A 62,255-nucleotide genomic window follows, 5' to 3' on the forward strand; every position below is an offset into this window, starting at 1 on the left:
AGTAATATTAAGAAATGAGACAAACATAATTAAAAGCAAGAAACAAGTTTCACAAGGGAGACAGAACCAGGGGCTCCACTGACACACAGGGCAAGGAATCAGGCAAGGTTTCAGCGCTGAACATAAAAATGAGAAGCAGAACAACGGTGATTTTGTGGTTAAAGCTGTGCATTCCCCCTGCTGCATCTCCCTTATCTTCGAGGAGGGCCAGGCAGTGTCTGTTTATCGATCTGTGGTTAGCTGCTACATGGAACAGCTGACAGCAGCAAAGCCTATTGCTGTCGTGCCTTGTGGCCCCATCAGCTTAGAGCCAATGTGAGCACCTTGCCAGCCACAGTCCTTCGGGAATTGCCCACAAACAAACTGCATTTAAAACCCGCTAAAAGGAAGTTAAAATGCCTCCATGTCTCTGTCAGCCTCCCTGTGAGGAGTCATGCTCGCCGGGCATCCGCACCCAGCCCGGGACTCGCACAGCCCTCGCTAGTCAGGACAAGCATCACGGTGTGTGCTTTCCCCTCTGGCTTTAGCCACACAAGTGTGGGTGTGTTGGACTCTTCGAGCTCACAGCTCAAAAGCCTCTGCTGGACATGGGCAGAAGGGCTTCCCCCCTTCCTTGACTGCCCCAGGCACGGTTAGCATTTCCCCAAAAGTGAGCAGCATGGTTCAGATGACGGCAGAAGTTCAACTGTACAGATATAATGTAAGCGTGGTAAATGCAGTCCATGTCACACCATTTGGGGGCTCCCAAGGCAGCAAAGGGGCTGTAGAGCCCTTCACGGGTCATTTGGTCTAACAGGCTGGCAACTATATCCTCCAGCGAGGTCAAGTGTGAATGTGTCGCCTTAGGGACTAGGCAGTGACTCATCCCACTGTTCCAATGCCATCCACAGAGCTGCCATGGGGCAGTCACAGTCTTGGTTAAAGGCAGTGCTGCTGATTAGTCCGCATCAAATCCTGCATGGGCACTTTCACCATCCCCAGCCAGGCTAAAGATGGTACTCTCACACCCCTCGCACCTGATGGGTAATGAGGGCTTTCTGCAGCACCTCTCCCTCCCACCACTCTCACCCACAAAGAGATTAGCCTGCAAAGCTGCAGGCAGGAGAGATGATCCAGGCAGCCCAAGTCCCAACACATACTTCTTAAGTAAATTCTTAAAAATAAGTAGATAAACTCTGCTCTCCACAGTATCTCCTCTTTTCCTTGCCCACACACAAGCCAGCCTGTGGCCCCCCACCACTGAGTGCATAAAGGGGAAGGGCACTTTGTCTCCTCCTGCTAGGGCCACAACTCGTACGTGCAGAGAAGGGAAGCCTGAGCCCTGCTGCTGAGCTTCCTGCACCCTCCTGGCAATTCCCTGCAAGTCCCACTTGCTGTGCCAGAGTGGGTGGTGGGTACAACCCAGCCCACAGAGAGAGAAGATCCACCGGCATCAGCCGTACCCCAGTGACTACAGTCTGAGGAGAACTGTGCCTCAGAGACTTGATCTCAGACTGCAAGGGAAGCCACATCGCAGAGATGGGGTTTGTAGCCGAGCCCTGGCTATCGTGCTGTGCCTACTGGCGGTGGACCCCGGAGAAGGACACTTCCCAGTATTAGTCTCCTTTCCAGCTTCCTCCCCGCTTACCCGCCTTCCATCTCAGGTTTAAGGCAGTTTATTTAAAGATATAAATATTTTTAAACCTCCCCCTTCTTAAAATCATCTCTGCTTTGATCTTTTTTTTCAACTGTTAAGTGACAACTTTCTATCTGCAGGGCAAGCAGCCCCCGCGCTCGGCCGCAGCACCGGCTCCCCGGGCTCCCAGCTCTCCGCTTCGCCTCCAGGCAGGAGCAGGTCCATCCCTCAGCAAAGCCCGGCCCTGCTGCGGACCCCGGCTCCAAAATTCGCCGCCTCTCTTTAGGAGAAGGGCAAGTTCTCGGGCACCCGAGCAAGGCACGGGGAGCGCACCCCGGCCGGCTGCCCCCTCGCCGGGCGCCGCGGGGTCCCGGGGCAGGGGCGGGCGGGAGGAGGTGGCCAGCTCGGTCCCGCCCCGCGGCTCCGCGCCGGGAAGGCGGCAGGAGGGAGCGGGTCGGGCCGGGACTCAACGGGACCAGGACCGGGACCGAGCTCTGCTCGGCGGCGGCACGGCCCGACGGGCCGGGGTAAGTCCTGATCGCTGCCTCCCGCTCGCCTCCCGCCCGTCCCGGCAGTCCCTTTGCCCGCAGCCCTCCGCTTCCCTCCCCGCCCGATTTTCCCCAGCGCCCCGGCACCCCGCGGCATCGCCGGGGCACACGGCAGCGGGGCCGGGGGCACCACGGGGAGCGGCGCAGCTCCCGCTGCCCCTCGGGTGCGGGAACAGCGGGAACAGCGGGAACAGCCGGAGCGGCGGGCGCGGAGCAGCACCCGCAGCTGGAAACGAACCCAAAGCCGCCGCCACGCCTGGATTCCCCGCTCGGACCCCGGACCCTTCCCGCACCCCGCACCCGGACCTGCCATCCGGCCCGGGACAGGCACCCGGACCTCTCCGAGGCGGAGACCCACGGGAGGAGCGTCCCTTTTCCTTCCTTTCCCCTCCTTCTGCGCGTCCCCACGACTGCGACCCTTGTCTCCATCGCAGTTTGTCACCCGGTTGCCCAGGGTGGTGGGTGTCTTGCCACCCCCCTGTGAGGGTATCCAGGTACACTGGCACGTGCCTGGTTTGGCATCACCCTGGCCAGGTGCGGAGTGAGCAGGACTGGGGGGGTGGAGGACAGTCCAGGGATGGGGGACCTGGCAGGGCTGGGAGGGATCTTGGTAGGGAAGACTGACTTTGGGGTGAAAGTCGAAAACGGTGCTCATGGATATAAAGGACAGAAGACAAGACAAGAATCCCACAGCTAAACTGTGTGTTGGGATGCCTTATGCCTTCTGTTTATATATATTATGGGTGATGTTTTGTTCATTCCCTGCTCTAACCTTGCTTATCAGCTGCGCAGCTGCTTAAGGTAGGGTTTTTTTCCAGCACTACAGAACCAGCCTTTCCTGGTCCCAGGCATTATAGAATTCCCAGAATGAGAACTGTGTCAGTGCAACGGACACAGTAAAATTAATGCTGTCTTTGGGTGGCTGCAGCTGAACTGTTTTATGAACAGTCCTGGACTCAGCAGAAGCACTCATACTACAAGAGATCTTTGTGATCCAGTGGAAAGCTTAACTTCTTTGTCATGGACAGGCAGAAGAACGACAGAGGAGACAAGCAAAGGCATTTTCAAACAAAGCACGTGCCATTGTTTCACCCCTGTCCTGAGGGATCTGTGTTCACAGGACATAGGGTAGTTCAGTTTCCATCTCATTCAACCCTTGTCCTCTCCCAGCTACAAAGCATCAGGGGAGAGTGACACCAGTTTTAAGGATGAGTATATCCCCAGGGGCTGGAGCAATTTATACCTATTGCACTGCTACTCTTCCAGGAACATAGCTGTGCAGCAGCTGTGCATCACAGATGCTGCTGTTCAAGGGGTGAGGTGAAACAGAGTAATATTTATACCACTGGCTTTGCAATGTTTTCTCCTTGCTTTTCATACCTGTCATACTGATGATGAGTTCAGCAACAGGAGCAGTAGCAAAGGAAAAAAAGATACAAACCATTAAATGTCATGGAACAACCTTGGTACAGCAGCTTTCATATTTCTGGAAAAAAATCCTCCTCCTGAATCATGGTAGGTTGCTGAGAACAGACTTGAATCTATTGTAAGAAAAAGAAATGCAGAGTACCCAGCAAGCATCTTTCCATTATTTCATCCCAAACATCAAGCTGGTTTGCTTTTCAGCACTGGAAGCACATCTTCTGGCCAGGCATGGAAAACACAGAGCACAGTATGGATGAAATGGGAACAGCACCAGCAGTCAACCCTTTACAAGGCAGGCAGGGCTTGGGACAGAAACATGCTGCCGAAAAGGAGGAATTCTGGAGGTGGTGCTTGCTGCCAGGCAGCCAGGGATCAAGAGGCTCTGCCAGGCTGCCAAGCACTCAAGTGTGTGAAGTTATTGAAGACATTTTTTGATGAGAGAAGGAAGAGGATACTTCCCAGAAGAAAAGATATAAGTTCCAAATTTTGGCCAATCTCTACCACGTTTGGGTAACTGTGTTGGGTCTTTCTCATCATTCAAATTGTTGTCTTTTAGACTGCACTCTTGCCCAGCTGACTTGTACTGTGGTGTGACTTTGGTGCATCTCAAAACCATTGCCACTTTCCAAACAGCTGCATTGGTTGGCAAGATCCACCTTTCACATGCACACAGGAGGTGAAGTCTTGCATTCTTCTTTTGGCTTAGATTCAGTGAAAAACAGAACAGGCCATACAAATCTTTAAGCAAAGCTCTGCCTGTATATGAGCAGAAAAAACACCTCTCTGATTGGCTTGAAGGAGCATTCGTAAATAAAGTATAAAATCATACCAGTACCCACAGGGGGTACTGTTCTCCACAATTATTGCAGAGCTCTGATTTTCTGTCGTCTCTTTCTTTCTCTCTGCAGTGGCAGCCCCATGGCCCTCTTCACCAGAGCCAGCAGCCATCCTAATACAACAGACCCCATTCCCTGTGGGGCAAACAGCACCACAGAGCCTGAGCTGCCCCACTCACATGCCTACTACGCCCTCTGCTACTGCATCTTGATTCTGGCCATCATCTTTGGGAATGTGCTGGTCTGCTTGGCTGTGCTGAGGGAACGCACCTTGCAAACCACAACCAACTACCTCGTGGTGAGCCTGGCAGTGGCAGATTTGCTGGTGGCTACTTTGGTGATGCCATGGATGGTGTACCTGGAGGTGAGTGCCTTTTAGGAACGATCAGCAGAATTTAACCACACCACTGCATGCGTGGTCACGTTCCTAAAGAAGGCAGTAGCAACGTTTAGACTGATCTGTGTGGGACAGCCCTGGAGCTGTCCTGCAGGATGTGTACTGCTTGGGTGTGTTAAATAGAAAGATTGAAAAAAAAAAAAAGAATAAGTGTGTGTGTGTGGGAAGCCAACCCAACAAGACAGAATTAGACTCTTCAATTTGATTGCAGCTAAAAAATATTATTGAAAGTCAAGTTTTATTTCAGATTGGAATAGTCTATCAGCTCAAGTGCATTCCAAACCTTAATGAAATCACATTATGCTTTGCTTTAGAAAATACTTGGCATTCACTCTTGCTGCGGACAGAGTGGGACTGAGGCACATCTGTGGAGCAGCCTCTGCCCCATTCAGTGCCTTGGTCATTATTTGTGAGCACAACAGTAGGTCCCTTTCCTAGTTGTGTTTGTAGACCCATTCAAGACTAATTTCTGTCTGTGGAGCTTGGATAATCAAAGCAGCTGATGGAAGAGTCATCCAAACAACAGGGAAAAGAACTCATACAGATCCCAAACTACCAATCCTGGCATTGCACAGTTTTTCCTATAGAACTGGGCTGTAGGACTCCAGCAAGAGTAAGATTTAAAAAACAGTCCAAAAAGCCCCAAAGTTTTTTCAATATTTGCTGCTGTTTATGGATCAGCGATGATACCAATGAAGCAGAAATGGCATCATGCTTCAATACACTATAAGCCTGGAAATTGCCAAAAAATCATTCCGTTCCCAAAACCGTGTGGAATACCTATTCATCAACTGAAGGTCTGCCAAACCAGACTTTGGAGAACTGGCCCTTATTTATGGAGAGGCTAAAGGTGGATGAATGCCTCAGATTTAAATGTCGCTTGTGAAGTTTGTGCTTTCCACTCCATTTTTAGTCATCTGTGGCCATGAAATGTGTTATTCTATCAATCACGCAGACCAGAACTATCTCTTTCTGAGATATATTTTGAGATGGCTGTGACAGAGCAGCAATAAAAACATTTTATAGCCTCAAAATCCTCATCTCCACCTAAGGAGGTTTCTGGCACAGAAGTGCTATTCAGCAGTGTGTCTAGCAGTCCCCTGGGGGCCAGAGTGTAAGGTCTGATACACCAGTACTGCTGCCCCTCTTCTTTACTGATCTCTGGTGCTGTGGCTGCTGAAGCTCACCAAGGTTTCCAAAACAGTGGCATCAGGGTATCCTGCCCACTGCAGTTCGATGGCATTAAACACCATCATGCCTTGTAGTCATTGCATAAATGGAGGAGGACATGTGGCAGGATGGCTGGGAACACCCTCCTCAGTCTTCTTACAACATCCAGTTCTACCTCCAAAGGAGAAGAAAGCTTCAGGAGAAGGTTGTTACTGAGATCTAATCTGCTGAGACTGTGTGGGAGTCACACTGTCTCCTCATCTGTGTCTCTCACCCAGGAGCAGTGAGACCTAAGCTGCTCTGTGAGCTCCAGGAGCTCTACTGGACTGGAGTCAGAGGGGGGACAGAGCTGAGTTACTGCAGCTCAGCAGCCCTGACCATGAGTGCTCTTTGTACTCCCAGCGTGCAAACCCATGAGCAGCCATCTCACAGCTGCAGGAGCCAACAGCACCCCCAAGCAGCAGCTCTCAAACACAAAACCCTTCAGTGAGCCTGCTTAGATGCACCACTACTTTCATGCCTGGCATTGCCTGATGCAACTTGGTTTCCTACTTTCCCATCCATGTGCTCCTCAATGTGGCATCACCCTTCATATCTGAATTGTGGAGATTCTGTTGTTTCCAGAATTCAGGAGAGTGGTGGGTATGCATAAGTTTAAAAAAAATAATCATTGTGCATTCATAAACTGGAAATCTTCCTATGGAGTTTGGAAGTTAAAAATAATAATACTACAATTTTGTAGATAAAGCAGACTGGTCATCAAGGAAGATTAGATGAGAACCTGACCTGAATAGTCTATAGGGATCTTTAGCATTGTGTTTGATAGAGCCAGGATTTCATCCTGGACATTATTCCCACTTCTGCTGCACAGTTAGTGAGTGGTAATGAGAGATTGTATCACCTCATCTCTCTGTGGTTTGCTCTCATCAGCTGTAAGGGAATAATATTTGACCATCCACCTCACCCAGGCAGATGTGAGGATTCAATCAATTAATACCTGGGATGTCCTTTGAGATTCCTGGACAAAAAGCACCAGAGGGATAAAGAAGAGGTACCCTGCCAGCACATGAAAACCAGAAATGCAGACTAGCAGGTTCTAGCTGCTGTAGCAAAGATGATTAGAACAGAGCAATAAAAGGAAGAGCAGAAATAGAATTTTTAAAATTGTGAACAAAGCATATAATAAAATGGCTCTTCTTCACTGTTAAATTCTGGAATGAATTCTGGGTTCGTTTACCCCACAGGTAAATATTAACTACTTCAACAGAGCTACTCCCCATTTTAGAAGTGGCAGGTGGAAGTGAGGACGGGTTTTAAGCCCAAACATTTTGATCTGTCAAGCATCCTCTTACACAAGCTACAGTCTAGTATGCAGGTGGTGTGATCTGAATGCATCATCCTGAGAGGGCTCACTTCTAAGCCGTCCCCACCAGCACCTTCTTCAGTTTTAATGGTTCACATTCTTGAGCTCAGCATTTGAATGTGCTCAGGACCTTGGAAACTCCCTCAGTTAAGTGCTTGTTCATCTGCTGGGTTAGCAGCAGCTGGCTTTCATGCAAACACCTGCCACTGGATTGGTGAAATATTCTGCAGACTCCACAGCTCATGCAGAAACTGCATTGCTTTTTGCCTCAAACTGCAGAAACATCCCTTACTGGGTCCCACTGCAAAGGCTTCCAGCATTTTTTTTTTTTTTAATATATATTTTGAGGTGGTCAAGCAGATCTCAAAATCTGAAACTCAAGTAAAACCGCTGTAATGTTTCTCTGGAGCTGAACCTACCTATTAAGGTCCCTAATCTCAGATGGACAGCCTTCAGTTTGCACATCTTGTAGCTCACCTAACTGTGCAGAAAAGCTCAATGGTTTTGGTTTGACTTTTTTTTCCCCCTTTACCTACTTTTTTATAAGAAAACAAAGGATCAGCACCAGTATCAAGAGAACTGAAGAGGAAAGCACAGTTCCCTTCTGCATTCTGCAAGCCAATTCCCATTTCCCCTCTCTGCATTCATTCAAGGTCAGAGGGTCTAATGGAAGACTGCCTCATTCAATACCTGATTTCTGAAATGTAGCAGCTGGGTCCAGCAGAGAACACCCTAAAGACACAGCTCACCTCAGCAAGTTTCTGTGCCCTTGTGTGGGAATGCTGCCACTATTAAAGCCATTTAAATTTCTCAGGATTATTTCTTGAACAACTCTCACTGAGTGAATTCTGTATTTATACAGGTGCTTCTCTCTGCAGGGAGCTGCATCCTTCCTATGCACCAACACTTGCTGCAGGGCTGACCCACTGCCTGAGAAGCCAAACTTACTTGTGGCACCCTCTCCAGCCACCTGGGATGGGCATTTTTGAATAGGTCTTGAAAACCTCCAAGGATGGATCCTGCACAGACTTAGCAAGCAACTGGCTCCACTATCTCATTGTCCTTGTGGTCAGAAAAGTAACCTTCTTAACCAGTTTGCACCTTTCTTCCAGCTCATTCCTGTTGCCTCTTGTCCTCCCACCACACACTGCTGTGAAAAACCCAGCTCCATCTTCTTAGCAACTTGCCTCCAACTTACTCAAAAACCTCCCATGAGGCACTAGAGAGCTGTCAGACTCACACCCCTCTCAAAGCCATCTTTTTTCCCGACTGAACAAGTCCTATTCCCTTAGCTGGTCCTCAGAGCTGCTCCAGCCCCTATGGATTGTTTTGGTGGCTCTCGACTGGACTCACTCCTGTTTATCAATATTTTTCCTCTCCTGATGCCTCAAAACCAGATGCAGTATTCCAGATGTTGTCTAAATGTAAGCAGAGAGACCAGGAACCAGCAGCAGTTTCTGATAGCTTCCCAGGATTCAGCTGAAACAGCAGGATCTATGGGGCTGAAGGCTTAAATCCAGGCTCTCTTCCAGGCATGGACTTTTCCCCCCTTTTTCTCTCCTACTCCCCCATTCAGCACAGCACTGGGTTTGTTTGCAGTTGAACAAGGAGGCAGCCTGCCCTCCATCTCCTACAAGGAGTGGGCACTGAGGCAGACCACCTCTCTCGCAGTCAGGCTGTCATCCCAACCCCAAGGAGAGCAGGGCCACACAGTGCTTGGAGCATGGTTGTCAATCAGAAAGGTCGCTGTCAAGAACTCGGTGGCTGGTCCAAAACCACTTTTCTCCATCGCTAAGACTGGCTACGGCTGAGCTTTCACAACCACACACTTCAGATTAAAAACTCAAAGCAACCAGAACAACAGCTTGGTAGCAACCCAAGCCCCTTTATCTGAATGGCCTGTGAGTTCTCACTCAGATCTAATAATCAAAATCTGTAACTGAGATAAGAATTCAAATAAGGTTTTTGAGAGGCCTCAGTCTCAGATCTCAGTTTCATACATAAATGCAAAAAATTTGCAGCACTTTTCCAGCTCACTGCTTGCAAGAGCCCTTTGGCAGCTAGGCTGAGAAAGACTTTCAACCCTTAGATTTTCTCAGATAATCGTTAATCAAAGGATAAGTACAGTGATATCAAATTTAAATCAATTTATCATGCTAGGCCTTGAGAGAAGGGATAGCTGCTGTGTCTTCTCCCTGCCTCCCTCTGCAAGAGCAAATAAAGGATTGAAATTAAAGTGAGGCTCCTTCTCCATGACCTACTGCCATGTTATCTTGAACATAGCACAGGTGCCTCAGTTTCCCTCTGCCCATCACTGTGGACATGAACTCCTCCAGCTGCTGAGATGCTTGGGGGAGAGAACCCCCTTACACATCACTTGTCAGGACTTGGTGCAGAACAAGGCTGACAGTTTTGTGTTGCCGCTGCAGGTGACCGGAGGGGTCTGGACGTTCAGCCGGATCTGCTGCGATATCTTTGTCACCATGGATGTAATGATGTGCACAGCCAGCATTCTAAACCTCTGTGCCATCAGCATTGACAGGTGAGGCACAACAGCATCCAGGGGGATAGTCTGGACATGGGGGTCAGCCCTGTACCCCAGTGGGGCAGGGACAAGGAAGTGGGGTGAGCACAGACAGCATCAGTGTCTTCAGGACAACAAACCCCTGCAGGTCTGTGCCTCTCACTGCTGCTGTTAATGTGGCTCTGCTCACACCGTGCTACAAGAGGTCTGCACTGGAGTGGGGGAGATACAAGCAATAAAACACGCCCCAACCACATCCTCAAGCTTTTTGAAGGCAGGAACCACAACTGGTCATCCAGCTCCCACTGAGTCTCGAAGGGGGTTTCTCCTTCTGGAGATCTCACTTGTGAAGCTTTAATAAACAAAATCCTGCTGTATACACAGGGAGAGATTAAGTTTATTGCTGTATAATCTTGAGCTTTGCTCTGGTTTTCTGCATTTTAAAACTGAGCCTATTTTAAGCACTGCTGAGGGCTGGGAGCCAAAACCTTGGGACATGTGGTGCTACTGGGACCAAGGAGTGGGAGAAGGGAAAACTACTGCATGCTGTACCTTTGTAATGTGTAGTTCAAGGATAATAATGCAAGGCAGCTCTCAGTGCTGGGTAGGTCTGGTGTTCCTCAAAGGGAATCTGTATCCCCATTTCAGTTTGGCTCTGTCTGCAAGGAGCAGCCCCCAGACTCTCCTAAAGATGAGACTCCTGTGCCTTCCAAATCCTAGCCCTGCTGAGCTGCATCTCCTGGGGTACCCCAGGAGCTGAAGGTCCTTGACACCTGGCCCTGGGCAATCCTCTGCCTGTCAGGCTAACACCAGACCAGGCAGCTGAGACAAAGAGTTTGGTAGTTTGTGGTTGCTCCAGAGAGTGCTCTTTCCCAGCAGTGCCCATATAACTTTAGAGGCTTGAAGATTAGGGGTTTCCTGGGGTTTCTAGATCCATCTGGTAGCCCAAACCTTGTAGCTTCACATGCTGTGAGTTCTGCTGAGCATTTCTCTGCACTGCTGCCAACTAACTCTGATTTCCTCTGTTCCTCCCCCTGATGCCTCACTTACCATTTCTACAAATTGCTGATCCCATCATCTGATCTTCTCTACTTTACTCTTCTATTTCTTCACCACATTCACCATCATGTTCCCAATGTTGCCTTCATTTCTCCTTTTAAAAACTTGGTCCTTTCCCTCCCTCCACTCCTCCATCTCCTCTTCCCGGAGCTGGTTTGGTCTGCAGATACACAGCAGTGGTGAAACCAGTTCAGTACCAGTACAGCACTGGGCAGAGCTCCTGCAGGAGGGTGTCTCTCATGATTGTGATAGTCTGGATGCTGGCATTCGCAGTGTCATGCCCTCTCCTCTTTGGCTTCAATACTACAGGTAGGTGGTATCCTGAACAATAGCATACAGGAGGGGTTTGCAGTGGAGCTGCCCTGTGTATGGCCAGGTCATTTAACATGGGTCCTGCAGATTTGCCAAGTTACAGGAAATTTTAAGGAACTGGAAAGCACACTATGAAGGGAGAGAAAAATCCCCACGTGCTCTTGTCTGTAAACTTGCCATTTGCTCAGGCAGACACTGACTACTGCTCTAAAGGGCAAACCTGCCTGCTCTACTGCCAAATCAATGCCCATCAAGGTGTCCAGGTCTTCAGAATCCCATCAAACAATCACTTTGAGCACACAGAGCAAAATGTGCAGCACATACAATACACTCACACACCAGACTCAGTGGTGTCTTGCTGATATCAACAGGTTCAGAAGCACAGTTTTGACTCAGATACAGAACACATTTCTAAACAGCAAGGATTGCATAACAGAACTGCTTGTTAGAAACCTCCTTCCCATCCAACTGGCTGTCTGCTTCCTTAACTAATCCCTTGAGGAGGGCAAAAAAAAAATTTCCACCTTGGAAGCAGGTTGATCTTTTTCCTTTCCCTCAGCTAGGGCAGCACAGTCTCCCTGGAGGCAGAGGAGCAAGGGAGCCTTCCTCCCCACTGAGTCACAGGCAGAAGCTTCTGCTCCCCACCCATCCTCTCCGCAGTGCTTGAGGCAGGAAGGGGATGGGAGGGGGAAATTCTTCTGCCCCCTACTGCCTGGCTCAGACAGATAGGGGAGAATGCACACTGCATCTAGACAGCTCAGAGGCTGTCAAAGGAATAGGAGAAAGTATGAAGGAGACAGGGTCCTCTGAGAAAGGATAGGAATAGACATGAAAGAAGAGAACAGAGTTGTTGACCAGAAAAGCAGGCAGATGCATGCTGCCTAATGCTAGATGGCCCTGTGCTGGGTTCAATTTAAGCATCAGTCAGGTAGGTGGGTTAGACAGGGCAAAATCTGCACTCCTTAGACTGCCTTTGTCCCCAGCCACCTTTTGTCCTGCTTTGCCAACACACCAGAGTGTCCTTGACTAAACCAAAGCAGCTCAGCCGCTCCTCTCTCTCTCTCTCTCTCTCTTCTCCTCCCCAGGGGATCCCAGTGTCTGTTCCATATCCAACCCTAGTTTCATCATCTACTCCTCTTTGGTGTCCTTCTACCTCCCCTTCATGGTGACCCTGCTGCTCTATGTCCGGATTTACCTCGTGCTCAGACAGAGGCAAAAGAAGCGAACCCTCACCCAGCAGGGCAGCCAGAGCGCCAGCACCAAACCGTGTTATGCACACCAAGTAAGAGCCACGTGAACACAGTAGGAGCTGTCAAAAAGGACAGGGAATGCATCATCTCTTCTCCTCAAAGGGCCAAAGCACAGAACAGAAAGCATAAGGAGGGATAGGACATGTTTTCATCCCTCGCTCATACACTGTGATATTTGAGATGTAGAAGGTCCTGTTAAATCCTTTTCAGACCTCTAGAGAGAGGATATTCCCTGTGTATCTCTGCCCTCTAGAAGTGGAAACTAGAAAAGAGCATAGCCTACTTCAAAATTTCTTCAGAGCAGGGTTTTCTCAGCCATGCATAAGTCTGGGTAATTTCTTCATTTATTGATTTTAATGTCTTCATTTATTGATTTTTGCTCAATGAAGCTTCATTCTCAGGGCTTCACAGGCTTTAACCTCTGTTATTAAAATAAAAAACCATCTTCATCTGTCAGACTTAAGAGGTCAAGATACTCATGGTGCATGCAACATTTGTTCCACTGACCTTTCTAGATGAAGTATCTGCAACCATGGGAACAAACAGAATAGTTTGAAAGGAATTACCTGGTCATGCATATCCCCTCCTTTTACCCATTTTTGCACAGTGAAGCTACATTAAAAGGGTGGGGATGCTGAGAGGAGCAGGGCCAACACAAAAATACAGATGACAGGTTAGCAGAGCAGGTATTTCTGTTCTTACTGTTCTCATGCTTCTCCTTGGTGGGATGGAGGCAGAGAGTTGTCAAGTGCCGGTTCACCCCCAGGTCAGTCCAGAGGACATGGTGCAATTTAAGAGGCAAGTGAGGCTGAGGATAACTCCTACAACTTCCCTCATCATCCTCTGATCCAATGAGCAGTTTGCATGGTTTCCAGTTCCTGTGTGGCATCCTCTTTTGCAGGAGCACATGGAGAGAAAAGCTTTGCCGAGCAGATGCCAAGGCACATTCTCCCCCTGTCTCTCACTCAAATGCACAGGCCAGGAGATGTCTACAAAAAGGAGGTTGCTGACTGTCTTCAGCCTGCAGCGGTACCGAAGCTTCTGCCATGAGCCATCCCTCACCAAGGCACCAGGGCCTGCACTGAGCAGCAGGTGGGAAGAGAGGAGAAGGAGCACGAAGCCCACAGTGGAGGTACAGAGGCTCAGCAGTGGCAGAACCATCAGCAGCCTGAGGCTGGCACAGCAGCAGCCCCGACTGATCCAGCTGCGGGAGAGGAAAGCTACACAGATGCTGGCAATTGTCCTGGGTGAGTGAGAGCCATTCTGCCTGTAGGGTGCAGGGGTTGATGGTTTGGGACTTCCAGGAGCACAGAATCTCCTAATATTGAGATTTTTAAAAATGCAGGCTAGGCCCTGGCTTCAGCTGGTACCGCTTTACAAACTCAGGTGAGACAGTGGTGGGACATTTAGGGATCTAGAATAATGCTCCCAAACGTTGAGAGCCAAGTATGTTAGTGTTTTATTTACTATGTTTTGTTACCCTTGTTTAAAATCAGATGCCAACAAGCCCTACTAGAGGGAGCAACAGCCAACACCTTTGCTTTTCCTTTGTTTTACTATTACAAGGCTGGAACAACCCTAAGTTTCTTTACATGCAGGAGCTCTTAGATCCAATTACAGAAGGGGAAGCTGAGGGCAAGGAGCCACAGAGGAACCAGTTCATACAACTGGGTAGAGAAGCCAGGTGACTGGTGTCCCTGTCACCTGCTGTGGTCACCAGATGCACTGCTTCCCCCCATTAACTCACTAGTAGCAGGGAAATAAAGCAGCCCTCATCCTAATTGATTAAAGCAGCTGAAGCAGTGGGTTTTCCCTCAAAGTTGTGCCCACTTGCTTTTGTCTGTCATCAAACCACTTCTGATCCATTCACAAAGCTGGTCGCAAGGAGCCCAAGCTTTTGCCAAATCCCTGTGTCAGGAATAAACATGGCCTTCAGTGTTTGTGAAATACAGAAACATCATGGAAATAGTGAGGGGGTGGAGGGAGAAGGCACCAGTGCAGGCCCCTTTCCAAATAGTTCTGCTCTAAACTCAATGGATTATTTTCTGCCTCTCTCTAAACTCAGGGGCATTCATAGTCTGCTGGCTGCCCTTCTTCTTGATCCATATCCTCAATGCCCACTGCCCATCCTGCCATGTGCCTCCAGGGCTTTACAGCGCCAGCACCTGGCTCGGATACGTCAACAGTGCCCTCAACCCCATCATCTACACAACCTTCAACACTGACTTCCGCAAAGCCTTCCTCAAGATCCTCTGCTGCTGACTGCGGGGCCACAGCGGGCTGCACAGGTCTGCAGCAGCTGCCTGGGCTGGCACAAGGCAGTGGGGAGTGCCGTGCTGCCCTCAGCCACGAGCAGCGATGGTCAGCCAGACGTGGTCATTGCCGACAGCCAGGTACCCCCCAGGTACCCCCCCTGAAGAGCGGGAACACGCCCCACCTGCATGGCTGCCTTCCCACACCGAGCCTCAGTGCTCCTGCCTGAGACAGTACAAGTGCTTCCCACTTCTGGGGAAGGAGGGAGGGAGGGGAAAAAGAGAGACAAACCAGTGAGTCCCTCAGTGCTGGGCACAGCTCCGGGTGTGCAGCAGATCCGCCACCACAGTGCATCCCTCCTGGGAGCTGCCAGGCTCGCGGGGCACACGGGACCCAAATGCAGATGGCATCTCTCATCTCTGCTGCCTCCATGCTGGAAATGCGTTTGCCCTCCCACAGCTGGATCCTCAGCCTGCAGAAGGCACCCAGCTCATGCACAGCAGTCCTAGCAAGAGGACAGAACATGACCTCTTTGATAAGGATCCTGATCTCTTCAGTCAGGAGCCAAGAGCAAAAATTGGACAAGGAAACTCAGAAACAGAGCACTGATGGAGAAATAACAACTCTCCTGTTGTTTCCATCAAAAGGTTTGCCTCGTAAGACTGGGTCAGTCTAAGTGCTTGAGAAAATTGCCCTAGTTGCAAATGAAATCTTCCCTTGTGCTGCCAGCTTGTATTTTACTGCTCCTTGCAAGATAGAGAGGTGGCTGCCCTCCCTCTGGTAGGTCAGTTCACGTGAGAAGTGGAGCACTACCCCAGGGTCCCCTCTCCTCCTGACCCAAGGACCAGTGATAGATTGGCTGCTAACTACCACACACCCCAGTGATCTACTGCGGCCACTGAGAGAACAAGGCCCGTGATAGCTCCCAGAGTCTCAAACCTGTTTTTTCAGCTGGTTGCATGCACCCTGTCTCAAAACCTGTTCACGGTCTCTTTGGAACCAATTTTCACCCTTGCTCCTCTCCTGACAGGAGCACTGCTGACAGGTTTAGGGTTTGTACCACCTGGCTGCTGCAATAACTCCTGGTACAATCCATACCTGGGGGAGAGCTGTTTCATAACATCTCTCCCAGTAAGAAGGGACATTTGCCTTGGGATCAGCCCCAGGACTCTCCCTGACACTCTTGTCCTCACATACGGCATCTGTATATCCCAGCATCTAGGAGCTGGCCAAATACAGCCTGGCCACAGTCTCCTTTCCCAGTAGTATTTTACAAAGCCATCTCCAATAGTTCCTGGATGAAAAAAACAGGCAAGTCCTGATGTACCAGGCAAGCTAGTCTCATGTCAGGGCACCCTAATGCTCTTCCCCTCATATAGACAAACCTGGCATGCGCCAGAGAGCCTCAAATGGTTCTCTCATTTTGCCCTCTTGCAGTACTGGATCAGAGGCTTCAGCTCTCACTCCCAGGACTTGGCTTAGTTGTGCTGTCAGCCATGCTCGTTTGGTAGCTTTGGTGTGCTCCTCCTGCCTGTGTCTGTGCCACAGCTTCTCCATCTGGGAAGGGCTTCCTTTCTTTCCTAATATAAAGCCAAAGCCATTGTCCTCTGCCTCCAGAGCACATAGCAGAGCTCTAGCTGCTGCTTTGGTTTGTCTGGGTTTTGGGAGGAGGATCTTGTGGAGAGCATGTGTCATTTGCCTGGGCAGGTGCCCTCCATTCTGCATTGTAACTGCCTTAACCCAATAAAACACAAGTGTAACTGGAAGTTTTGGTACCTTTGTGCTGAATGTACCCCCTTCCATAAGCCTTTTGTCACCTGCAGCCCTCGTAACACTTTCCCTTTAAAAAATTATCATCCACCTGGACACCCACAAGAAGTCTTTATTATTACTTGCATTTTCCTTGCACTGGGAAAGTAATCAAAGGCTGCTTTAAGCACTTCCAGCAGATGAATTCTGAAAATGTGGTCAATTAGTTTCCCAGCTATGCCAAGCAGACATGCAGTAGTGTTGCTCCATCTGCTCAAAGATGCTGGATAGCATGGGAGGCACCCAGCACACAGGATGGAGGAGCTATGAATCGGGTGAATCAACCTGTGGACAGACTGCCACTCGCTGCTTCATAACAAAGATCACCAGCCCAGTTGCTCTATACAACAATTGTCAGAAAGGAGGAAATTAAAAGAAAATCTTTTAAGGGATGAGTAGGTTCATTTCAAGACCTGGCCTAGCATCTCTCAGGGGTCAGTTTGATCTTACCTGAATTTGAACCTGTTCTTCAAGGAGTGCTCCCCAAGATGATTCAGAATACAGGTAAGAACAGGAGGTGTGGCAGAAGACTAAGCAGCATTTTGGTGTCCACACAGCTATAAGGGATGGGGAAAATTCTGTATCTAAACATACAGTCCTTTCTTTACTAACTAAGATTTGAGCTATCCTATCACAGAACTGACAGCAACCTCTTGAACTATAACCTGCTATGGACCAAAAAAAAAAAAAAAAAAAAAAAGACAGCACACAAAACCCTCACACAATTACAACAACTCTACTCCAAACCAAAACAATCTCTGTCTCCTCCTCCCTCAAGTGCTGTTTGAGCTCCATGCCCAGTTTTACTCTGGCAATACAAACACAAGTGACCCCATGGAAAATTCCAAGGAACAGAAGCAATCAAAGGTGCAAGCAGTTGATGCCTCTCCACCCTCTCCAGCAAGCCAGAGAGACTGCTAAGGATGCCCCCAAGACACACACACCTCCCTCATTATTTACAGCAGAATAATCTGCATTCTCCTTTTCCAAGTGCTCAATGTCTCCTACTAACCTCAATTTTCTACAACACTCTCCTCTTTGCTGTTTTGTTTTCCCTGGCTCCACAACTGGCTGAGAGGGGAGAGGTGAGCTGTGACACTGTACTCTGCATTCTACAGGGATTTATTTGCATGCTGATACTCACATTAGAAGAGCCTGTGGATAACGCAGAAACCTCCTCTCCTACAGAGAGGAGAAGGGAGCTCAGAGACAGACACAGGTTGCTCTGGCTGCAGGGCTGGGCAGATGTGCAGGTGCAGCACAGGGCCCTGCAGTCTGTGCTCACCTCCACCCTGCTCCTCCAGGCAGCTGGAATGGGATAGCTCAGCTCCCCTGTACTGAAAGACATTTGTAAACGAGCCACTAGAGAGAGCTGAGGAGAGTTAAGACCCTTTGGAGATGAAGGAGAGCTGGCAACACACTGGGAAAAAGATCAGCCCCCCCCCTCAAGGTACGAGGCAGCCATCCAAGTACTGCCTGTCTAGACACATTTACAGCACGCCTGAGAAATGGACTGAAAAACACCATTTATCCCCTGCATCCCCGATCTCCCAGCTCACAGAGCCATAGGCTCTGGCTCAGCTGCAGGAACCCAGACGAATGAGCCACTGAGCCCACATATCCCACAGTTTACTCTCCTATATGTACCTGGGGCTCCCCATCTGTGACAGATGTGCCACATGTTGCACATATCAAACTTCAGATCTAGGAGAAGGAACAAAGGTTACCCAAGTTACTAAAATCCTAAATGGTACCAGGCATCAAACTGAAGCCATCCAGAGTCAAAACCAAAAGCTCTTATGTTGAGTTTTACACTGTAAAATATAAACAGAGAAGAAACCATTATATACCCCACCTTGTCAGAGGCAGCACCAGGCACACCAAGCACCAGATCATACAGGAATCTTTAAGCAGAAGAGCACAAAGGTCCATGGAGCACAAAATAAAACAATCTTCCATGAGAAAAAGCTGACTCCTGGGAAGGCAAGAAAATTATGGAGGAGATGGGTTTCACCTGCTAGCACAGCCCAATGCTCTGCAGGTGACACTGCTCAGTTAATATGCTCCAGGTACCTTGCAGCAGCTGTTGGACATGTTTTAACAATCCCAGCTGCAGCCAGATATTAAAATCCACATTTGCCAGACTACAAGGACAAAGCAAAGCCTTGCAGAAAAATCTCACTTCCCTAGGTAACCTTCCTTAGGCCCCTTAGGGGATGGGCTGGCCTGGCCAGATACTCAGCTGAGCTCAGCTGGACCCCACTGCAGAGCTCACACAGGGAGCTTCCCCCTTGGGAAGAGGAGGGGGTACACCTGGAGTCTGCCTCTCTGAGGGGGATTGGAGTGGCTTGGGGTTCTCTGTTCCCAGCTGGGGCCAGCACAACCTGCTCAGGTCGGCAGCTCCTCTGGGAGACAGAGCTTGGCTGCAGCTTATTGCTGTTACTGATGTGATGCTTTCTGAAGAATGTCTAATCAATGCCAGCATTTCAAGCAAGGTTCAACAGCCTGCAGGCTGCTGATGTGGTGGCACTCAGACAACTACAAAAAGGAATTGTGGACAACCCAGAGGACACCGGTGGCAATCTGATTAGTTTCAGCTAAGTGTGTGATGGTTTGGTCACAAAGTGACAGACTCTGGCAGCCTTCAGCCTGCAAACACACTCTCACCTCCCAAAAAGAGTGGGGTCATCAGTTCTTTCTCTGACCAATGCAAGTATCCCAAACCTGCATGAGCCTTTGAATGAGCCATCTAAGTGAGTTTTCCTTATCCAATGCTAATAAAGAATTAACACCATTGTCACCTCCTGGCAGTATTTTACCAGCTGACCCACTGCCTTAGGAGCAAAGGAAGGCTCACAGGCTGTAGGAATTTCAAGGTGTGAGGGATTCAAAGTATCTGGTATCCCAGACCAATGCTGCCTTTCAATCTCAAAAGCCACTGATCCAGTTATGCTCTGTTACTCTCCAAGTAGTCAATCTCAGCTCAAGACATAGCAGTGGTCTTTTTTGTTATGCCTTCCTGGCATCACTCATGCCACCTTTCCTTGGTTTCTTCCTGCCTCAAGTGTCGCATCAGGAGCCCACCAGCTCTGATGCCAACCACATCTTTCTACAACAGGGATACACTTTCTCCCAGGCCAGGAGTTCTCCTGAGCTTCCTTTGTGATGATTCTGGATACACATCAGTAAATCTCTTCCTGCCAGACACTGGTCTCATCTTATCCCTAAATGCCTCTGGAAATATGAGGCAAAGAAAACCCCTAGGGCCAAAGAAAAAAAATGAACATAATTAAAAATTAATGTCAGTATAATGACTTAAAACATCTCAGTGAGACATGCATCAGGCTGTTGTATGTTTGGTGACGTGGGGAAGACCTTTCTGGTTTCCTGCCCTGGGGACTCTTGTCAGTTTTAATAAGTTCTACCCCACAGCTGTGAGCATGGCAACTTGAACAGCCCAAATAAAGACCAAATACTGAGGGAATCACATTTTCTGCCAGCCTATGTCATGGCAGAAGGGCTGTGGTGCAGGTGGACTGCTCACCTTGCTATGCCTCAGCTGAGAGGCAGCAGCACTTCTGTCTCTGTGGGGGTCAGGTCGAGGGATGTGAGCAGATGGTTGGTGCTACAGGACTCCCTTGAATATTTACGATGGCACTGGCTGTGGGAAACAGGGGAGCCAGTACCAGGGTTGGGTCCAGCACTAAGTACCCCTGTCAGCCTCAGGTCTGAAGGCTACCAGCATTACTCTGTGGCCTTTTGCCTTTGTGAGCAGGAGTGTGGCAGCCATTGCTACAGTCCCTGAACCACAAAACAGCGCTCCTTCCTCTTCAAGATGCGCGCAAAACAAGGGATGCAAAAAGGCACGTGCCAGTGGCTTCTGCAACTTGATGTTGGCAGTGCTACCCATGGACATACTGCACAGCTGCCACTCCTTTTTTTTGCTGGCCTTGCCAAATCCTACTCATCCTGTTTGCCCGTGTTCCTTCCTCCCAGACGCTCCATCTCCTGTTCCCTTTCTTGAAGAGGCTGCATCTCTTTAAAGGCTTCGGCTGCCTGCCAGTCTGTTCTCTCTCATCCCAGTTCCCTCAGCTTTGTCTGAGGAAAGCATCTGGCTTTCCTAAGGGCTGGTTTCTTCAGCTGTTTTCCAGCACATAGTACTACTGAAGTTGACATTACTTTGTAGACGGTTCCATTTTAGTCCAGGAAGGGCAGTATAGAAAGCTCAGGACAGATTTGTAGATTCTGCTGACTTCCTGCAAGATGCTGGCTACATCAATATCTCCCCTGATCACCTCATCAAAAGACAAATCAGATGTTCTCCTGTGGAAGGAGGGAGCAATGAGCACAAAGCATTGCTACAAAGCCACCTTCATGTCCTGTTGCAACACATCCACCAGCCCAGAAAGGCAGTCAGCTCAAGAGCACAAGGGATCACACAGAGAGCACAGGAACAGGTCCAGGAACTCTGGCCAAGGACCTTGAAAACACTCCTTCCTTTGTGAAAGTCTGTGCTGGGCCATTACATGTAAGGGCTCCAGTTTTTAGATCTTTTCTTGATCAGCAACCTGCAAATCAATCTACTCTGCACGTACAGGCAGTAAGATACATCCTGTCCTGCAGAGCCTCTGGCATGAACAGCCATTGCCTTTCCCAGTGCACTGGCCACTCCCTTGGGCCAGAAAATGCTTTACACTGTAGCAGAAGGATAGGGAAGACAGAAAGCTGGTTTATCTTGAGCTGTCTGGCAGACCCAAAGGCTTTTATTTATAATTTCCTTACCTTTGGTCCTCACTAAACATTCCTAGATTTTCAGGCTTCAGAAGTTTGAAATAATCCTGGTTAACCAGATAACCCCTTCTCATCCAAACCTGCTTCCCAAAGTGCTCTGCAAGATGTTCAGATACACAAATAGCTGTGAACAGAGCAGGCTTTCTCCAAAGATTTTGTAATGATGGGGAGTAAGCAAAGCCAGGAGCTGGAGGAGTTGTGTCAGAAGCACAGAGCATTCCACTGTGTTGCACCTTCACCTTACCAATGTAATTAAATCATACAGACGACAGATGTAGACTTAACCAGGCAGTTCATCATCACCTCATTGTGAGGCAGGAAAGGTATTGCTTTTCCAAGTCAGTATGTCCCCAGGGAAGAGACTGTGTACTCTGACAGACACCATTCACGTTGGCAACATCAACAGGGAAGCAAGAACATTTTGCTGCATAATTTTTGTGCCAGCACCAACTTTGCCAGTCCAGATCCAACTTTTCAAAGGGATATAAATTAATTCTCTTTTTGTTTGAAAAGTCCTGTCATGCCTACAGAATGTGCATAAGAAAGGATGGTAACATGTGCTCGAACATCTTCAATAGTCTGAAGGAGTGCTGCATTAGCAGAAAAGAGATGAGGTCCCAAGTGAATTATGTAGATCACTCCAGAGTACTACAAATAAAACCATTAAACTGGCCTGCACCATCATTTATTTCATGTATGCCTTCCACATCACAGAGGAAACATCCCTGAAATTACTGAGATAAAGGTTTAAACATTTTATTGGAGCCCTTTGTCTGCCAACTCAGGTTACGTATCACAAAACAGGGTTCAGGATTAAAAAAAAAAAAAGCTACTCAATGCTTAAAAGCACCTCTGAAACACACCTGGAACCGATTTTTCTATGCATAAAAATCCCATGATCTGAAAGCCCTCTGGACCTTAGAGATGTAGAAATAAATTGAACACTCTGCTGGGACACTTCCAGTCTTGGGCAGCTCCCGCAATCCTGCGGAGCCACAGAGGAGCAGACCTAGAACTGGTCAGACAGGCTGGATACACTGTGTGTGTCTGGGACACTGTGTCCTAGTGATTTACAAGATGGGGTGGATAAACAGCAGGAGGGGAGTGGGAAATGACAAAGCTGAAGGAAAGGAGAAAACATTTTTGTAAAAAACCAATTTGATTTTTTTTCCTTAATACATTTCAAAGCATACCTGTGAAACTGCTAAAGAGCCTGCAACATTTAAACAGATCTGAAAGGAGGAAGTTACTGAACAGAATACTGATGGTCAGAAAGGCACAGGACTTAACATGAGGCCCTGCCAGATATTCTCATCAGCATGAAAGGTTTTTCTTTATTAAGGGGAAGATTACACTAAAAGTTCCTAAGGAAAAGATATTCAAGGGTCTAATGTAACACACCATCTTTTTTTGCATTCTGCTCTGCTCTTTTATATTCTGCCCTTTGGGGATGGATGGCAGCCAAGGATGTTTTTGCAGTCTTCTGTGCTTAGTGAAGTTAATTTAGCACAGACATTTTTCCACTCCTTATTAATTTCAATTTTCACTTCTCCATGGAAAGTTTAGCTTTCTTCATGCAGTTTTGATCCCCGTATTAGGGCAGGAATTCTGTTTTTGAAAGAAATTAGATCTCTGCATGGAAATAAATAAACTTTCTAAATTAGCATGAAAAATGTTGCTGATTTTTTACAGTGTGAATTAAGAGGATTGACATATTGAGAAGTTGTATAAATACAACACATTAAGATGGTTTCAGGGTTAGTGATGTTTGTGTTTGTTAGACAGTGAATAGGTGTAGCTGGTCAAATTCTGCCCAGTAGAAAATGGTTTATTTTTGCAGCCATGGTACACATGTGCACACACATAAAAGCTAAGCAGAGAACTGTAACAGGAAAGCCTAATGGGTATGACTGGGAAAAAAACATAACACGGCAGTATGGAAGGATTGGAAAGCCAAAGAAGAGAAGGGTGGGTTACTGAGAATAGCATGTTATTGGCACTTGACTTAGCAGACCACTAAGATGCCAGTACAGCTAAGTTTATCTCTTCGGGACATCCAGGCTCGGAGATAAAGAAAAATTAACAAATCCTAATGATTCACAGAGGTGGGGCAGGATGGGGAGACTGACTGATCACACGTAGCTCCTAGAAGGTATAAAACAGCACTTCCAAAACTAGCATAAGGTTACCAGCCTCTGAATTATACAGGAAACATGAGGAGGACACAACCACCACCATCCCTTACCCTCCATGTCATCACAGAGCATCCCTGACTGACCTCTTGGACACAGCTACCTTGGCGCCCGAGCGCTGGGCTGGCTGAGTCATTTCAGTGATTGCACGGATATAAGAGTGTCAGTGAATGAGAAGTTGCAACACCCATCCCCTCCCAAAAGATTTTGCACAGGCACTTGCAACATTGCAGAAACAGGCACTGCAGAAACAAGCATTGCAAGGTCCCATGCACCACCACTGCATTCCTCTTGAAAGAAGCATAAACCACTTTTGTTTCATTAGAATTCCTGCTCTTTAAGCTAGGCAGACCTTCTACCTCATGCTGTATGCCCAGGACACCATCTCCAAGTTTCCCAGTGCTGCCTCAATTTTAACAACCACAAGGTACCACTTGGAGTGAGGCCGATAATCCTGTGTTTTATGTTGTTTCTGTGGCTGAATGATTCTCTGTAATCCCTGTTTGAAGACAACAGTAGAGCAGTATTTGCAGCATTTCTTTAGGATCCTGTGGAACAGAATTTTAGTTAGTGCAACACAGTGAATAAGGCTGGATTGGTAAAAAGGACGGTGACAACCTTGTTTGTGTAGCTGCCCAAAGAGACAGGGAAACTAAAAACCCCTTATGGTCTATGTTAAAGTCATTCTAATGGGAGGTATTAAATCTTAAAGCATTGCAGAAATTGTGAAGAGCAAACTATGGATTAATCCTTAATGGCTTTAAGGCCATTAAGTGTAGCATTTTTTCAAGCTTAATTCAGGTAGTGGAGTTCCTGTGGGGAGAGGGACAGGCAGCTGCCTTCAACACTTCCAAGTCGATTATGACATTCTTTCAAAGCAAATTATTTGGAACTCTGCTCCATGATAAGATCCTACTCCTAGATAATGTCCTCCATCAGGCTGCTAGGTCAAGTTTTCAGGAGACATCTTGATTCCAAGCTCTCTCGTACACCACCTCTGTCACACATTGAGGAGCCAGCGTAACAAATAATAAATTTCTTTTATTGTTGCTTTGTAATATAAAATTATTAAATCCATGATTCCACAGTAAGGGCCAGTAAAAAACCCCAACTGAGTAACAGGAATGTGACATAACTAAGTCATATTTTAAAAAAAAGGAGACAAAATAATGTTTTCTAAAAGCCCTTTCCTATGACACATCCCTTCCACAGCTCTACCTCACAGGGACAGTTGTGTAGTCTGCTCTGTGACCAGTGCTACGGTGGCTGGAAAGAACAGTACAGACATTGTCACCCATGTGCTAACACGGGAGTGAAATCTGGAAAAGGCACACAGAGTTTAAAAAAATCTCTACAGCAGGACATGGATTAAACACTTTCTTTTCTCTCTGGCTCTAATGTCACTGAATGGGACTCCTGAGGCAGCAGTGTTCAAGGCCAGGCCGAGATGGAGGGCTTCTTCCAGGCCAAAGAACATCCTGCACTGCAGGTGGCCTGAGAGAGGAGTAAACACATAGTCCCTTGTGCCACTGGACACAGCAGCACTTCCAGTTAGTTCTTTCCAAGGACACAGATGCTGGCAATGGCTACAAGGTCAGCGGGTTAGACTGAGGTGAGTTTTCTGACCAAGGAGATACGTGATGAGACACTAAGACACCACTAGGTTTTTCTAGAAAACTCATTACTGTCGGGTATGGAACAAGAGTCCCAAACAGCTGCTGAGCCTCCAGGCAGCTGGATTAATTTTAAGTATATGCCCTACTTTATCCTCAATCACAAGTTCAGTAACTCTGTCCTTGCACATGGGAAACCAACAGCGAGTACCTGAAAACAAAGTTATCCATACTGGTCTTACTGGTGAACTGTCCAGGCTCTTCCATCCACCAAGAATGCACTAAGCCAGCTAACCAAAAGAGATGTTTGAAAAATGTCCCTCCCCACCAGGAAGTGAGATCTTCTTCAAGCATCTCCTTCAGGTCCCTCCAGGAAGGAAAAAAGGCATTTTCCTACTGACAGGTCCAGGTGATACCGTGCCACTGGAGGAGGATGCAGCCTGCAACCTCCTCTGTCCTCTCTGAAGTCATTGGCTCAGCGTCGCATTTGCTGGGCCTTGCAGCGCCTGCCTGAAGACAAGCTTCTTGAGTTGGTCCAGTTTACTGTCCCTTAAGGCATCCTGAATGGCACTGAAGAAACCAAAGTAGTGCTGGAAGTTGTGCATCATGAGCAGGACACCAGCCAACAGTTCATTGGTCACCAGGAGGTGATGGACGTAGGCACGAGTGTGCCTCTGACAGCAGTAACAGCTGCATCCTTCCAGCAAAGGACCAAAATCATTGTGGTATCTAAGGAAGAAGCAATGTTGGGTAACATCAGAGGTAAGACACATTCAAGCAACAAAGAGTACTTAGTTACCACCTGGCCTTTTACTGGGACCTGAGCATTGAAGCCCTGAGGTCCTTAATTCAGATTTGGTGACAACTCAGACCAGCACCACTGGCACAAAGGACTTCAAATATCAGAGACGGTTTGGGTTGGAAGGGACCTTAAAGATCATGCAGTTCCCATACCCTGCCATGGTGTGGAACCATGGCTGCTGAAAGACCCAGGTCTCCTCATGCCAGAACTCACTTCAGAGCCAAAAGGCCACACATTTAAGTCAGAATAACTCTGACTACATCACAGCTAACAGCAGAGAGAGGCCTTATCTGTGCCTTCCCTGGCAGAAAAGCAGCAGTGCAAGACAGCTATCACATAGTTTATGAAGGAGAAAGCCACCAAAACCACAGATTAACTAATCCCACTATTCACAAAACAGTATTCCCCTCTTCTGTGAGATGCACCATTTCACAAAGTGGAGAGAATAAAGCAACACAACTGTCTACTCAGACAGTCTGGAAGTACCTGTGGCAAAGAGAAGGAAGGACAAGTGGTAACAATGGCCAAAGTTTTTGTGAAGTATCCAGAAATGGCAGAACTGATCTGCAGCTGCCCAAACTGAGTCAGACAGCAGAGGGTCTCCATAGTTTAAATACAATCTAGTATCTCAAGATGACCCAAGTTAGATGTGGAAGACCAAAGTGATTCCAAGACCACCCTTGTGAACCTACGGTCTTTCAGCTGAGACATAATTATGACCACAAAATGTTTGCTGGATAAATGATCAGAAAACCCCTGGTTCTAGGTCAAGCAAAAGACAGTGCTTTCAGAGATAGGCTGTTGCCTGATAACAAGCCAGAATGCTTGTCCAACACTCTCCACTCAATGTCCAAAGTACTCTCTTCAACAGCTTCATGCTTTACAAAGTCTCTCATCCAGCTGCTGACCAGCTGCAAATAAATACAAAGGAGAAAAGCATCATATTTAGTGATACAGCTGCAGGTACCCTCCTCACTAACTCACATACTTTTTGTCTTTCAGAAATATCTCAAATGGTGTCATTTCTGGGTCAGCTTCAGAGACTTCATCCTGGTCTTCTTGAGCACCATTCTTCTCCAGGTCCTGGGCCCAATTTTGTGTTAAAACTGCTTAAATTAAAAAGACAACAGCCTTAGAACAGAGAGAAAGGGCAGAGCAAGGGTAGCAACCTTGGAGTAGATATTTCTGCTAGTCTCTTGCCAAATGAAAACTCCTGCTGCAAGTTTCCACCTCTTTCTTCTAGAAACCAGGCATTTTACTTTAATTGCCTTAAGTTAGTTAACATAAATACACTTTTAGATGATTAAAACAGCAAGAGACAAGTGAAAACTAATCAACTGAAACTAATCAAAAGTTAGAGCTGAAACAACAGTATAACTTTTTGCTGCTCTATTGAGCTGAATTCTTTATAAAACATCAAAAGTATTTTGTCTGAACTGCATGCTGAATAGAATGCAATCACCTGAACAAATGGATTTTATTGAGACTTTGTTAGAGTCGACAGGCAACTCATCTGCATTCAATCATTCTACTTCCCATACTGTGATCAGACTCAGGGATTTAGATGCCTCTTGTTTTTTTTAAAAAAAAAAACCTGGAATCAAAAGAGGCTGGTAGCACTAATTCAGAAGAGGGAGGTTCCACATCTGCCTTTTCAGCAGCTATCTGAAAAATAAAGAACCATCTCATAATTTTGTAGGTTTTCATTTTTAAGTTTGCTCTTAAGGAGAAGGAGATGTATCTGGAAATACCATATTACTGTTTGCATAATCCATGCCTATTGTGTTTAAAACAGACACAGGCCAAAACTACTGCCATTACCCAGACCTTTATAATTTAAGAATAAAGTGAGACAAGATAAACAACAACAAACAAAGAGAAGGGTTAAAAATAAAGCAGCAAGCACAAAGAAACAAGATGTTCTGTTCTATTCAGCTGGCTCTGAATTATCCAGGCATGAAAAGCCACCAGGTTCTACCCAAGAGTAAAAATGTAAAATGTTTCCCTGTATCAAAAATACTTAATAGGCCAAAACAAAACAGCTGCTTGAAACACATTTGCTAGGTGCTTTAATGAGTGATACACATTTCCCTCTCACAGTGTAATGAGTTATGAACAGAGCATTTTGGTTTTGATACAAACCCATGAATGCAAGGACAGAGAGAAAAACTGCCCAAATAAACTGGAAACTTCTGACAGCTAGAAAAAATAACTTCAAAATATATTATTACAACAGACACATATTCAGTTAATTCTACAGATCGCTTAATAGGTCCAGCCTTCACTGCTAATGGTAACAGAAAATTTGCCAATGGTGTCAAATTAAAACCCCTCTGTTCAGGAGGTGTTTCAGAAATATTTAGTCATCATATTTTGGCTAATGAGACATTCAGAGGCCTCAAGTTTTACTCAACAGATTTCACACCAAAGTACTCCACCTTAAAAAGAACACTTGGTAGTGGAATCCCAGTTTTTCCAGTGGTCACTGCACTTATTTCAGGAACAAAGCCCTCAAATACAGATTGCTCCCAAGTATGAATTATGCTTGCCACAATGTAAAATGTAAAAGCTGTAAGTACCATCAAAAAGCCTACCTGTTGCTTCAGGGTCTGGATGGCAGTCATAACTGAAAACCAAGGCACAGCCTCTCTCAGTCACTTGGAAGGGAAAGAAGCTCTCAAAAATGTCCACTCCCCTTTCAATGCACTCAAGCACCTCATCTGGTCTGCCTACACCATGAATGATTCTGCAGGAGACACACAAGAAGACAAATCTACAATACTCTGAGGAGAAGCAAGCAGGTACCTGAAGGAAAAGACCTCCAGGTCATGTGCAGCATGTGTAGCTTATCTCTGGAACTGCTAATCAGAAGGTCAGGGGGCACAACAGTCATCACTCAGAATTCCACGTGCTTCCATTTCCCCACCTCCAACCTATCCACTACATAGCTGGATTTCATTTTTTTCCATTTGGAAGACAGCAATAATCCCTCATTTTCTGCAGAAAAACCCCATTCTGTTCATTGTGTTTGAAGTGATTTGTATGTGATTTCTTTCGCATGCACATAAATACAATTAGATTCAAAACATCTGTGCCATAGAACAGATATTTTCCTTAATCACATTTGTGCCCCAGTGAACTACCAATTCCCAGACACATGGACCCTTTTGCTTGTCAGCTGTTTAGAAGACAAGTCTAAAAAGAGTCTCAACAGAGACAGCAGTAGATGGCTGGTCAAAGATACAAGTCCTTCAGGTGACAGACACGTCATATTGCACTTGGAAAACTGCCCGAGGGAGAATGCACTAATGAGAAACATCATTAGAAAGAGAAAACTTCCTTGCTTTAGTCTTCCCTTCTCTTTACACTCTACTTGCTCAAATGATTTACCCAAAAACGTGGGCTGTAACATCTCCTGAGACACAGCATTAGGAGCCAGGAACAGCCTGGCTGGATTGCCATCAATGGTAATAGAGATCCTGATGGCAGCCAAATTTAGTTGGCAGCTTCACCAAGGGTGGGTGAAGTGTAAGAGAGAAGAGCAGTGCCTGCTCTCCTGCAGGTGCATAGCTGGGCTGAAAGCAGTAGAAGTTAATGTAGGGCAATGAGCTAAACAGATAATTAAGAAAACACACAGGGGCTGATAAATGAAGTCACAAGGTGCCATTTTTAGTCACTTTTCTAAGTACTCCAATTAAATTGATGAGCACAGAATAAGGATAGGAGAAGTTTACAGCATGAGTGTTTTATGTTTCAGGCTCCCGTGACAGGGAGAAAATGATATGCAAAAGTCAAAACAGTAGCTCTATATATATATGATCAAAGCTTTGTTGAAACTCATCTCTGCACAGGTAAGGACAAACATTTGTTCTTGCAAGGGTTCCTATGCTATTGGAAAGGAAAACAAATTTTATCAAGAGACTTCAGCACCTTTAGATACATGAAAGGACTCTTTATAAAGAGTACATTCATAAGATCATTTTACCATCACACAAAAAGCAGCCACTTCTTGAGTGAAGCACAGAAAGTGCTTGTCTTCCAGAGAATTTCATATTGCGGTAGAACAGGGCTGAAAAACAACTTCTCCAGTCAGAATGGCAAGGGTGATTCAGGAGCAAGGACTGCCTGAAATTCACTTGAGGTACTTCCAAGAGCCCCTGGGGCTAACCAGCTCTCTTCCTATCAAGAGGTCAGAAACAGTTGTCTTAACAAGACAAGCAAACAATTTGATAGATGAGGCAGATGCACTGGTAGCCACTGAGGTTAGATGAGCAGATTGGACTCTAATGCTCCCAGGGGATCTTTTAAGTAGCTCAACCAGACAGGATGGCAACGACACAGCAAGCCTTCTAATTGTCAGGAAAATTCAAACCCCAGGCACCACTAAGCAAGAACAAGCTGGAACACCAGGCACAGTGCTTTTGCATTTAATTTCCTTTTAAACACCATTAGGTCAGAGCAATGCTCTGCTAGCAGAGGGAAGCAGGAACACAGTGGGGCCTCTGTCATTCTCTTCAGGAAACCATGAAAAAAGCAACCAAATTATTTCTGTAGCAGTTGCTCTGGTAATAGCAATCCAGCAAGCTCAACCCAATTAAGATACCGCTACACTTCTGAACCACTAGCAAATATTAGCACACGTTTTCAACAAGTCTTTAGTTACTGTTAGTCAGTTATAAGGATCAAGAAAGCTGCCACTCCTGTCCACTCCCTGGCATGGGTCTGATGGACACACTAACAACTCAGATATGCAGTAAGCCCCACACAGTCCAAGAAGAGAATACCACTGTTCTGGGTCAGGCTGCACCACCCCAGGCAGTGCACAGGCTCAGTGCCTCAGGTATGAGGACAGAGCTGACTACCAAGATTGTGTAGCAAGCACTGGCTAGCTCTGCCAGCACCCCTCTCTGCCATCCTCCAGTTCAGACCACAGAAGCTAGAAACATGACAGTTTTACTGAGAAGTCCCTGCAAAATATCTAGGTCATAACATTCTTGTTTGAGCTGAACTTCAAGTAAACCATGGCCTCCAAGATCAAATGCAAGTAACTCTGAAGTATCCTACCTGTAACTCTTCCTAAAAATGTAAGGATGACAAATGTGGAGAACACTCAAACCCACAGCATGAGCAAAGCCTGGTGCCAGTTGCAGCTAAAAACTGAAACAAGTGATGAAGACTGCAGCCTGACAGTGGTAAAATTTATGCAGCCTGGAACACACAGAGCTGTGCAATACAGCGATTATTTCCTACAGGGAAACTGCACAGCAGCCTGTCAATGCTGCTCGTAATAGGACAGATGGATTTCTTGGGATGTTGCCCACACAACTTACCTTGGTTTATCCTCTGGCAGCTCCGCTGTGACAGAAGCTATCAGTTTCAACTTGGTTTCCTTGGCCATGGCACTTCCCTGGAAGCCATCTAGCAGAAAGCCACCCACAGGCCGCTTGGCAGTCTCCCTGGCTGATCTGAGTCTCTCTTCCAAGATATCTCCACCTTCAATTGCCCCAAACATTACACTTCCTTGTAGTTCCTGTCCCAGGAGAAAGCTACAAGTATTAGAGCATGCTCTGCCAAAGACATGAGAGACATCTCACAGCCCAGACTTCAGACGCCTGCTACTTAAGCCCCACATTCCCAGGAACTTGCCAGAACCACAGGATTTCATCTCATTTAAGACTACTCTCCACACAACACTGTGAAGTTCATGTGTAAGAAAGGAGACTAGTAGAGACAAGATTCTGCTCCTTGCCTTGACACTGACTCACTGAGAATTTTGATGCCACTCTTCCCACCTCCCTACAGAAGGCAATAACCACACACCATCTTTGCACACGGCTTTTTATGGATGCGGTCTCAGCAATAGATGTGTTAGTGCAAAATACAAAGCAGGGGCCATTATCCTGGCTGTCAGACACCAGATCTCACAAGGAACTCCCTTTCAGGAGATACAAATATCAACTCCTGTCACCTGTTTTCCCTTGTAGTGCAGACTCAGATAGTATATCTCCTTTCACCAAAAGGAAGTTTCAAAGCTGCTGGAAGAAATAAAGAATAGCACTAACTCTATCAAATCCTCCCTCACTTGGAGCCAAGGGGACTTTAGAGCAGAAAGATGGGTTTTCTCAATCTGAGTAAGAAGATTCCACTTTGCCCATGCATCTAATAATACAGCAAGTGAAAGAAATGCATCACAGACCAAAAGCAGAAAGAAAAAAACCAAAAAAGTAGTTCTTCTCAGCTGATAGAGATGAGGGGTAACCCTGGTGCAGAAGACAATTTACTAGAGGAAGGAAGGAAAACTCACTGTGCTACTGGTTATACCTCACTCTGGACTGTAAGCTGGGCATTCTCTGATACACACATGTGACCTCATTTCCTACTAAATCACATCCTGGGGCTGGTCCAGCACACAGCACAGACCAAAACACAGTTGCAGTGCTGGTGCCTCAGTACTTTGGGGACCTTACCGGTGATTTTTCTTGCAGCTGAAGGCATATATCCAAGAAGGAAAGTGACCTATCCACAGACTTCTTGGCTCTTTTTCTACCAGCTTCCCCAGAAATGGTGTCTCCATCAGAGATGCACTGGAACCAGTCTGGCTGGATGGCCCGCTGGATGTCCATGAACTTGGAAGCTGTCACTTCCATGCGCCCTGAGCTTCCCCACAGGGAGACCGTCTGTGTAAGAAGAACAGGGATGAACATCAGTTGCAAGGGATAGCAGATCTTAAGGGTGAAAAGAGAGAAGGAATTGGTCTGGTGAAACACCAGATACTGGAATGATATCTCATTAGATAAGTTGTCCTGGGGCATGGCTCAGATAATCAGCTGCACTTGGCACAATGAGTGAAAGGAGCTAAATGACTGAACTGGAATTTCTAAGATACTATGGTGAAACCATCCCACTCAACACTGACTTCTCCATGTTAGAAAATGTGAGAGAGAGCAGCTGGCCTCTCATCACACACAATTTAGTGGCAGAATTGGGGAAGGAAAAAAAAGCTTGAATTCCAACCAAACTTATGTTGCCACAAAAGTAAGCAAAGGCTTATAAAAAGCAGCAAAGGCTGCAATGGCAAATACAGCTCGCCAGTTTCCTGTACAAAATGCAAACCCAAGAAACTATTTCCTCTTCTGAGCAGTTAACTCTTGCCACACATGTGAATGTACATGTATATGTAAACCATACAGACTGGGAAGAATACAAAAGCTTGTTTAGCATTCAATCTTAGAATCCCAAGTTATTTTAGGTCCCAAATCCAGCAAGTCTAGAAGGCAGTAAAATACCCAAACCGAGCCAGTGTAAGAAATGGCAAGTGCTCATTAGGATTTCACACACAGTCCTCCCTGTCTCTTCACATGCTTCCCATCCTGCCAGCACACATGGGACCCCATCTTCCATCCGTGATACCCTCAAAAGAATTTAAAGCAAGACAAAAGCACATGGACAGATAGGTTTTATCTTACCTGAACACCTCCAGGCTAGCAGATGTCACCATTCAATTCACTAAACAGTCACATTCACAAAATGTTCACATTTTAGCCTATTTTGCAGAATCTCTAATTAACCTGTGAGCGCAGCTCAGCCATGGCTTTTGTTGTATCATTGCTAGGCTTGTGACACTGATGCTCCAAAATTTTAAAGGAGTATTCAAGTACATTAAGTACATGGCTTGAGCCCTTTGGAAGTCAGCCCATTTCATCTGCAATTCTGTTCATGCTTTTTTAAATGAGAAAGGGTTTTCAGCCATCAGAAACAGCATATAGCTTGGAGTCTCATGGGCACTTTTTGGGGCCTGAGGGTTTAAATACATTCACCTAGCCTATGCCAGACAGACAGATTAAGCAGTGCAGTTCTCATGCATACTAATTTGCAAATTGAATTTCATCAGCCGATGCAAAAAATATAAGCAGAACAATTTTTTCTTTGGTCTGGTCCCCACAAAGACCCAGAAGGATTGCACAAGTATACCGTGTGCCTGTGGTCCATCTGTCTGTCTGTCCGTCCATCCATCCATCCATCTCTCCTGATTACTTCTGGCCTTATCAGCCAATTTTACCAAATTTGAATAAAAACAGAAGTCTCCAAAGTAATAACATCTTTTGCAAGTTTCCAACTAAAAAAAAGAGCAACTCCAAAGAGAGGAGATCCAAAATTTGTATCTGCAGAATAACTGAAGCACAGCAGCTGTAGGTTGCCCTGCAGCAGCATGTTGTTCAGACAGTACCTGCTGCCTCTTATTGAGAGAGCATCAGGGAACAGGTGGTGAAGGCAGACAGAGGAAAGTTAGAGCTGTCTGAGCCAAAGGGCAGAGTGTAATCACATCCAGTTACCTTCATTCTGCTCTCCAGAGGAAAAAAAGCTGCTTTAATAAATAAAATAGCCATGCAGCTTAGAGAGCTGAGCATTATCCTCTGATTATTTAAATCCAGCCCATGCTAGACTTTCTGGCACAGAGCTTTCTGTCCCATTGCTTTCAAAAAGCTTTCGTAAGTATTTGTCAGCACAGATCCAGCTGCAGAAGGCCTTACAACAAGGTGACAAATACCTTCACCAGCTTATTTAAAAAATCCAAAGGAGTCTGAATCAAACTTCCAACACCCAGGTTCAGATTGCTGCTATCACCTCAAAGCTGCACAGTGGTGGGACAAGCTTCAGGTAATTCCTTCCCTGCAGACAGACAGGACTCACCAGCAAGGAATACACACTGATAGCTGTATGGCAGTAGTTAACCTCTGTCACTCAGTGACCTTCCACCAAATGTGGCCTTAGGACTGACTGCATCGGAGCAGGTTCCAGGAGCGACTGCTCCAGCACAAAGCTGTGTCAGGCAGCAGGCAGGGCATGGATTACACAGGGAATGTGTGTGCCTGCGGGGTGGAACAGGCAAATGTCTGCAACACTATGCACTCTTGGATTGCTGAGCCACCTTCCTGCAAAAATTCTGAAGTCTTTCCCTTTTGTGGGCTGTAGCAGGCTGTAAATACACACACAAGGGTTCAGATGTACTACTTATCAATGGCATCACCATAAGCTTGTACAGCACATATGCCAAAACACAGGTACTTTCTTTTACTGCCATTTTAACCACAACAGCATGGTAGGCCAGAGCTCTCCTTTCTACCTGAACTGCCCCTTAACTGCTCAGGAACCGTTCAGGGTGCATGCTGCCAAGTAAGAACATGGACAGCTTTATTTAGTTGAGGTATGAGCATGTAAATGATAATCCTCTTTGTGCAAAGATTTATTTTGCTAATCTTGTGGCTGTCTGAGCACACCCACACAGAAGGAGGGAGGACTGGCAGGTTTCTTTTGGGAACTTTAGCAGACCCTTTCAAGACTTTACAGCTACTGTACCTTGTTAGTGTTGTAGCCAGATGGGCAGGGAGTGACTGGGTCATGAAGGGAGCAGTAGAGCACAGCATCTGGCATACCTGAAAACAGAGAGACAGACACAGAGGAGAGCTTCATGAACCGAAGCAAAGCTAACATAAAGATGTGGCTCGTGGATCTGCAAAAGGGAACAGGGTATTGTCCCCCACACGAATACAGCCATTCTGACAAAGAAAATGTTGTTCATCTATCTCTCAGCACCAAAGAAGGCAGACTTCTTCCTCAGTTTTACCAACTGCCTGGAGGAGAGTGCAGCAGCAGGACAAATCATGAAATAATACCCTTTGGTCCTGCAGCCTACATAGCTGCTTCAGGATTTATTTATGTTTCTTCTTGATTAATACTCCACCTATTAGAATTTTCCAGACTCAACAGTTGACTCACTTGACCACTCAACTGATAACTGATACACTGGAGACACCTGACATTTGACACAATCCAAACTGAGCAACAACCCCAATCCTAGAACTTCTAAGGAAGGACAAAGAATCACAGAATGGTCTGGGTTGGAAGGGGCCTTAGAGATCATGACCCATGGGCAGGGACACCTTCCACTAGACCACACTGCTCAAAGGCTCATCCAACCTGGCCTTGAATATTTCCAGGGATGGGGCAACTTGTCTGAGTGCCTCACCACCCTCACAGAAAAGAACAGGATAGTGAGGGAACATTATCAACTACACAAATGAGAAACTCATCATCCCTGCCAGACAGGAGGTTTCAAATGTCAGAAAGCTAGACAGTATGTCTCAGTGACATACAGACATCTATCTCTTCAGAGACAGCCACTGAAATTGGTAAAGCCTCCAGGAAGTTTCAGACAAAGACATTTTTCAGTTTCTCTTGAAAGAGTAAACTGCTCCAAAGCAGTTAAAGTTTATCGAAATTTGGGTGCAAACTACCTTTAGAAAGCCAAACCGTAATATCTTTTATATAATGAAATGCATGTCCCAAATTTATATGTGCTTTTTAAAAAAATAAAAGAAACAAAACAAGTGTTGGCAACTCAATTTTTTTTTCTTGCAAAATGTGCTAGATTCCATACACAAAGAACTGTCTGTAAATTATAGAAATTACAGACACTTTGTAGCCTGATTGAAGGATTTTTGGCCATACTAGTGACAACATACTATTTTGAGTCTTCCCTAGTGGCACTTTGAGTGAGAAAATCCCTAAATGTGCAAGCCTACATCTTTCTGCTTCCTGTACTGCCTGAACATGCTCTAGTGGGATCCACCTGCCTTATCTCTCACATATACAAGCAAACACTTGTACTTTACCTATAAATTTTGCAGCTCCTTCTTTATACTCTTCCAGAACGTCCTGAATTTCTGCCCTGCAATCCAGATACAGAAACACATTAACTAAGCAGACAACTGTCTAAAGAGATTGGTGATTTCATAACTACGGCTTCTGTTTCCATACTTATGCATTGTCTGACGCTGAACTGGTATTTGCCATCCAGCTGTCAGGCAGCAAAGCAGGGACAGATGGAAGGAAATGACAGAGTCACAGAGCTCAAGAATCACAGCTCACAACCCAAGGCACTCATAATTCTGTGGCAAAAACGTAAAGCTTTTACCTGCACTGACTAGTGACCACTAACTTGATGGAGAGCACAAAGCTAGACTATGACTTTTTGGGTAGCATCACTAATGTGTTCAAGATCATTCAACAACCACACAAGCTTTATCATGTTAATCTTTACTTTCAATTGCCATTTACCTAACTAGTTTTGAGAGTTAGCTACTGCTCCAGTCTTACCTTAAATGTTTTCAGGTATGGGGTACCTACCACCTCTCTGGGCAACCTGGTCCAGTGTTTCACCACCCTCATTACAAGAGATACCCTCTTACAGTTTAAGCCAGTTATCTCTTATTTTATCCCAACAGGCTCCCTTAAAAATCTGTCACCATCTTTCTTATAATTCCTCTTTAGGTACCAGAAGGCTGGTAAAAGGTCTCCCTGGAGCCTGCCCTTCTCCAGGCTAAACACCCCCAAATCTCTCTGCCTGTTGTTATAGGAAAGATGCTGCAGCCCTCTGAGCATCTTTGTGGCCTTCCAAAGAACTTGGTCCCACAGGCCCACATCTTTTTTATGTTGGGGGCTCCAGAGCTGGATGCAGCACTCTCGGTGCGGTGCCAGCAGAGCAGAGGGGCAGAATCACCTCCCCCGCCCTGCTGCCCACCTCAGGAAGATGACTGTGAAGTCACCACGATGGGTTTGGCCTAAACACGCTAAAAATCACGCAGCCCTCCAACTCCCTTCCCCTCACCTTTCCTACCCCGCCCCTGCACCTCCCTGGCTGGGGAAGCAGGGCCCCAGGCCCGCGCGCGGTACTCACAGGGCGGGCAGGGCGAGCTGCGCCACGCCGGGCACGCCGCGCACCTCCCGCAGCGAGTCGTGGGTGAGGTGCGGCGCCGCGCCGCTCCGCGTGTACAGCAGGCAGCCCGGCAGCGCCAGCGCGCCGGCCCCGCTGCGGCCCAGCCCCGCCAGCGAGCCCAGCCGCCCGCCGCCCGCACCGAGCAGCTTCAGCCTCATCCTCGCTCCGCGGCGCCGGCGAGGGACGCGGGGAACGAGGGACACCGGGAACACGGGACGCGGCGAACACGGGCCGCGGCGAACATGGGCCGCGGCGAACACGGGCCGCCCCTTCCCGCCCCGGCCCCGTCATCACCGGGCGCCGGCGGGCAGGCACCGCCCTTCCGTTGCCATGGCCGGGAGCGGCGGGCGGCGGGCGGGCGTGCTCGGTGCGGCCATGGCTCTCCCGGGGCAGCGCCTCCCGCAGGTAACGGGGCACGGCGGGGAGAGCGCGGCCCGCTCGCCCTCAGCGGCTCGGGGGGCGCCGGGGGCGGGACGCTGCCCTGGGATCCCGCTGCCCTGGGATCCCGCTGCCCTGGGATCCCGCTGCCCTGGGATCCCGCTGCCCTGGGATCGCGGGCAGTTAGCACGGCAGGGTCAGGAGCAGGGATGAGGTTTCCCAGGGCTGGGCGGTCTGCCGGCGGGTGGGAAGTCCGCGCTGCACTCGAGCGAACGGCGCCAAAGTTGGCAGCGTGAAACTCGGGTTCAGGAAGAGACACGAGAGGTTGGAACGCTGTGGTTTGTCTTAGTCCCTGCCGAGGTTTGGATCGGGTGGCATGGAACAGTGGGCCAAGGCGGAATAACTTGCTCAGTGACATTCAGGGTCAGGTTGTGTCAACAGACGAGGCTCTGAGTAACCTGAGGTGGTTGAAGATCACGGAATCGTTAAGGTTGGGAAAGACCTCTAAGATCATGGAATCCAGCCATTAACCCCGCACCACCATGTTCACCACTAAACCACGTCCACAGGTGCCACATCCACAGGTTGTTTGAACACTTCCAGGGATGGTGACTCTGGCCCTTTCCTGGGCAGCCTGTTCCAATGCCTGATCTCCCTTTCAGTGAAGAGATTTTTCCTCATACCCAATCTAAATATTCCATGACAAAACTTGAAGCTATTCCATGTTACCCGGTCTGTTGTTACCTGGGAGGAGAGACTGACCCCTGCCTGGCTACATCCTCCTTTCAGGTGCTTGTAGAGAGTGATAAGTTCACCCCTGAGCCTCCATTTCTCCACACTAAACAATGCCAGTTCCCTCACCTGCCCCTCTAAACCCTTCAGCAGCTTTTCCCTTCTCTGGATACGCACCTCGATGTCCTTCCTGAACTTAGGGACCCAGAAATGGACACAGGACTCAAGGCAGCCTCACCAGTGCCAAGTACAGGGGGATAGTCACTGCCCTGATCCTGCTGGCCACACTATTGCTGACACAGGCCAGGATGTCGTTGCCCTTCTTTGCCACTTGGGCACACACTGGCTCATGTTCAGCTGCTGTCAAACAGCATCCCCAAGTCTTTTTCTGCCAGGCAGCTTTCCAGCACTCTTCCCCCAGCCTGTAGTGATGCCTGGAGTTGTGACGCAAATGCAGCACCTGGCACTTGACCTTGTTGAACTTCATGCAACTGGCCTCAGCCCATCAATCCAGCCTGTCCAGACCCCTCTGCAGAGCCTTCCTGCCCTCAAGTAGAGCAACACTCCCATCCAACTTGGTGTTATCAAAGATGTCCCTGCTCTTGGCAGGGAGGCTGGACTGGATGACCTGTAAAGGTCCCTTCCAATCCAGCTCTTCATATATGAAGAGTAAGGTGTCTTGTTGCTGTGCATAAAACTCAACACACAAAACTTGCTGTTGAGCAGTGCTGCAGGTTTTTTTGGCAAGTAATACAAGATATTTACCCCAAAGCACCGCGTCCTGCACCTGCAACCACCTGACATCAAAATGAATTCTAGGGTGAGGTTCCCTTTGTTTTGCTTCCTTGGGCACATCCATGCTCCCACTTTCAGCCTGCTTCTTGTGGCAGGTAGGAGTGTGCATCTGCTTCCTCAGGCAGCATCCTGGGCCTCTGGCAGCAGCACAGACAGAGTTCAGAAATATGGACTGTCTGGGGCACAGGTGTTACTTGTGAAAACACAGTGACATGTCAGGACCATTAACATTGCAGAGAGATGAATATGGGACAGGAAGTCTCTCAGCCTGGCTATGACAAAAAGCTGATAAAAATTTCATAGTTGCTGGTTGCTGGGCACTAGCTCAGCAAGTCTCTCTCCTGGGTGTTTCCTTTCTCTCTGTGTTCTCCAGTCTCTGTGTTTGGCATTAATTGCCAAATGAGTGTTTATTGCTTAATGACTTCTAAGTCCAGTTTATGCAATCAAGCAGTCGTAGAAATGCATTTCAAAAGAAATCTATTCCTTTTAACAGCCATGCTGTTTTGTGTTACATTCCCACTGATGTTTGCTCTCTGGAGGAGAAATGTGGATATAGGAAGTGTAAAAATTAATATCGTTAGAAATGTTTTTCTTTCTTTAAAGAGAGTGGACCGAGCCTCTGAGTATGCTCTCTCTGAAGCTTTTTCCCTTCAAAAGTCAAGGTATCCACAGAGGCCTTGGGGTCCTGTGACAAGTCTGGAAACCGCAGAACGGCTGCAAGATCATCATGAGGCCCATGAGGAAGGTGAGCTAAAATTCTGCTTGCCACAAGCTGCCTGAAATGAACTGTTCTTGATCCAGCTTTGTTGTTCTGATCTGAACAGGCTCTTGCAAAGCTTGAGTTCACAAGAAACAGTTAATAGTCAGATGTCTTTCATCTAATGGAGAAAGGCATAAGAAGGATCAGTTGTTGAAGTTCAAGGTTGATCTTAAATGACATACCTAAAAGAAGGATAAACTCTCTGTCTCCTGGAGATAGCAGGTCAAGAAAAGGATAAGAACTGCCCTTGAAGACACACTGTATGGTCAAAGCCAAGGTAGTGGGCTGTAGGAAACCAGGTGAAATTACCTGACATATTTCTGATAGCAGACTAGATGTGGAAATGGAGTTGCTCTATGTAAATTTCACATCTACAAATAATGATGCAAAATTTTCCTCACTAATGAGCTAACTAAATATTTCTTTTTAAAGCCTGCAGCCAAAGGTGCTTGCTGCAGTTTGAAAGTAAGACTGTAGTAGATTTAAAAAACAAAGAGGAGGGAAATTATCACCCATCAGTGCTGGGAATATGTCTGCAGTGTAAAAAGCTGATAGGAGACAGGATTTTAAAAACTGAGTTAACCGCTCTTTTACGAGTCAGCATTACAGAACAGGATGATGACACATCTTAAGAGCATCCACTTCAATACAGGAAGTCAGCTTTTTCACTTGTCATCATCAAGGGTTCAACTGACAACATGGAATACACTTACCTACTTAGAGTGCACTGTCTGAATGCATTATACAGCACAGAGGCTCCAAAGGAGCTGTCTTGGCTTTGGTGAAAAGCCTTGTCTTTTCCTTTGGTGAAAAGGTTCCTTGCTTTCCTCACGTTTCTTTAATATTTTTGTTTCTCTGCTAGGGTTTTCCTTTTTATAGCTACCAATCTCTCAGAACTGTTCCTAGCTCAACTGAACTTCTTTTATCTGGAATCCATTATTACAATACTTAGTGGTATTAACTACACATAGCCCACTTTTCAAAGGAAGGTGTCAATAAGAGAAGTGCCAGAACGCTTTTCTTCCAGTTATGAGAAGATCACAAATCCCAGTCAAAAAAGTAACCCTTCCCCAAGTGGCAAGTTGTTTCTGCTCTTCTTTCTGTTATCAGATATATTTCCCTGTTCTGAGCTGGCCTGAGAGATTATGAAAGAGAATAAAAGTGATTGAAGGACAACAAACATTAGATTTATGCTTTCTTCAAAAAACACACCGTTTTTTAGGAAAGTTTGAAAAAGGCTTTATTGCCTTAGAAATACCAGGGAGCATCTTCACTTTGTGTTGGGAAATATTTGGAGCAGCTGTTTGCTCCTGTCTGTTGACTGTGTGCCTTACACTGTGTAATGACTCCCACTAGAGTGGCTGCCGAGATCCCAGCTCCTTGTCCATCCTCATCGCATGGACGGCTGAGGATGGCTCCACTTCTTGTGGGGCTGCTCCTGACGCCTTGCAGTTTACAGCCCTGTGTCCTGCTTCAGGAACAGCTTGGCCACCCATACAGCAAGGTCAGCTGGTTTCTTGAGGTAGCAGACACGTGAGCTGACCTTGCTTTTGAGAAGGAACTCTGAAAAAGGAATTCTTTTGTTTTTCCACAGAAGACTGGAGATGCAAACAGTCCATTGAAGGACTTCATACCCAGCTGTTCATTAGGCATTTGAGCTCACTGAGGAGCACCACATCCATCATGGGTGCATTCCTGTAGCTGCAGTCTTAACCCTGAGTCCCAGGTGCAGTTTGCCACCTGAGAGATTCGTAGACTCTCCAGTAGCTCATGTGGTACTTGCAAAGGGTTAACCTGTACACATGAAGCAAATGTTTGTCCAAACAGCAGTTCTTCTGAATTTAGCATATGACAGCCTTGGCTGTAGATGTGGAAACCATCTAAGTGTCTACAAGTGCAGTGGTAAAACATATGAAAACTATCTGAGTTATGAATTATCTCATGTGAATTCCATCTCCTCAATAAATGCTGTAAAATAATCACGAGTGATCTAAATGCCCATGGAATCATAGTAGGAAAAATAAGGAGGAGAAGAATTAATTTGTGACACATGTGACAGGGACAAAATTTGGCACCTTTTCTTCCTGTTCTTTTATAGATCAAGAAGATGAGAACTGAACTATTAGCTTTATTCCATTTTCTGTTGCCGATCAGCTTGCAGTCATTCTCAGCGTACAGCTATCCCAGACTATTGCTAGTTTACACTTAGCCATATAGTTTTTTTACGCAAGTGAAGTCATCGGTCTCTTTCTTCATGATAGCCCAAGAGCTGCTCAGTAAGTGGATGAAGTCCAAACTGCAACTGGAGCTGAGTGATGGAGAAGAGGAAGTTGACTCTGTCCTTCAGGAAGAGCCTCCTGCAGCCCCTCCGAAGTATGAGCACTTTGATGGTGAGAGCACTGCAAAGCAAGTCCTGGTTTCGTCTCTGAGGCTGTGCTGGGGAAGGAGGTCAGGTCTTATGGTTTATCAGACTGAGAGGTAACAGTTGTTTTGAGGCCAGGACAGTGGACTCAGTAGAAACAAGATTAAAGATGATGATTTTTGTCCCCCAGCTCTTACAGCATTTTGCTGTATGACTGCATAAATGCACCTCATAAACATTCAGTGTCTCCCCTTGTAAAAGAGAATTTTTTTTTCTTTTGTGAACCTGTATTTTTGAGGCCTGTCAAGTTTATACAGCCATTTGAGATGATGAGAGGTGGGACAGTAAAAAATGGATGAAACATTGTTAGTGCTCTAGCGTGTTCAGTGGGAGACTGATTAAGACTCTGGGGATAAATGGAGTGCAGTCAGTGTGTCCACGTTCATCAGAAATGCATTCACAGTCTGGGGAAGTGATCCCTTTAATTACATTAGGCTTTGTGATCTGAGAAGGGTTTATTCATTTCAGACTAGCCTGAGATAATCTGAATTTCTCATTTCAGACTTGTGCAGCTATCTGGAATGTGAAATGGAAAGTTCCTCTGTCCAGAAATACCTTCAGCATCTTTTGCAGAGTGAAGTTGTGAACTGTGGTATAGCAAAACACCTTAGACTTGAAGAGATCAAGGAAAAAAAAAACCATGCAGATCCACGAATAATCATGGAGCTCAGACACAAGCAGGTGAGCAGGCAAGGCAGCTCAGTTAAAAGGAATAAGATGGAGGATTATAGGATTAGAGTAAATGCTCAGTGATACCTCCCCAGTATTCTCTCAGAGCCTGCAATAATCTCTGACTTGGAAGCAACTACCCAAAGATACTCTTCCCCAGTTCAGCTGAAACTTTACTTCATTTCCATGTGCACATTAGCCATTCAGCAGTAGCTTGCACAGTCAGCTTTCACTAAAACTGTTCAGGTTTTCTCCCTTTTTCTGAAGACTTCCAGGAAGAGCTGCCATAGCAGTCAGTTCTGAATTTGCTCCCATTAAGGAATATTGATTTAATTTCACTCTCTCACATGGTCAAGAGCAGAATCTCTCCAGTCAGTGCCAGCTACGGGTAGGGTTTCTTTCTTAATGTGAAAGGTGGATTGTGACCCAGCCTGGCAGTCTACAGGGAGCTTCAAATTCTTCAGCCTTTGGTGCTTGCTCTCCGATTTTGCCGATTTCCTCCTTCCCAGGTGAAAGAAAACCGAATGAGGCATCAGAAGGCTTTAGAGCTTCAGAGACAAAAAGAGTCCCTGAAGAAAGCAATTCTGTCTGAGGCCAGGCTCCAAGCACAGGAGGAGGATAGAAGGAAGGCCCTGCAGGCTAAGAAGGAGGAGGAGGAGATCCAGAGGCAAATGGTGAAGCTGCGAAAGGAAATGGCTGAGAAGAAGCACACTGTGGCAAAAGTTTGGAGAATGTAAGGAAGAGGGTGTGTGGGTGTGTGTGTGTGTAGAGATATGAAAGCACTTATCAGCTCCTTTTGTTAAATGTAAGAGCAGTGGTGATCCCAAACAAAACAGCTGTTATTGTCTCTGAACTCTCCCAAAACCTTTTAGTCTTTTGTTACCAACATCAGTGACAGAGTTTTCCATGAGTGGGAAGGTGGGCTAATATAGTGTTATCCTCTCCTCAGCCATTATGGTATGTGCACTGAAACACAAAGCAGGAGTGTGTTTGCACCACTGTACATTCTCTCCATCAGCGCTGTGGCCACATCCAGCCTTGTTAGCATCTAATGCCACCAGAAAGCCAGTACACAGAAAAAAATAAAAGAAAAAAAAAGTCTGTGTTGAAAGTCTAGCACTTGCAATACTTTCCCTACTATGAAAGATAAAGAGCATTCTTGGCTGAGGATTCTGCAGAGACATAATTTTCTTCTTTTGCTGAGCTTGGATTGTCACAGAGATGTCACTTTTAGGAATGCCATTTATTTACTTAGGCAGCCCTGAGATCCTAAATCTTCTCATACAAGTGCTTAAATGAAATATTTACTGAAATTATTTACTATTTTCTTCTGCCTTCTATATTTAGAAAATGCACCAGACTGTTTAATCTCTGGGACCCCAAACCATTACAGAGGTGGTTTTTAAGAAGGCCAAGTTAAAATAATCAGCAACTTTCTAAGCTGTAGAGGTGGTTCTTTTGGAATTGGCCAGAAAGAGAAGGTATTAGATTGTATATCAGATATTAGAGCTGTATGTTTGTTCACTTTGCAGGGAGGGGAAGATACAAAAAAAACCTCAGAAGCTGTCAGTGCAGGAGGTGTCTGTTACTGTGTCACCACCCCTGGTCCTGAAGAGAGAAGAGCAAGGAGAAGAGAAACAGAGAAGGACTCAGGAGCTGCTGCACAGGATTCACATCAGTAAGCAGAGAGTGAGCATCACCTTTCTTTATCTGAGACTCTGAGCTCCCTGCCCTTGGCTACCATTTGGAAAATGAAGTAAGAAGTCATGGTTATGCAGAAGTTTTTACTTTTTCCAAGACCTCCTGATACCAGGAATGTATGAGAGCAGGGCAAAAAGTGTCTTATAAGACTAGCAGCAAGAAATCCTGAGGTGCCAACCCCAGTGGGCCTGTGCCTCCAGTGTACTTAGTGGGACATTTCACTTAGAATTGTGGAAAAGACACAGCTCTCAAGACAAGTGAGACCATAAAGGCTTCTGCAATCAAGAAATAAGGGGATATACAGAGTAGGAAGTGGAGTGAGATTTGTTTTCCCTCAAGGAAGGAAATAAAAAGAGAAAGTGGCAGAAAAAAGGCCTGAGAAGCCCTTACTGTGTGTGTGGGAAGGCATTTTAAAGACTGCTTTGCAGACTCTATTTCAGGAACAGGGAGAGGAAAGAGAAATGCTGCAGCCTGGGATGAATTTGGAGCTCTGAGAGTTGATGCACGCCAGGACATCCACAGTAACAGGTTCCTCAGGGACCCCCTTCCACTCGGTGCAGTAGGATATTCTGTGTTACTGCAACAGCTCTTTCGAGGCAAACAAACTTTAATAATTCCTAGTAGGAACCTCTTTCTTTTACCTTCATTTTTCTGGTACCATGGTCAGCTCTGGGTTAAACACGTATCAAATACTTGCAACTGAAGAGTGATCTTTTAGTACTGAATAATTTTCTATGGGCAGTCTGAGCAAAGGGAATAAATTTCCTGAGTGGAGGTATGAATGCTATCCATCACATAATGTTTTCAATTAATAGAGCAGTCATCATCGTTGATGGCTATATGTCTACATCTAGGGGTTTTTTCAGCAGAAGAGTCCCATCATTTTTATGGTGATTCTCCTCACAGCTCAATCCATCTGCCCATCTGCTGGATTTGAGTTTGGCTTGCTGTTTAGCAGTACACAACCTCTCTCCAGCACAGTCTAAGCTGTGAAGATAAGCCTGAATGAAACCACAGAACAATTCAGGACTGGCGTAATGGGAGAAGCCACAGCTTGGCTGAGCTAAGCAATAGTGACATTTTTGATTACTTTCCTAAAGCAGAAAGAAACAGCTAATGCATTGACTTTTTGTAAGTCTCCATTTGAAGATTTCAAGTGAGAGAGGAATGCAATTAACACAAGGCACTATGACAAAAAGGGAACAGCAGAGTCCTGTGAGTTGACCCACTTGGAGGATCAAAATGAACAGTGTCTGCAGTGACAGGGCGAGAATTATGGGGTAGATTAGATAGCAAATTGCTGCTCTGTACAATGTAAATTACTCCCAAAGGCAGCGAGTCTAATTACACAATAGGGGAAAGGTTTGGCTTCCTACTGGAACAAGGATGAGCTGAGGTGGTGTCATAAATTCACTCTAGGATGTGACTTGATTTTTGTCTAAGTTAAAAAAAAAATTTTTTTAAAGCAGGACTTCTTCACACGTGTTCTCATCTGTAACATCTTAGACATTTTCTAGATTTAAGAATATTTTCCATGTCTCTAGAAATTCTACGTTCCTCACCCATTTCATTCCTTTACACTTGGTGAACTAAGTGCATTTCATTCCAAAGCATGGATCCCCATGATATGATGTCTCTTTTTAGACCCTTTCTGCTTTTTGTAGAAGACCTGCACATGCTCTGCAATACTTTTTTTTCTTTATCCTCAAGGTAATTGTTGAAAATGAGGATTCTAAAAAGAATCTCAAAAAGGAAAGTTAGAATAGGCAAAGGGCGGAGAGGATCAGTATTTGTGTGGCAGACTGTATCTTGCTCATTGGTTTTTTGAAACTCTCCCATGCAGTGCTTGCAACGACATTTCTCTGCTTGGCTGAAAGTCATTCTGGAACGCAGAATTAAAATGGGAAAAGCCAGAGCCCTTGCTGACTGGAGATGCCAACTGAAGGCCCTGCGAGCTTGGAGAAACTATGCTTGGGCCCAGAAAGTAGAGCAGGAGACACAGCAATTGGAAGTTCATCTCCAAGATCAAAACAGGTAGTGACCCTTTACTGTGGAATTCCTCCTACTGCATCCCTACTTGGGCAGAGTGGTGATCAGGGACTGTAAAAGGAGCCTGTCAGTTACCCAGCAGGAGGGAAACAGCAGCTTTTTGAGAAAATTGCTACACTGCCTGCAGTCTGCCAGAGGCATTGTGGCACAGATGAAAAGGAGGACAGATAGAAACAAGTGCTTTAGCACTTTCCAACAAGCCTCAGTCTCTCTGTAGGTATCTTTCCTAGAAATCTCACCCTGGCTCGCTCTGGCCTCCAGAGAATATGAGTTGCCAAATTTATTCCTGATTAATATATTTGCTGTTTCAGTAGTAGTGTAGCAGAGATCATTTTAGCCAGTGCCTTTGATTAAGGAGGCTGTTGGATGAATTCCCTACCATCCAGAGAAACACTGCTCTTGCAGGTGTCTGGCAGGCTGCAGTGGTGAGACACTGTCACTTCCCCATATGCAGCTGGCCAGGGAACACGATACCTCTTTCGCAACTATCCTGCATTCCAGAGACGACACAGGAAATTGCAAAGTGTGAACTAGTGAAACTTAATTCAGAATAGCAGCCATCCTTTCTGCCCTCCCACTCGTCCTTGGACAAGCTCTGTACAACTTCAGAGGGCCTTCAGAGTTAAGCAACAAAAGGAAATGATGTGGCTTTGTGCCTTGGCAGAAGCCTCACTCCTGCCATAACACAAACGTTTTGTCATTCAGGAAAACCCAACTGGCTGTGGAGCACAACGAGCGACGGCTCCTGCGCTGCTGCTTTCTGGCCTGGCAGCGCTGGAGCCGAGCAGAGACAGAACAGCGAGAGCTGCAGATCAAGAGGGTGCAGACAAGGAGAAAGATGGAACAGCTGCTGGAGGCTGTGTCACGGGGGAAAGGTGGGGACAGGCCACTGGAGGTTAACAAGCCTGGGACAGCAGAAGGAAACAATCATCAAGATTTACAGCAAGACAAGGTAAATCCTTCCCATGTAGTTTTGCCTATTGGCATAGCTGTACTCTTAGAAAGTACTTACTTTATGCAATCTGAAATAAAAAGTACATTGTCCCAGAGGAAAGCTTCTTTCCCAGGGTGACCCCCAAATACCTGCCTGCAGCTGTTCAGAAGAGATGTCTAAAAATCAGAGGTAAATGTGAAGGACGATGGATGAGTTTTAAAAATAATCTCTAGTGCTGCCAAAGAACAACCCTTCATGTACTCTGATCGCAATGAGCATCCCACCCCCAGATCACTTTTACTGAGAGATTAGTTACATCTTTGATGCCAGCTTAGACTGAAAAAGAATAACTTGACTGCATGACAAGAGATATTTTTCATGCCAGTGCAGCTCTCCAGCTTTTAAGTATGGGGAAAAATAGAGGCTGTCACTGGCTGTTTCAGGATAATGCGCATCACAGGGAGGTAAGAGAGGAGAATCAGAGGTTGCTTCCTTAAATTGTCTTTTGTCAGGTTGGATCCCCACCTTCCCTTCTGTCTATAAAACCTGTACCACAGCAGTATCCTGATGTCAGTATTAGAGCCCACACACACGTATTACAGGTCAAGCTTTCTGTTTGCCTAAGTGTAACCAAAAGTTGATTTCTTTCAGTGCTTATACTATCCTAGTAGGCCCCTATTTTTCTTCTGCTGCACTGATAAAATCTGTGCTGAAGGAATGGAACTGAATTTAGGGTTTGACCTAGGAATCAGAAAGCAGACCTTACAGCTGATGCCTCTTCAGAGAATGACCATGTGTCAGAAAGGTGCAGCCTCATTCCCCACTGTGCACCTGTTTCATGGTAACATTTATCAAAGCTGGAAAAGAGGCATGAGGAAGCAGCACCTTGTAGACTTCCGTCTAAAAGAGGACTGTTCAGTAGATCAGTTGTGTAGACCACTTCAACAACTGTTTTTAATTTTATTCTCCATCTGAGTGCTGAGCAGGGACAACACAGTCCAAAATGGAGTGTGCTAATCCCTGAAAAATGAGCTGTCCTAAGCCATGCTCCCTGACAAAATAGCCAGGATGTATTCCTGCCAAAGCTCTTGCCTCATCAGGACTTTTTCCTCCTGGTGAAATGGCACTCAGCTCCTTAAGAGTTCTTCCCCACAGCCTCCACTTTGTGCATAATGGGGCCCCTCTGGCCTGACTGGATAAAGACTGCATAGCTGAGATTACCCTACTTCTCAGGCATCTCACTAGATTTGCATTAAAAAAACCACTGTGCAGGAAGGGTAGGCGAGTGCTTAGTTTTAATCAATGCCAAATTTTCCTAATTTCTTTTTTTTCCCCCTAGCCAACTGAAACTCACCTCATACAGAAACAGCCTGACCAGACCAGAGACCAGTCTAGCTGGGATGTTGTTCACACATCTCATTTCCACAGAAACCCCAAATTTGCCTGGGAGATTACCATAAGACATGCAGCCCTGAGTTCCCAGGACCAGGCTATGTACAAGAATCAAATAGCCACTGTCCTCCAGCAGTTCCAGGCACTCAGTCCAAAGACCTCTCCTGCTTATGGTAGCCGTTTTGAGCACCGTCACGCCTTCCAGCAACGTGTGATTGAGGAGCAGAGGCAGCAGCTTCAGAAACAGCAAGAGCTGATCCTTAAACTGCAGGAACATCAGAAGCTGAGCAGAGATAAAGAAGAGGCAGCACAAGCTACGGCTGTAACCCAGACGTTTAACAATTCTGTTTCTCAAACCAGGGAGGAAAAACAATCCAGAAGCAAGAATACAACCCCTTTGAGGTATATGCCCTCAATAAAGCAGGGTCAGTTAGTCATCCTGTCTCATTCCCACTCAAGCTGAGCCAGAATTTGCTAAGCATGTTTCAGTCATGTTAGTGCTATCTGCTGTTCCTCTCAGCTGTGACTTAGCCTCAAGGGAAGTATCAGACTAGCCGCAGTTCTCTCTCCTTCTCACCTTCTGCACTGGCTCAACACCAGGTGATCTCTACTTAGGATCCACTTAGAAACAGCAACACCAGTGCCACCCATAGTAGCAGCAGGGATCTATTTAGTCATGAAAAGAAGGAGTATCATCCTCCATATTTCAGACCATGCAGCAGCCCTGGAACTCAGTTCCTTTGCAAGGATGCATCATCAGTCCCATTTCAAGCAGAAGAAGGGTGTATCAGGGATAATGCAGCACAATGGAGAACAGAAGCTGCAAGGCCATAGGTGGTAGGTATGAGATGTAGTTTGACCACATTCACTGAAGAATTTCTTTACTCTTTTCTTTCATAGCCTACCTGATTCTCATGGGCCAGGAAACACAAGGGCAGCAGTGCAAGGCAGGAGGCCCTCCAGCTGGCTGACCTCACCTCATCCCATACTGAAAGGTATTGTTCTAGATAGCAAAGACCATTCCAGACTGCTTTTCTCAACAGCTTATCTGGAAATGTCTCTCTTTGCCTCAGCTTTGCTGGTTGATGATTTTATGCAAGTAAAATTCTGCATTCTCTTTCCCAGTCTGATGAGTGCTGTGAGAGAGGGTGAGCTGTTTTCCTATCTGAGACAGGCATCTGTGAAGCCTGGGACACTGCAAACCCCTCATGCCCACACTTAGTACACTGTTGTGGCAGTTAGTCCTAACACCTGTGGTTGTCTCTGCTATGACAAAACTCAGAGAGAGAAGCTGTACAGGGTTTGTTGCCATTAGTCTCATTCCCTTCGTCATGCATGTAGGAACCCAGAGTGCAGAGAATATTTCTCTGCCTGTTTTGAAGGGGTTTTACCCCCTGAACAACACTGTTTTGACCTCCAACCTTGGAAAAAACTGCCTACTATTAGAAAAGAACTAGAAACTAAACCAGTGTGAATTAGGTGATAGAATACTATGTGATATTACCACAGGGTGAAAAATTTAGTTTTTAGGTCTATTTGCATAATAAATAGATAAAAGTAGAAAACCTCAAAATGGAGGATAAGTTGTAGTTAAAAGCTTCTTTCTTCTTCTTCACTAACTCCATATTTTGCAGCAGTAGTGGTCTGGGATGATTGGATAAAGAATTCCACAGTTCCTGTCTACATGATTTAGGAACTTGTTGGACATTGGTAAAAAAGTGAAAATATCTTGCATTTTTTTAATTGGGTAATTTATCTTTAAAAGGCTGTGTAAATCTTGATAATTAGGCTTTTCTCCTGCATTCTCTGCTCTGTGCTGTGTCTGGGTCATGCCAGTGACTGTTTCTCTGATAAGACTTAATAAACAACTATCTAGCAGCTGTGAAGGCTGAAAGTCTCCGTTTGTCTCTCGAACTAACTCCTGGCAAGGACTTTAAAAACTCTCTCCCATCAGGAGAGATTCGATTTATGGCACAGGTCTGTGTCAATGCATCCAAGTAACATTCAAACTGGCCAGTCATTTTCATCCAGCTTTGACAGAGGTGTTGAGATTTCGAAGGGAATTAAATGCCTAGTGAGACAACAGTAGCCAGGCTGGGGAAAGAACTCCAGATCCCTGCCTTTTTTGAGATATCTCTCCTTCTCTGGCCACACTGGAACAGCATTTTCACAATAAATATGCAACACAGCCTTTTCATCAGTAAATTAGCATTCTGGTTATATCCTATGGTGAAGTTCTTCTGCATCAATGCACAGTAGTCACAGCCTGCATGAAAGGTTACCTGGAATATAATCATTGTGATATTTCAATAGTTTGGGCATCACCAGACCTTTTTTGCCATGATAGTTGGGCATTAATAGTTGCCTTTCACTACCTGTGTTCAGCTCTAACGCTATCTAGTCCAAGCCATCATTCACCCTGATTTGCCTGAACTCTGCACACCTTAGAGACAGCAAGCATTCAAGTGTTTGTGTTTAAAGATCCCCAAAAAAATCCAGTGATGAAGTTATCACTGCATGGTTTTCCCTTGCCAGAGAACCCTGGGACAGCTGAGAGGAGAAGAGAATCTGAGGAAACCTATTACCGCAGGCCTGGTTCCTACGGTATATCACCGTGTCCTGCAACCATAGGGAGGAGGAGGAGAGAAGATCCAACAGGCAGGAATTGTGCAGCAAGATTGATTTATTTAATTATTTTACAAACCTTTTATAGACTTTTTTCTTCATAGTCTAATTGGACAAGGGACCAGCCACCCCTTGGGGGTGATTGGCCAAAATCCTAAAACATCCATTGTCAAAATATTTTCTACTATACCATAAACAAGACTTTCCAAGGTTGCAGGTGGCTTGGTTGTTTACATTCCCTGCTACCTCTTCTGTGAGAGAGAAAAGTCTCTCACGGACTTAGAAAATAACAAGAAGTCCTCGCTAGCAGCATTTTTGTACCTACAGAAACCTACTGTGTTCAAAACACTTCAATGCCTCCCAGTTATTGACTGCTCCAGCCTTTGCTTTGTCTGCAACTGCAGAGGAAGCAAGCACAGGTTCCCAACTCTTCTGCATGTTCTGTGTGTAGCACCTTTGCTGATGGCCAGCAAGATCCCTGCATTGCAATTTACCTTCCAAAAGAAGCATTATGCAGCAGTTTCTTACTAGTGGGACCAAGTACCTGTATGTCACTGTGACAGTGATGCTTTCTGTCATGAAATTGCTTTTAAATAAGCAGTTAGAGCTTACTGGAGACCTTACAGCAATTGCTGCTAAATGATGTGCCCTGAGCCTCAGCCCTCAATCAGGAAAGGCAGGGACAAACCCTCTGAACACAGCTTCTTTCATAACTAAGCCTCATGGCTGTGCCTGTCAACCAAGGAGGGTGGAGAGAATGTCATTACTGTGGTCCTGAGTCATCTCAAAAACATTTTTAGGTTCCTTGTTCACAACACTGCTGGCTGTAAGAGGCTGCAGAAAGCAAGTCCCTTTGTGCTGGCATTGCCAGGGCAGTGGGGCCCGGCATGGAGTGATGCATCCTTGTTCACCAAACTTCTGCCATAACACTGTAGCTCATTTCCTCTAAGCTTTATGTCTTCTGTTTCTGTAGGGATGGAGGAGAGAGCAATTCAGCGGGCAGAACAGAAGAGGAAACTAGAAGAAGCCAAACAACGAAAAACAGAGGAAAAACTGGTAAGGAAAGTGGAAAATGAAATAAAGTGTCTTTCATATCATTCCAGTTACAAGAAATGCTGATTTAACCCCAGAGTCAGGGACCAAGAAAAAGCCCTTTATCCAAAGCAGGAGTTTTATGACTTGTGAGAAAGCAAATGTCCATCACACATCAAAAGAAGTAGTTAGAGCTGCTTTTGCAGCACCAGCCCTGCTATAGCATAGGCAGACACTTCAACTTGAAGTCGCAGTTCTAGAAGCAGCCTCCCCTATCACCCCCCTTTTTTCACACCTACCCCATGATTGTAGCTTGTCTTTGCTGAGAACGGTAAGGGTGGAAGTGCACACAGAGATCCACTTGATGGGACCTGGCAGTGGTGGGGTTCCCCTCCCTGCCTTTCCTCTCTGGTCACATGCAGCTTGAGGACATGCAGTCTTGCCTAGTAAAAATCTGCACCTTTTAGCAAATCGCTGCTGAAGAGGGAAGATACTGACAATGTTTGTATAGCTAATACACAAATTCTGTGATACACATCAAACAGAGGAGCCTTCTTCAAGTTAGGGTATTAAACTGTTACTGAAAACATTGCTAGTAAGTTGCATTAGGAGTAGAAAGTGTTATCTTCAGTGTTTGGGGAAAGAAATGTTTGGGTACCTGTAACGCTGCTTTGCATGTGGAAATTAAACTTGAGAGCAGGGCCCAGGGATTCAGAACTGACTTCAGTAATCAAATTCTCAATAAATGACTTGGTGTGTGGTTTACATTTTTTTAGAGGAAGAGTGGACAAATACTGTAACTTATGGCAAAGAAAGATAAACATGTACATACATAGAAAAATAAATAGATAGATTGATGCAGATATGTATATAGGTAGTAAAAAGGACAGTCCCTCCTTCCTGTCCCTTCCACAGATCACTGTTGAGCAGAGATCATGTCTAGTATGTGAAAAGGTCTGCTTTCTTCTGAAGTTCCAGATGCTGGTCAATACTAGAGGAACAGTAGGAAAGTTTAAAGATCTGTGTTCATGGAAAAGGTCACATGAAACAAATTGAATTTCACCTTTCTCCATTTCAAGGCCCAGCTGAAGGCTGAACAGGAAGCACGACAGAGGAAGGAAGCCGAGGAGAAGGAAGCACAGCGGGAAAAACGCCGGGAGGAGAGAAGGCAGCAGAAGCTGGTGACCAAATGTTTCACCTGTTTCTCCCCATTTAGCAGGGATAGGGAAGAGGATCATTACCCACTGGTACTCAGTCAGCAGCCAGAGTAATGTGAACTGAAGGTCTTCACTGGTAGAGCAGAGTTCCACAGCACAGCACCCACAATACACACTCACAATCTTCCCCTTTCTGGCAGCGTTAGGGGAAGGGCTGTGTCCCAAACGTGCTATGAAGTATATGTTGTCTGTCTCCTCAGCAGGACTAGAGGTCCCAGCTGCTGGGCATTCTCTGCTAAGACAGAGCCACATAAGCCCCCCACAGTGACAGCATGTTCAGTCTACTCTCAGACTCCATCCACTCTTGTCACCCCTCGATTGTACACAGTGATACCAGTCACAAACATGTGTTTCAAAAGTAAACAAGCCTGACTGCTGTATCAAGGGCAGATTTCCACCTGAAGAATAGAAGCATTCTCTCCTTGGAGCTAACCTAGGAATATCTGCACATCATTACTGTTAGTTGGAAATTACTTGTCCTAATAACCCAAATAGTACATTTGAAATCCTACAGGAATTCAACCTACAACTACTGATCTGCTTGGAGTGTTTTAGTACGTTTGACCTTCATCCCTGAGTATCAGTCAAAAGTAGTATTTTACAGTTATGAAATGCCCACATCCCTCCCCTTCTGTTTAGGCTAAATTAAGTGGTAGGGTCCATGCATAAACTCAGAACCATCTTTGGACCTCAAAGGAGGTTCCTGCCACATCATCTCCCAGGAGAAGACAGTTTGCTTTAGGACACAGGTTCTACTATATGGGGTCATGTCTGGTGTGCAGTGCTAAAGATGATACAGATCCCTATTTCCTGTCAGGTCAGAACCTCCAGTTCCAATATGATAATCTATTGTCATTGCTTAATATCCTCTTCATCCTGATGGAATTAAAACTACTGCTTTTTGTATTGCAGAAAGAACTGGAGAAGCAGAGGAGGCTGGAGAAAGAACAGCAGCTCCAGAAAAAGGCTAAAGATCATTATGAGAAGGTCCTTCTCAGAAAGCTGGGAATACTGCCATGGAAAAGGCTGAGGGAGCAAGCCAAGGAAAATGTAGTGGTAAATGCTGAGGGTAAAGGAAATGACTGGTGCCATAACAGGAAGGGAAGAAGAGTAGATGCAGCACTTAGCAGAAGTCTTAATAGGCTTTTAGGCCAGATAGAGATGGAAAAAGCAAAAATTCTCCCTGCATACCTTGCCCTGTATTAGTTCTTTAAATCAGCCCATCTGACAATAATCATTAAAAGCCACTAAAAACTTGCAGGGATGGCATCCTCATTTATAGCTGATTAACCAGGATTAAACAGAAAAAAAATAATTGAAGTTATATGGCATGCACCTGCCAGTTCTCGTACTCCACAGCAAAGCTTATCAGTGAGATACCACCAAGCAACTTCAGCTGCAGGAGTTAACCCCAGCCTGTCATCAGGGCTTTCCCTCTCTCTGAAGTTGCTGGTACAGAGCTGGCCACTGCTAGTGGCAGGACACTTCAGGTGATAATCCAACAATCTATTCTATCCTGGCCCTATCCTCAGTGCAGAACAATGAGTGGCAGCTTCCGAGACCTCAGTGCAGGAGTATTGCTAATGAAACATTTCCACACGTGACTGACTAAGCATCCCTTATCAGGGGGAGACTGATAACACTCAGCCGTATCCTGAAGATCGAGCCAGAGCCCAGGGCTAAGTTGGAAAGCTTTCATTTAAGTCACTGGAACTGAAGCTACTCACAGTACTTCACCAAATGCACAAAGGCTTCCAGCTGGGAAGAAGTAGATGGATACAAGCTGTTCCATATGTCCACCCTGCTGGTCAGCATTATGGACAGGGTTGGACTAAGCTGTTACAGGCCATGCCTCTGCCCCATCCACAATCAGTTAAACTGAGCGTCTCATTCAAAAGGGCATTCTCTAGAAGTGATGCAGCAATGGCCTGGTAGAGAGACTGGTGGTGTTCCTTATGCTGACCCCTCTTTGTGGGATCCTGTAAGTTATTCCAGCTGTCAGAAATCTGGATTTGGGGGTGACCCAAAAAGCTGAGATGATTTTCTAGTGCACTCAGTTTTCTGTGGCGTTATACTTAGGTAGTCACCAGTTCAGGTAACCAGCTGCTGTCTCTGCTGTTTTCACTCAGGTGGCACAAAGGCATCACAGCTTGGGCCTGCAGAGGAAATGCCTGATGAGTTGGCTGCAGGATGCCCAGCAGAGTCTCAGGGAGAAGATGTCTCGGGCTGAGGACTTCTACTCCCAAATGTTACTGAGGCGGGGCTTCAGGAACTGGCTAAAGGTTGGCCTGCACCACAGTGGAGAAATGATACCAAGAGAGCTGGCTGCTGCCACACTCTCCCCTCACCACAGTGCAAATTCATTCACCTGTAGCACAACCTCTGCAGAGTTTTGCTATCCCCATTCCAGCAACATTATTCCCTTCTTCAGAGACCTTCTCTCAGCTGCTCGCTCTCCATCACTATCTTCCACCCAGAAGTTTCTCCTACACACTGCTCCTCCACCCTCCGCTCTCTCACCCTGCTCCCTGCTGGTTTTCCTCCACTCCTGTACCCACTACCCTTCATGTGCCCACTACCCTTCACTGCCACAATCTCAGCACTGCTCTATTTATTGGGCCAGAGGTTGGGATAGAAAAGAAGAAAAAAAGCCATTCTCACCTGTTTCTTTGTCCTCCTCCCCAGTACAAGGATTATCTCTCCACTCAGGAGGAGAGAGCAGATACCTTCCACACAGTCTGCCTCATGAGGAAGTACTTCTGGGCATGGTTTGATCATATCATGGAGGAAAAAAGGGCCTTATGGGAGAGGCTGAAGATTGCTACTGAACACAGTAATAAGTAAGTGTATGCCCTGACCAGCAGTCCTTTTTACTTCAGTTTAATATACCCTGTAGATGATTTTAGGGACAACTTTTGACAGGTCAGCTGCTCTCCAGGAACACAGGAAAAACAGGTTCTATACTGCTGGTGTTTTGCTTCTGTGATATGCACAGACAGCATCAGCTGGTTTATGCTAAGTTTCCATGCAGCCTGGAAATGAAAGTGTAATGGCATCCTTCACAGGACTTTTAAATCTCAAAAAAGAGAATACAGTGAAAGCCTAAGTAAGGATAAGTAGCTGAAACTTTCTAAGCTGATTAGCAGATCTGGCCACGCAGCTTTTGCTAAAAGCTGCCTTAGGAAAATCTTTAAGTACAATTATAGCAAGCCAAATGATTGTGTAGGAATTACATAGTACTTTTTTGTCCACAGCAGATTATTTAGTTCTTAAATCCAAAGTTGATCAACTAGAAATCCTACTTAAGGAGTCTTTACATTTTTGCCATCACCAGCCTATCTTGACAGCAAAAACTAGAGCAGTCAGTTCTACCAATCATGACTAGAGCTGGACACACCCAGTCCACTCCTTGTCCCATAAAAAGCATTCTAGCAGGAAGAAAAAACTATTGTCAAAGTTCAGCAGAAAACAGAAGTCTGTTCACCTCCCTCACCATGAAAGAGCATGGTAATTTTATGCAGTCATGAATAGGCTGTGCCTTTGCACAGCCTCAATGGGATCTGCAGCACCTTGGAGGAAGAATTGAATTAAATTAAATTCATCTCTTACATAGTAGGGCAGACCTGTTCTAGCTTGCTGCATCAGTAAGTTCTGAATAGTGCACAGTTTAACATTAATAAGCCAGCAAACTGGAGGAACCAGGGGAAAGTCAAACCCAGGAAGAGACTGGATTCATTCTACATATGACCTCCTATTAGGAGCACAATCACCTGTCATTCCTTATTATCTCTTCCCCCACCAGCAAAAGGCAGTTCAGACCTTGCCATAACAAACTCTTCTTTAGACAGGACTGTTGGTCCCTATTACCCATGTGGGAACCCAGGGCAGGGCACCTGTGATGGGGTGATTAAAATCAGGTAAGAATTGGAGCCCAGCTGCCTCCATTCCCAAGGGGTTGGTCTGGACCAAATGAACCTGCATTTTTCCTAAAGAAACTTCTTTCAGAGGCCCTGTTTATTCCTCAGAAAACCTCTTTCATCTTTAGAGTTCTAAGCAAACACCAGCTAATGAATCCTGTCAGAGAGAAGAGCAAAATTCTTGGTGGAGAGGAATAGAAAAGGGAAATATGTTATTTTTCCCCAGCATGATTGACATATCAATGAAATGGTCTGCATGTAGATGCTTAACATGTGACAGCCCTGAGTATCAGCAGAAAGGACAAATCCTTGAGATTTGAATTCCCCCCTCAAATAGGAGTGCTCTTTTGATTGCCTGTTATGTTATGAACACATCTGCACGTTGTCACCTTGTTCCTTGTGTCCCTAATTTCTTTAAGGAGACTTTCACTGAACGCATTCAAGGCATGGAGGCAGTACCCATTACTGATGAAAAAGGAAAGGGAAAGAGAAGAAAGAAGAAACCAGCTACGCAGGAGAGTAGCTGAAATTCTCCCCAACTTCCAGACATGACAGAAGAGAGCCAGATGAGATGGGAAGGAGACAACAAGACCGATTCTCTTCAGTTCTATCTCCCTGCTGACTGAAACAAGTCCAAGGGGAAGGCTGACCAAGTGCAGAGGGTCTTATATCTAAAGGGAGCTCCCTGTGGTCACTGTTGTTGTAAACAAAGCATAGATGGAAGCTTATCTGACAGTTTCACTTTACACTTCATGGAGTCGTTCCCCTCAAGCTCCTCCTTGGGGAGGACCCCACAAGCCTCCGTAGGGGTGTCTTGGCTGGTGGCTATGAACCCCAGATAACCAAAGCCTAGCACGGGGTGTGTTTGAGGCTAAGGCCATTTCCACATGCAGAGCTGCAGCACTGACATGAATCTTCCTTCATCCAAGGAAGCACAGAACTGAACTTCATCTCTTTTTCCCTAAGCAGTAGCCCAGTGCTTTTCTGTTGGCAGTACTCTGGTGACAGCTTGTTCAGAGAGCAGACAGACCTGACTGTCAGCTGACCCCTAAACACTGCTATGAACTTGGCCACCCAGAGCACAGTTTCTAGCTAACTGAGCCAGGAAAGTTTGGATTAGAGGAGGTGAGGGAAGAGCTGTTTATGCAAACCGTATTTGCTAATGATCCAGATCACAGCACTGCATATGGACAATCTAAAACCTGGGTTCTTTTGCAAGAGACTGCCTTGTTTGCAGCACTGGCCAGCTCACAAACACAGTGCTTTGATTTTGGCATCAAGCGGTGATCCCAAGTTTATGAGCCTCAATTATCTTGTCATTTAAACACTTCCCAAGCTGTTTAATATTTCAGGGTATATTGTGCAAGTCTGTCTGGGCTGTTTCACTTGATCCAGTACTTCAAAGAAAAAAAGATAAAACTCCAAGAAAAAGGCAGATTGTAGCTTTTACATAAGCTAGAGCTGACATGATTAAAATGCAAGTTTCATACCTCTGTTTAACCTTAACCTGCAGCATAATGCAGACAGGGTAATGCTGTTCAAGTACAGTATGTCTTAGGAACAACTTACGGCAGGAAGCTAGAATCACTTCCGTCTCACAGCCAGATAGGCAAAGTTCTCCAAAAGCATTTGGCAGTACAGGAAGTACTTGAGTAACACCAGGAAGACAACAATAACAGTTTACTGTTATCTTGTAACAGATCATTTGTAAAACCCATATATGCACTGAAAATTTCCAATAAACCAAAATGTGAAACAAATACAACTGAGCTGTTGGTGCAGATTGTGTCAGAAGCCAACTGAATGGCACTGGACAGAAGGCCAGAACCAGGGACCTAGACCAGCACTAAATGCTGCAAAGTGGCATAGGTGGGTGCCCGAGCACAGCAGCACACTCCAGAGCTTTAGCACTGGGAATCTGTCCATGTAGACACAGGGATATGGTCAGAGACTCTCCCTGCCCACAAAGCCAGGCTGTCACACAGGCTGTTGGTGCAGGTCTGAAGACAGCTGTCACTCCCAGGTACCTCCCACAGCCATCCTGTGCAACACCCGAACATTCCCCGAACATTCCCCATCTCCCAAAGGCACAGTGCAGACCTGACCAGCAGCAGGTCAGACAAGCCTGTTCTCTGCAGAGAGCTGAAGGTGCCTGCATGGAGTGTGGGCAAGCTCAGACCATCTGGCTGCATTACGAGGCAGATTGTGAGAGGAAGCACAAGCTGGGAGAGGCTGGATAACTCGTGTTGCAGGGAAGAGCGGGCACTGCAGAAGGGGAGTGTTTTTTGCAGAGGACTGAGCCAAACAGGCAGGGAGGAGCAGAGCTGGGGCTGAGCTCCCAAAGTAATGCTCCAAGTGCAGCCAGCAGCCACACCTGGTGCTAACAGCAATCCACTTGCTCTTAGTGCATTCTTCCCCATTGAAAGTCTCAGCCATGTAGTGGCCAATGAGCTCCTGGAACTCCTGAACCAGCCCTTATGCTCCCATGCTTCTGCTGGACTTTTCCTCCCTACTGGGGCTTGACAATGGACACAGCAAGGAAAGCCTCTGGCCCACCCTCCACCTGGATTCACAGTGTAAGGAGAACAGTGACCCAGAGGACAAAAGGTGAGGACATATCCTTCCTCACCTAGAGAGAAGGCAGCATTCCAGCCAACCAGAGACAGGACATGCTGTAGCTGTAGGGGGAGGAACAGGAGTTTGGAGCAGTAGAGTGGATGCACCCACATGCAGCCTGGAATTGACCCTAGTAACAGGCTGAATACGTACTGAATTTACATTGTGCGCAGCAAAAAAAGGTGCCCCAAAGCACTGGCTACTCAGGGGTGTATCCAGTTTACTAAATTGCAGATTCTTTCCCCAGCAATGCACATTTTGTCCTCAAAGCCCACAGCTTCCACTCATCTCAGTGCCCACTCACCATCACGAAAATAATACTGCTTATGTAGAGCATAGGTTCCTCCAAAGAACTTGAAGTACAGTCAACATTTTGAAAACTGTCCTTTGCCTCCAATGCTCTCACCTTCCAGGGTTTCCTTCTATTCCTAGTAGCTTTGAAAGATTCTCCTGACAGATGCTCTTTGGTTGGACAGTTCCAGCAGCAAGAAGCTAAAAGATCCGGGGAGCTGTGCTTTGAGAGCCCTTGCCTACTGCCAGTGCAAGCATGGAGCTGAAGCCTCAGGAAGATCCAGCTGAAGAATAGGGAAGATGTTCAGGGATCAGGCACATTCATACTGAAATTAAAAGGGAGAGGAGAAGCCTCTTGACTTCCTTATTGATCCACGCATAGCTGAAACATATACCTCTTTGGCAGAAGCAAGGCTGTGCCAGATGATGCACAGGATACCCCTAAAATCCCTGGCACAACGTTAGTGTTTTGCAAATTGAGGCTCCCACAGGAGGGTGACATGTGAGAGAGCTTGTCAGACCAAGGAAACAGCTTCAGCCTACAGCTGTACCAGAGCATTCCTCCTGCTCCAACACTTGGTTAGATGCAGATGTCAATGCCTTAATGCTGGTCATCAGCCCACACTCTCACAGCTCAGGCACACTCCTGCCTGTCAGCTCCTTGCTTTTCTTAGCAAGAGAGGGAGGTGGCTGTACAGCTAGGCTTTCGTTCTCCTTCACAGGAATGGGGGGAGGACTTTCACTGCGGTACAACAGCAAATACAGAACCTTGAAGTGATTGCAAACTCCCCATCCTCTACTGACACCTGCCCTCCAGAGTTCTTACACAGTTTCCCAAAAACCTTAACCACAGAAATACCATCTTCTCATTAAATCTGTACACCAGTCACTTCCAAATCCCCTAGGCCCTGCACAAACAGGATCTGAAAGAGTGCCTGAAGTATTAAACAATTTCCTCTGCTCCCCCTAGGCAGGGAAGGACACTAGTAA

The 62,255-nt window shown here is 46.2% G+C and overlaps 3 protein-coding genes across 6 annotated transcripts; 2 read left to right on the top strand and 1 right to left on the bottom strand.

Moving 5' to 3' along the window:
* The first annotated feature begins 2,039 nt into the window (after positions 1-2,039).
* On the top strand, positions 2,040-16,518 carry DRD3 (dopamine receptor D3). The gene is made up of 7 exons (XM_048295715.1): positions 2,040-2,142; positions 4,497-4,788; positions 9,784-9,896; positions 11,104-11,246; positions 12,335-12,531; positions 13,401-13,746; positions 14,565-16,518. Exons 2-7 carry the CDS (start codon positions 4,507-4,509, stop codon positions 14,759-14,761), a joined length of 1,278 nt encoding a protein of 425 aa, XP_048151672.1. The 5' UTR covers positions 2,040-2,142; positions 4,497-4,506; the 3' UTR covers positions 14,762-16,518.
* Positions 16,519-24,565: 8,047 nt separating this feature from the next.
* On the bottom strand, positions 24,566-37,980 carry QTRT2 (queuine tRNA-ribosyltransferase accessory subunit 2). Of its 2 annotated transcripts, none has more exons than XM_048293955.1 (8): positions 37,697-37,980; positions 36,633-36,688; positions 35,317-35,393; positions 32,427-32,636; positions 31,290-31,489; positions 28,554-28,705; positions 26,948-27,065; positions 24,566-25,886 (listed from the first exon to the last, which is right to left on the bottom strand). In XM_048293955.1, the coding sequence occupies exons 1-8, from the start codon at positions 37,891-37,893 to the stop codon at positions 25,625-25,627; spliced, it is 1,272 nt and encodes a 423-aa protein (XP_048149912.1). In that variant the 5' UTR covers positions 37,894-37,980; the 3' UTR covers positions 24,566-25,624. The 2 variants fall into 2 exon arrangements, with proteins under 2 accessions (XP_048149912.1, XP_048149911.1); XM_048293954.1 differs by having other exon boundaries at positions 26,948-27,068.
* A 94-nt stretch (positions 37,981-38,074) lies between these two features.
* Positions 38,075-60,115, top strand: CCDC191 (coiled-coil domain containing 191). Of its 3 annotated transcripts, none has more exons than XM_048293953.1 (16): positions 38,075-38,140; positions 40,298-40,385; positions 42,662-42,790; positions 43,325-43,503; positions 44,001-44,224; positions 45,024-45,180; positions 47,036-47,226; positions 47,947-48,193; positions 49,515-49,969; positions 50,468-50,562; positions 53,166-53,248; positions 54,304-54,405; positions 55,354-55,497; positions 56,571-56,723; positions 57,127-57,281; positions 58,778-60,115. In XM_048293953.1, the coding sequence occupies exons 1-16, from the start codon at positions 38,111-38,113 to the stop codon at positions 58,908-58,910; spliced, it is 2,565 nt and encodes an 854-aa protein (XP_048149910.1). In that variant the 5' UTR covers positions 38,075-38,110; the 3' UTR covers positions 58,911-60,115. The 3 variants fall into 3 exon arrangements, with proteins under 3 accessions (XP_048149910.1, XP_048149909.1, XP_048149908.1); XM_048293952.1 differs by having other exon boundaries at positions 38,084-38,140; positions 40,244-40,385; XM_048293951.1 differs by lacking the exon at positions 38,075-38,140 and having other exon boundaries at positions 38,740-40,385.
* Positions 60,116-62,255: the final 2,140 nt, after the last annotated feature.

This window comes from Corvus hawaiiensis, chromosome 2 (genome assembly GCF_020740725.1).
Source record: "Corvus hawaiiensis isolate bCorHaw1 chromosome 2, bCorHaw1.pri.cur, whole genome shotgun sequence".
NCBI classification, from domain to species: Eukaryota; Metazoa; Chordata; class Aves; order Passeriformes; family Corvidae; genus Corvus; species Corvus hawaiiensis.

Excerpts from the sequence above, each read along its gene's own strand:
- DRD3 (XM_048295715.1), top strand. The coding sequence starts at position 4,507 with ATGGCCCTCTTCACCAGAGCCAGCAGCCATCCTAATACAACAGACCCC. Across the intron at positions 9,897-11,103 it reads TGTGCCATCAGCATTGACAG|ATACACAGCAGTGGTGAAAC; the intron begins GTGAGGCACAAC and ends TTTGGTCTGCAG. Across the intron at positions 12,532-13,400 it reads AACCGTGTTATGCACACCAA|GAGCACATGGAGAGAAAAGC; the intron begins GTAAGAGCCACG and ends CCTCTTTTGCAG.
- QTRT2 (XM_048293954.1), bottom strand. The coding sequence starts at position 37,893 with ATGAGGCTGAAGCTGCTCGGTGCGGGCGGCGGGCGGCTGGGCTCGCTG. Across the intron at positions 35,394-36,632 it reads AGGAGCTGCAAAATTTATAG|GTATGCCAGATGCTGTGCTC; the intron begins GTAAAGTACAAG and ends CTCTGTTTTCAG. Across the intron at positions 31,490-32,426 it reads AGCTGCAAGAAAAATCACCG|GAACTACAAGGAAGTGTAAT; the intron begins GTAAGGTCCCCA and ends CTCCTGGGACAG.
- CCDC191 (XM_048293951.1), top strand. The coding sequence starts at position 40,040 with ATGAGTGTTTATTGCTTAATGACTTCTAAGTCCAGTTTATGCAATCAA. Across the intron at positions 50,563-53,165 it reads ACCTCATCCCATACTGAAAG|GGATGGAGGAGAGAGCAATT; the intron begins GTATTGTTCTAG and ends CTGTTTCTGTAG. Across the intron at positions 53,249-54,303 it reads GAAAAACAGAGGAAAAACTG|GCCCAGCTGAAGGCTGAACA; the intron begins GTAAGGAAAGTG and ends CTCCATTTCAAG.